The sequence below is a fragment of the Dipteris shenzhenensis genome, chromosome 15 (assembly GCF_047967505.1).
Source record: "Dipteris shenzhenensis isolate YYH24624 ecotype China chromosome 15, Dip_SZ_1.0, whole genome shotgun sequence".
Lineage (NCBI taxonomy): Eukaryota > Viridiplantae > Streptophyta > Polypodiopsida > Gleicheniales > Dipteridaceae > Dipteris > Dipteris shenzhenensis.
Genome location: NC_141610.1, coordinates 35,300,594 through 35,372,682, shown reverse-complemented (window position 1 = coordinate 35,372,682; position 72,089 = coordinate 35,300,594). Strand labels below are relative to the sequence as shown.

General features: G+C 43.5%; 1 protein-coding gene across 2 annotated transcripts; it reads left to right on the top strand.

Annotated features, from left to right (window-relative positions):
* The first annotated feature begins 64,500 nt into the window (after positions 1 to 64,500).
* Positions 64,501 to 65,801, top strand: LOC147893735 (uncharacterized). Of its 2 annotated transcripts, none has more exons than XM_087386650.1 (2): positions 64,501 to 65,116; positions 65,354 to 65,801. In XM_087386650.1, the coding sequence occupies exons 1-2, from the start codon at positions 64,854 to 64,856 to the stop codon at positions 65,727 to 65,729; spliced, it is 639 nt and encodes a 212-aa protein (XP_087242776.1). In that variant the 5' UTR covers positions 64,501 to 64,853; the 3' UTR covers positions 65,730 to 65,801. The 2 variants fall into 2 exon arrangements, with proteins under 2 accessions (XP_087242776.1, XP_087242775.1); XM_087386649.1 differs by having other exon boundaries at positions 65,345 to 65,801.
* The last annotated feature ends 6,288 nt before the right edge of the window (positions 65,802 to 72,089 follow it).

Sequence of the window (72,089 nt, the reverse complement as noted above, 5' to 3'; positions counted from 1 at the left end):
GTGTAAGAAAGCCATAGCAACACATAGGAAGGCCCATAAAGATCCTGCAAATCAAGAACCAATAATTCAGAAACACAACGAGCATCTAAGCATCCGAAAGTACCTAACACTTGGGAATTCGAAATTCAAAAGTATCAAACAACTAGACAATCGGAAGTACCAAATAGCTAGAAATATAACAAGCATAAGCCACATATGTATGACAAGAGGCAAGCTAGTGTGGATTAGACACAGCTCACATAATCATAGTGGGAATGAAATAACAACCTCTTCACATCCATGTTGGGATATATGTGATCAAGTGCTTGCTAGGTGCATGTGTGCATCCACTAGCAGTCATATGGTTGTGTGTGTGTGCATAGAAGAGGCACACTTAGGGCAGAGAAGTTCATCACCAGGGTGAAGAATCTGCGTGATCAGATGACTACGATTGGCGTCACCATCACCAACGAGAATCTAGCACAAAGGTGCATACGGATTCTCCCACCAAAGTACAACGGCCTTGTTATGGCATTGAATGCACAGAACAGAAATCCACCCCTCAACTTTGAGGATTTCAGCGCGATGCTTCTAGAGGAGGAGATGCGTCAAAAGATGAGGACTAGAGAAGATTCGGCTTTCTCGACTGGATCAAAGAAAGGTAAGGGAAGGACTTTAGTAACCCATCTTCTTCTGATGATAAAAAGAGAAAGAAGAAGATCAAGTGCTTTTATTGCAACAAGGCAGGGCACAAGCAGAATGAGTGCCGGAAGAAGATTGCAGATGAGAAGAACGGAGTAAAGAAAGAGTCCAGCAACAGCACACAGGCAGTACCAGTAGAGCTATTCATAGCAATTGAGGAGATTTGCACAGAGGCAGTTCCATGTACCTATAGATGAACCTTGGATTATTGACAGTGGTGCATCGTGCCACAAGGATTGGTATACCTCTCTACATCCGGTAGGAAATGACATCCTAGTAGCAGTTGGCAATGATGCAAAATGTCCGGCAAAAGGAAAAGGTACGATTGCTCTCAAGTCAGATGGAGTTATAAAACAGTTGTCCGATGTTCTTTATGTGCCAGATATCAAGAGGAACTTGTTGTCCATTTCTGTGATCATGGATCGGGACCTCAAAGTTCAATTTGATAAGAATGGTGCACAGATTTTGGATCTTCAAGGGAAGGTCATTGGTAAAGGTACACGGCGCAACAACATCTATGAACTCTCAACTTTCAATGCTCGAGCTGATGTTACAACACTAAGCTATGGCATGAGAGGTTTGGTCATCTAAACCTTAGGTCTTTAAAGGAGATGCATAAAAGTGGAATGATTATAGACCTAGGGCAAAGGCTCCTCTAGAGCTCGTTCACATGGACCTCTGCGAAAAGATGGAGACAGAAGCTTTGGGTGGTTCCTACTACTTCATGATGCTGATCGACGACTATAGTAGAAGGATATGGATATACTTCCTGAAGACTAAAGATGAGGCTTTTAGTAAGTTCAAAGAATGGCATGTAATGGTCAAGAAAGAAATGGGGAGGAAGGTGAAGAAGTTGAGATCAGATAGAGGTGGAGAGTTCACATCAAGTGAATTCGAAAGTTACTGCAAAAGTCATGGGATTAAGAGGCAGAAACTCCCGCCGCAAAATGGAGTAGCAGAGTGCAAGATGTGCATCATCTGTGAAATGGGCAGGAGTATGATGAAAGGGAAAGATTTGCCAAAGACTTTCTGGGCTGCATAAGGAGCTATTTTAAATAGTTTTGGAAAAAAATTGCAGATTTGTATAGAAAAGGGATACATTTTATTAATGAAAAAATTTACAGATACAGGATTTTAAATATAGGCCTTGAATGCACGTGATATGGAGGGTTTGTACATAGTGACCCCACTGAGGAAGAACTCAAGTGCCTTGAAGAAGCACAGGGTGATGATAGATGGATGGAGGCTATGCAGTTGGAGTATGGCTCCATAATGAAGAACAACACTTGGGACCATGTGGATCGACCACCAAAATGCAAGGTAATTGGCACCAAGTGGGTGTACAAGACCAAGTACAAGTCCGACGGCATGTTGGATAAGTACAAGGCTCGGCTCATGGCAAAAGGATTCCCACAGGTACATGGTTTTGATTATCAGGATACTTTTTCTCCCATAGCTCGACTAACCACAATTCGCAATGTTTTGGCTTTAGCAGCACAGGAAAGTTGGGCCATGTTTCAGGTGGATATAAAATCTACCTTTTGGAATGGAGATCTCAAGGAGGAGGTATATGTGGAACAACACAGGTTGACATTTTCATCCTTTGTAGCATAACAAGACATTGCTTTATGTTTTGGCTTTTCACATATTTTGCATAAGCAAGCCATGAGAGGGTCTAACCCAAGTATTGGGCAGTGTCTTCTCTCTTACAGAGCTTAGAATAACAACTGAAATGCTTCAAAATATAAGGATTTAATGTAGCAAAGTCTTGTGACCAAATTTCAAACAATGATGCTTCTTCTTACATGCTTCATAGAGGTGGCTAAAATGAATACTTTCCAATCAAAACTAGGTCTAGCAATTCAAAACAAAACTGAAGCCACACTTGTACTGAAGTTATTGAAAGTTTCAAAAAACCAGAAATGCTAGAGTAGCATTTTATGTAGCATCATCTTCAAAAACTTGTCCAAAACTATCAAAACCAAAAGGCTGAACTTGGAGGGCTTGTAGCTCACTCTTCAAAGCAAGGAAAAGAGGGATTTCTAAAGCAAAAGAAAGCTCATATACCAGAGAGGGTCCAGCACAGAGGTTGGACGAAATGGTGCGCACTTTTGCCTGGGGGAGTTGCTACAGGCTGAACCTGAGTTTTGACAATTTCTCCTTCGTTACTAAACCAAATGAGCTGAAAAATGGCTCAAAATCTTTGCCTTGAGGTCGCCCATCTACTCCTAAGAGGGCTCAGGCAATGGCAGAGTAGGCAAGGAGTATTGAGCAATAGAAGAAATTCACTGTTTGGAGAATGGCAGCCAACAAAGACGTTTTTTTCTCAATTGCTTGCAAGTGGAAGTTAAGAAGATAGTGGGAGAGAGGGAAGGAGTCTCACTTGCAGCTTTCTCACATACACAATGGGGGAATACACACAAAGGTGGAGGCTGAAAACAGTTTTCCTCTTCTTAGTTGTGTAAGCCAAAAGAAAGAAATAGAAGAACCCTATATGTGGGTCTCAAAACCAAACTCAACTAACTAAGGTGGCATACTAACTGAGCCACGAACTAGAGTAGATAAAGATAGCTGTCATCTAGCTATTATTCGTGGGCGGTGTACCAACCGCATCTGTAGCTAACAAGTCGAACAAGTCGGTGACATAAATGCACAACGGTCACCTTGGCATATCGCGATTGGAGCTCGATATCTCAACATTCCCCCTCGAGCTCAATCCCAATTCCTGCACACCAAGCAGGTCTCTGAACTTGCGTAGCTTCTCTGTGCCCAATGCTTTTGTGAATATGTCAGCTACCTGATCCTCTGTGCTGACATAAACTAGATCAATAAGACCTAGTAAAACCTTCTCCCGCACATAGTGATAATGCACCTCAATGTGCTTTGTTCTAGCATGATAGACTGGGTTATTTGCCAAGTGTATGCTACTCATGTTGTCACAATAAATGACAACTGGCCCATCTGTAGACTGATGCATATCATAGAGTAGCTTATGCAGCCAAGCTACCTCACATGCAGCCATTGTTGCACCCCTATACTCAGCCTCTGTGCTCGACAAGGCAACTGTAGGCTGTTTCTTGCTGCTCCAAGTGACTGCAGCACTCCCAAAAGAGAACACATATCCACTAGTAGATCGTCTATCAGAAATACTACCAGCCCAATCAGCATCAGTGTATCCATGCAATTGTATCTGAACTCCAGCCTCATAAAATAGTCCATACTGTAATGTGGACTTCACATACCTGAGTATGCGTCTAGCCGCATCCAAATGCGGTTTCCTTGGAGCCTGCATAAACTGACTTACCAATCCAACAGCATAGCTTAAATCTAGCCTGGTAATAGTCATATAAATCAAACTTCCTACTATGCGTCTGTACATAGTAGGGTCTTCCAGAAGCTCACCTGCATCCTTGCTCAGCTTCACATTCTGCTCCAAAGGAACTGAAATAGGCTTACAGCCTGTCATCCCATATTTGGATAGCATGTTCAATCCATACTGCCTCTGCAAGAGCTGTATCCCACTTGGTGATCTAATCACCTCAATGCCCAAGAAATAACGCAGCTCTCCCAAATCCTTCATCTCAAACTTCTGCTTCAATAGCATTTTCACATGAAGGATATCTTCATCACTATCACCTGTGATGATCAAATCATCAACATAGATGACAAGCAGCATAATACCTTTCTCTGTTTTTCTCACATAGAGTGAGAAATCTGCCTTGGAAATCTGAAAGCCAATAGTGACAAGATACTATCCTATCTTGTCAGACCATGCTCTAGGTGCTTGCTTCAAGCCATACAAGGCTTTCTTCAACCTGCAAACAAACTCAAGATGAATAGCATGAACATAACCTGCTGGCTGCTCCATAAAGACCTCTTCTTGCAAATCACCATGCAAGAAGGCATTCTTTACATCCATCTGATGTAAAGACCATCCCTTTGATGCAGCCATAGCACCAGGTTTTGTGATCCCCGGTTCAATCCCCGATTCAGAAGGTAAAGTCTGTAAACTGAAGAAGGCACTTTATGGGCTGAAACAGGTCCCACGAGTGTGGTACCAGTGGATTGATGCCTACTTTCTGCAAAATGGGTTCAGGAGGAGCCCATTTGATACAAATTTGTATATCTTCAGAGAAGGAGGCAAGTGTATGATCGTGGTCCTCTATGTGGACGACCTTGTCATAATAGGAAACCATGAAGAGAAGATCTCATAGACAAAGCATTTGCTAGGAAGAGAGTTTAAAATGACAGACCTCAGACTGATGCATTTCTGTTTGGGGATTGAAGTTTGACAAGAGCCAAAACAAATCTTCATCTCATAGCTGAAGTATGCTGGAGAGATATTGAAGACATTTGGCATGGCTGAGTGCAAGATAGTTGGCACCCCTATGGAGGTTGACGTGAAGCTCTCAAATGAGGATTCATCACCATTGGTGGATGAAGCAAAGTACAAAAGTCTTGTGGGAAGCTTGATTTACTTGTGCAACACGCAGCCGATGAACATCAGCTTTGCGACTAGTCTACTAAGCAGGTTTTCCAATAAGCCCCAGGAGAACCATTGGAGGGCAGGGATGCAGGTGTTGAAATATTTCAAAGGCACACTTGATTATGGCATCACCTATACCAAGGGCAACATCTTGACCAGATTTTGTGACTCAGATTGGGTAGGAGACGTGGACAGTAGGAAATCAGTGACAGGTTACTATTTCTCTCTTAGATCTGGAGCTGTGTCATGGGTCAGCAAGAAGCAACCCACAGTTGCTCTTTCTTCTACCGAGGCTAAGTACAAAAATCAGCATGTTTTGCTTCTTGTGAGGCAGCATGGTTGAGGAGGATTTTAGGGGACATCGGTGCAGTGCAAAACAAGCCTACGCAGTTATCACGTGACAATCAGAGTTGCATGGCGATTGCAAAGAACCCTGTGTTCCATGCTCGCACAAAACACATTGAGATTCAATATCACTTTGTACGTAAGCTCATCATGGATGGAGAGGTCGAATTGGTGTACTGTCCGACTACAAAGAATGTTGTGGAAATCTTCATGAAGGCTCTTGGAACAGACTTGTTGGAGAGGCATCTTCATCGACTTGGCATTGGGCCGAAAAAGTAAGTTCACTTGTGGGTGGACATTGAGGGGGGGGTGTTAGATATCAATGCTCCACTCTTGTGTAACTATGTGGGAACCAGCTAACTACTTTTAAGCCCCCCATATGAGGAGAAGGCATTTGAGTAGCTCGGTTATCCGGTAGGTGCTGGTTGACACCAGATGGGAGCCATGTGTGGCCTGATGGCTGGACGGCTTTAGATAGAGTTGGCACACTGCCAACTAGGCTACATGCAAGTGTGGGAAGGCATCCCATGACTGACCGCATTGAGGGTAGATGGAGCATTTCTCGAGGCAGCCCACTCTCTGGTTGTGGGGCCCATTTGGAGCCCCAGACGATCTCAGATGGCTCTAGGCCATGGTTCTATCGTGTGGTCGGTGGCCTATTTCACCGCGGCTATTTTGGGTGGACTGGGTCGGTCACCCAATTGGGTCTAATCGACTATGACTGGTGGCTATATAAGAGCAAGCCCATGAAGCCCATTATCATTACTGGCTACAGCAACCCTGATTCCTAAGCATCTAGCCTCCGTCCTCTATTGTTTCTAGCATGCCATCGAAGCTTCTCACACAAGAGCACACGGTTGGGAGGCAGTGCCATCTATTGTATCAGTTTTACAGTAATCACATTTTTTATTCTCCATACTATTTGCTTTTCTCTCTTGCATACGAGATCATGTTATCTGTTGAGCACAGACATTGTATTGTTTTCTTATAGGGCTTCTGAGATTACAAAGAACATCCAAAAGTAAGTGAGAAAATAGGCATCTGAGAATGGTGATCACGTCCAAATGAGTACTCAATAGTAATCCAGAGTACTCAATAGTAATCCATATGTGCCATGTCCAAAAAAGTACTTAATAAATAATCTATATGACGTGCCATGTCCAAACGAGTACTCAAGAAGTAATCCATATGTGTTCTTAGATATTATCACCTTAAAGACCTTAAACCTTGTCACATCCAAACAAGTATGCAATAAGTAATCCATAGGTGCCACATTGAAATGAGTACTCAATAAGTAATCCATATGTGTTCATCATGAAATCCATATAAGTATGTGTCACATCCAAATGAGTACTCAATAAGTAATCCATATGTGCCATGTCCAAACAAGTACTCAATAACTAATCTATATGTTCATCTGAAAGACGTTGAATCTTTCCACGTCCAAATGAGTACGCAATATGACCGTATAAAAATGAGTACTCAATAAGTAATCCATATGTGTTCTATTAACTAGAAAAGAAATCAAGGCATGAGGCTAGGCGTTAGGCATGGCGACGCTCGAGGGCCATGGAGGAAAAGGGAACGTGAGGGGAGAAGCATTAACATAGGTGGGGAAAAGGGATTAAGAGGGGTGGGAAGGAAGAGGGAGACTATGGCACAAGGGGGAAGGAAGAGGGGGAAGAGGAGCATGTACATGATAGGAGGTGGAATGTAGAGGTGGAGACATCAAGGGAAGAGAGCCACACTTTATTTGAAAGGAAGGATGGGGGAAATCAAAGTACTAGCTAGGTGGCTTTCCAAGAATGAGCGTGTGACGTCAAGGAATAGCCCCCCCCCTTTCATAGCCAAGAGAGGGGGTCTCTTCCAATAAATGCATCCTCCCACATGCATGGTGTGTGTGGAAGAGTCTCCCATGTGGGCTAGGTGGGTACGCACTTTCAATTGTGTGCGACAACCCTTTGCCTCATTTTTCCACATAAATCAAACCTCATATCCCAAGTCTAAGATACTCCCTTGGTCTCCTCCCAATTTTATAATTCATTCAAACATCTAGGAGGACAAGTGGAGGGTTGGCACAAGAAGTCTTGCCACCTCATCGTACTTTCCCAATTATTTAACTTGCATTATTTGACTATCTACACCCCCCTTAAATGAGCCTATCCTACATGGAGGAAATAATCCAATATAATATCCATCTCCGCCTATTTTATATTACTTCTCCCACGGTCCTTGGGCCATGGCTCACTAAATGCAGGCATGGGGCCACCTAGGTGGAGGGGTGGCACATGGAGGAACCATGCCACCTTACCATTTTATAACATAACTACCATGGATTATGTACAACACACCTTATGGGTCCTCTTACGTGGAAGGGTGGCACATGGTCATGCCCTGCCACCTTAACCCTGGGCCCTAACCATGGGCCCTATGCACACCATATTTTATTATACTATTGCCACACATACAAGCACACACATATATTTATGCCTTTTACCTTGGTCAAATTTATCCATAACAATTTCCCCCCCCCACGCAGGGAATGCACAGCATTTCCATGCCTAGGACCATCACAAACAAAGAAGGGCTTGAGATAACGCTTATTGATCACCTTCTTGCCATATGGCTCATGCAGCTTCTGTACTTGTACAGGCCCATTGCTACATTTGTTGATGACTTTGTATGGACCGGCGGTCCATAGTGGAAGGAACTTTTTATCCATCTAATGGTCCAATATATTATCAAATCATAGCATAGCATCCCCCTCAGCAAAGTGTCTTTTCCATCCCTTGAGAATCTTAGCATCCATGCAGGTCTTTTGTCGATTCTTTTGGATGTCTATGTGATGGAGTGCAAGGCGTCGGATTTCATCTAGCTTCTCAAGTTGTACCAACCTAGCCTCTACATGTTCATCTTCTGTCATCCTCTGTTCTTGTGCCAATCTGAAGGCCGAAATTTCTATCTCTAGTGGTAAAACTACCTCAGTACCATACACCAACTCAAAAGGAGTGTGACATGTAGATGTTTTATGGGTGATGTTGTAAGCCCGCATGGCTTCAGTGACCTTCTGATCCCACTAACTCTTATTCCCCATGGCGATTTTCCCCATGGTTTTACAAAGGAGGCCGTTGGTCTACTCCGTTTGTCCCATGGATGCTCGATAATAGATGCTAGAAGTGCGATGATCAATACCCATGTGATCCATTTGCAACTCCACTACTTCATTTAATAATGGAATCCCATGGTTAGATACTATTTCCATGGGTGTCCCAAACCTTGTGCAGATACATTCAAATATGAAATTTGAAACTGCCTTACCATTTGCAGCGAGAAGGGCGATAGCTTCAGCCCACTTAGTGACATACTGAGTGGCTACCAAAAGATACTTCTTTTTGTAGGAAGTCATGGGCAGGGGCCCAACAAAATCTATTCCCCACTTTTGAAATGGATGGATGGACATCACTGGATGATGTTGCCCAGGACACAAATCCTTCCTACCAAAGAATTGACATGGTTCACAAGTTTTGCAATACATAGTGACATCCTTGAACAAGGTTGGCCAACAGTACCCAGCATGTAAAATCTTCTTAGCTGTATAGTCACCGGCATAATGGCCTCCACAAAATCCATCATGATAATGCTTCAATACCTTAGGTACTTCATCTGCATCAATGGCCCATCTTAGTACCCCATCCATGCCTTGATGGTAAAACACCCCATCAAAGAGAGTGTAGCACCTACTATCTCTACGGATCTTCTTTCTCTCATAGCTAGTACTTTCTGGAGGAAAGGAGAAAGAGGTCAGAAATCTATAGATACCACCATACCATGGATCCCCAACTTCTATGGCTGCTACAAGGGTTACATCAAGGCACTCCTCTAAATCAATCAAACCATTCTTCAAGTTGGAACAACCCCCCTTTACAATTTTGAAAGAAAAATCATATTCTTGTAGAATTGCCAACCATTTGGCCAACCGGCCCATGGGATTTGGTGATTGAAGAACTTGCTTTGCAAGACCATTGCTAGAGATTATAATGAAGGACTTTCCAGCCACATAATGCTTAAATTTCTCAATGCAAAACACCAAAGACAAGGCATGCTTGTCAGCTTCAGAGTAGCGTCGTTTAGTTTCGAGCAATTGTCGAGAAGCAAATCTAATGGGATACATGAACCTATCGTCCCCTTGCTGGAGAAGAATACCTGCTAGAGTGTGTTCACCAAACCCAGGATTGATATAGAAAGTCTTTGACCAATCAAGATTGCATAGAATGGGTTATGAAGCCAAAGCACTCTTGATTTGTACAAACTCATGATCACAATCCTCATCCTAAGAGAAATCAACTCCACCTTTTAATAGCATAGTCATGGGTCACATCAAAGCAGCATATTGATCAATGAAGCGACGATAGTATCGTGCTAGATTGATAAATAAGCACACCTGACATTTGGTTGTTGGTGGGGAGAGCTTGAGGATAGCTTCTACCTTCTCGGGGTCAGAGGCTTGAAGTACTCGGATGAGACAATATGCTCCAGTAACCTCCCTTGATTGGCCCCAATGGTGCATTTATTAGGGTTGAGACTGCCATTTGCATCATTGACCCTTTGGAAGGCCAACCTAACCTTCATGACATGCTCCTTACGTGCCGAGAATATACAAAAATCATCTTAAAACACCTCCAAGAAAACCCTCAAATAAGGAGCAAACACCATCTGCATAAATCTTTGAAAGGTAGCAGGAGCATTGGTGAGGCCAAATGGCATTACTTTGAATGCAAACGTCCCCCAAGTTGTGGCAAATGTGGTTTTAAGCACATCCTCCTCAGCAATTCTGATTTGATAAAACCCAGAGTAACCATCACAAAAAGTATACATCTCATGACCACTTACCTTCTCAAGAATGAGGTCTTGGAAGGGAAGAGGGTGATGGTCCCTCTTGGTGGCCGCATTGAGTTTCTTATAGTTGATGCAGACCGGCCACTTGTTGTTTTTCTTTGGGGTGACTACCACTAGTGAAACCCATTCAGTATTTTGGACCGAAACAATAAACCCAGCTTCTACAAGAATCCATAACTCTGAGTGCAAAGCGTCGGTCTGTAGGGGCCCTAACCTCCAATACTTCTAAGCCACTAGCTTAGCATTAGACTTTAGCTCTATCTTTTGTTCTATGATAGTCACATGGCAAAGGTGGTGGTAGCTAGTTGCGAAGAGGTCAAGGAAATCTTTGAACATTTCTAGGAATTTGTCTTTCTCACTTGGAGTGAGATCTAGGGAAAGCATAGATTCAAGCTGTTGAGGACTAGATGTTAGCTTTTTTGCACAAGATGGGGTCAGAGACACCCCTTGACAAAATATGAAGAGGGAAGAGGAGAAGAGTGGAGATGAGGAGAGAGGGCACATCTAGAGAGCACACCACAAATGACTAACTGTACACTGGATTTAGTTGAAAAAATAGAATATATACAAACCCATTTAGGGTTAGGGTTAGGGTTAGGGTTAGGGGATCTAACCCTTTCCTTTATAGCACTCTATAAGGTTAGTGCTATGCACATATGATCACGTGATTGTGCTATACACACATGATCACATGATGTTGAGCATGAACTCTCAACACCTTCCCTCAAGATCAACATCATGAAGTAGGCATTCCCTCAAGATGATGATTCTGGGGAATCGAAGAAGGACTGAGCATTACATTCCATCAAACCCCTTTAATGGGAATGTCCTTTCTCTACGTCAAACCAAGAGCCAGTCGGTGTTTCTTGGATAGCTCTTTATCGAGAGGTTTGGTAAAGATGTCTGCAACATTCTCTTTGCTATCACAATGCTATGGTGTGATGTCACCAAGTAACACTCTTTCTCTAATGAAGTGCTCTCTGACATCAATGTGCTTTGTCCTAGAGTGATATATTGGATTTTTGGCCAATGCTTGAGCAAATTGATCATCACAATATATTGTTGTTGGCTTTGACTCATCAAAGTTATATATTTCTGACAATAGTCTTCTGAGCCATATAGCCTCACATGCACCTGTAGTGAGTGCTCTATATTCTACTTCAGTCAAAGACAAAGAAACAATTGGCTATTTGTTTAACAACCATGATATAGCACTTTGACCAAGGAAAAATGCATATCCCTATGTTAATCTCCTGGTCTCATGATCTCCGGCATAGTCACTATCACAGTATCCATGCAACCGTGGATGACTTCCTCTGTATTCTATCCCAAACTGTCTTGTACTTCTGATGTATCTCAAGACTCTTTTGGCTGCATTCCAATAAGACTGTTTTGGATTTGCCATAAACTATGCTAGTGAGCTTATTGCATAACAAATATCTGACAATGTGATTGTCAGATATATAAGAGATGAGCTACTTGTAGTATTTGTCATTGACTGTAGGCTTTTCTGAATCTTTAGTAAGTTTCAGACTCTGTTCCATGGGAGTGGCTACAATCTTGCAATCTGCCATATGAAACTTCTTCAGGAGACTGTCAACATACTTGAGCTGACTCATGAATGTGCTATCTAAATCTCTCCAGAACTCAATTCCAAGACAATAGTGCATAAGTCCAAGATCTTTCATGTCAAACTCTGCAGATAAGTCTTGTTTCAGTTTTTTGATGAAGCTATCCTTGCTTCTTATCACAATCAGATCATCTACATACAAAAGTGCAATAGTAATGTCTTCCCCTTGAACTTTGTAGTAGAGAGTATGATCTGCATTGGACTTCATGTATCCCAAATCAGCAAAATACTTGTCGATTCTGCTATACCAACTTCTGGGTGCTTGTTTTAAGCCGTAGAGACTTTTCTTGAGATGACAAACCTTATTCTCCTTTCCTGGTTCAACATAACCTACTGGTTGTTGCAGTACATTCCATAACAAGACAAAGCAGCTATAGATGCACTTGATAGACATTATAGGCATTACTAGAATAGTGAAAATATGGGCGCGTCTAATAGCACATCTATTAGCACGTCTATTTACGCGTCTAATAGTGCATCTATTTTCGTGTCTGTTTACGCGTCTATTAGCACATCTGCACTGCAAATTAGACACCGATTTAGACGCAAAATAGAGAATATAGAAAGTGAGATTTTGGTGTAGGCTGATAAATATACATCACTGCTTTCCAAACATTGCCCATGATTACCAAAGAACATAATTTTAATAAAAATATCAATGCTTTTTGGCAAACCCACATATACAAAAATTAAGTGAGGTAAGGAGAATGAGACAATATGTAAAATAGTTTTGCTAATATCAATCATGGGCTACGGCTCAATCTCATCCTCAATGAGATCAACCCTTGCTAAACTATCTACTTTAAAATCCAAACCAGTGTTGAGAGCTACAAATACATTCAGCCCACTACTACTTGTGCTACTCATGTGCTCATCGAAATCAGCATCACCAATGGTAGGCTCATCCTCATGGATAATGGCCTCAATATCTATATCTCATATCTCATGATCATCCTCCTCTCTCATATCACGGTCATCATCACCTCCATGGCCATGATCATCCTCCATATGCTCCATATTAGTAAATGTACTATACATCACTTTGGAACATGGCGTAATAGGTATGACATGCCACCACCTATTATTATCCACCATTGGTTGATAAACAACCTAATTCAAACACAAATACAATCACGTTATTTTCCTTGCATCGAAGGTATCAAATATTTAAAAGTGAATATTTTTATGTGTGTACAATACATGTTCACATTGTTGTAGTAGTACTAGTGTGTCCTTACTTTGCCAAAACTTTGTGGAGTCAATAGTTACAAAGCCACTTGCATGGCGTTTGATTGTTGCATTATGGCCTCTTTCCACCATGTCCTTAAGCCACTTGACATCCAAAACATACACAAAGAAGCGTCAAAAGTTAAGCTTAATAATATCTTGGATTATGCCACAACAATCATCCATGGCTCCATTGGCTCCCTCAAAGCTAGCAATGATGTAGCAATCTTGTGTGTTTCTCTTATCATCAATCCGGTGTGTTCAAAAATGCTTGCCCTCACACCATATAGCATTGAATATAGTACACTACACCAAAACAAAATCAATTAAATAAGCAATCTAAATTATTGAAACCCCTAGCATACTCCCATTCTTCCAGTGTGATATGCATCCCCTCGTCTCTCTGTGCTCTCTCCATTCAATCAAGTAGCCAATCCACAAAATATCCTTTGGAAGTGCTCTTAGATGTTGAGGGTATGGCACACCAGATCCGTGGTGTGTACAAAAGAGGTCTCTTTCTCCTTGTCTTGTTGCCTTTGCATCCTCGTATCTTGTCACCCATCTTTTCATCACATCACTATTAAGCATGCAATAAAGGTTGATATTATTAAGCAACTCCATGTCTATTACTTTGCTCCGTCCTTTGAGGCACAATAGAGGTCATCCTTAGGTCTTCATCATCTCTCTATAGTCGTGGGAGAGAGCTATCCACATCAACAAGAAACTGAGAAATATATACAAGTGACTCTTGTACAAACCAACACTCAGCTATGCTACCTTTAGGCCTTGCATTTTGTCTCACGAAACCCTTCAAGATCTTCATGAAGCACTCAAGGAAGAACAACCATCGTGCATGTACAGTACCATATATACTCGAGGGGGTCACTCATCATATGTAACCCTATCACGTGAGTTCAACAAAAGGATTTTTTTTATTTCTAAAATTTACAAAATTAAATATACATAAGGGACTATTTAAAATAGTTTTGGAAAAAATTTACAGATTTGTATAGAAAAGGGATACATTTTATTAATGAAATTTTTTACAGATAAGGGACTTTAAATATAGGCCTTGAACGCACGTGATATAGAGGGTTTATACATAGTGACCCCCCCGAGCATATATAACAACCTCATCCACCAAATGCACTATGAGATGTAGTTGGCCTATGAGAATAGAACGTGGAAATGTCTCCTCCACTAAAAAAACCACCTCCATTGACATAACTTTAGCATTCTCAAGCATGGTGGGATCTATTTCCTTTGAGCTCACATACCTAGAAAGAAAAGAGTTAACCATATTAGCAATATGAACACCTTGCATGGAGCATTGATATGCTTTACATTTTGTATCCTGTAAAGTACCTCACAAGCTCACCCATCTTGTAAATATAATCATTCACGTCCTTCAATGCACTACGAGAAATGCTAGTAGGTAGTATGAACTGAACACATGAGGAATGGTTAATTAGTTGCTTCTAATTCACTCACAAATTTGAAAGGAAAAAGATATTTTGCACATAAAATACTTACTTGAAGCATCTTGTGCCAATCATGAGATTTCAAAGCCATATAATTGCTCTACACCTTTTTTCTTGCTCTTTGTGAAGGCCCCCTCCAAACACCTCATGCAGCCAGTGGAAGTAAAAATTGTAGTGATAGCTCACTTCACCGCCACCATCTCTAGCTTTGATAACCTCCATGGTGCACGAGGTAAAAAGACATGCCCATTTGGACTCTCTTGTGGCCAAGCTTCACGCATCCTCCCTATGGTGCATAGATCCTCCCTTATGCTTGCAGAATCTCATGTTCCATTCAAATGTTCCCAAATGGTAGATGCCACATTCTTGAAGATATGCATGGGATCAAGTAGGTGATTGATCTTGAGTTGGGACCAATATGATAGTCTCAAAAAAAGATGGAGTATCTAATCAAAATCTGGTGTTAGTGTGCAATCTTTATTTCCATTCAATATAGCACACAATAGTTACAAACCCTTACTGGCTCATGCCAAGTGGTGGAGTCGCCATCCCAAATTCTCATCCAATCTCCTGCAGTGAGTGACTGTGGGGGGACTTCATTCCAAGGGGCAACATATCTAAGATAATCAGGTGGAAGAAATCGATGGTGATTCTCATAGATGACCTTATTGAATGCATCTGCCCGTGAGGCATTTAGCGAAGAACCACGAATAGAACATGCATGGTAACCCAATGTAGTGAGACCTGAGTAATAGATGCAATTAAGAGTTCAAGGTGGGTTCAGGGTTCCACGTCGATTGTCTACTCATAATTAAAAGTTCAATGCTTACCTAAACACTCGCCATAGCTCGGGAAGTCATGCATCGTCCACATCAAGCCATATGCGGATGTGGCACTGCATCCTATATCAAATTACAAAAGGATCATATACCAAACACATGAACACCCATAGGTATCTCAATCAACCTTAACTCTTTCACACCTACCATGTTTATGGTTGATCCCATTCTCGGTACTTTGAGACGTGATTGAGTGTAATTCTGAGTGCACGATACATGTTTCCTCGACATCAATCATACATACATTTAATTTTTTTCTCCAACCACATTTTGCGATGGTGGATACGGAGGGATTCATCCTCATTGGAGCTACTTGTTGAAGATGAATACATCCTACAGATAAACAACCCAAAAAATGTGTTCTTGCATGTTGACTCTGTGCCAACATGAACTTATGAAGAAAGAGAAGGTGATACAACTTTGTGATACAACTTTGTGTTACAACTTTGTGTTACAACTTCTAGACACAACTTTATGTTACGACTTTATGTAACAACTTTGTGTTACGAGTTTGTCTACATGAAGAGAGAGAATGTGTTACGACTTTGTGATACAACTTTGTGACACAACTTTGTGTTACAACTTTGTGTTACAACTTTGTGTAACAACTTTGTGTAACAACTTTGTGTTACAACTTCTACATGAAGAGAGAGAATGTGTTACGACTTTGCGACACAACTTTGTGTTACGACTTTGCGACACAACTTTGTGTTACAACTTTGTGATACGACTTTGTGTTACATGCAGAGAGAGAAGCTCTCCAACTTGTATAAATACCCCATAATGGAATGAAGCCCAGACTCTTGGGGCATTGTGTTGAGTCTACATTGGTATTCCAAGCATTTGTCTCAAGTGTCCATGCTTCCTTGCACTGCACGTCCAAAAGCATGTCCTAACCTTGCAACCCTTCTCCCCTCTCCTCCAACCCTGCAACCCATCCTCTCCCTCTCCTCCTCCCTCCTCCCTCCTCCTCCTCCCTCCTCCTCCTCCTCCTCCTCCTCCCTCCTCCTCCTCCTCTCTCCTCCCTCTCCCTCCTCCTCTTCCCTCCTCCTCCTTCCTCCTCTCTCTCTTACTTCACCCATGCTCTTACACCTTCTTCCTCTCCCACTCCTATGCTTTCCTAAACCCTTAACTCAATGATCTACGAGGGAGACGAGTTCTCCACCATGTACTTTACTCTGAACCTTGGATCCTCCTCCTAACCCTGAACTCCTTCTATACCTTGGAACCTCCTTCTGAACCCTGGAACTCTTTCTAACCCTGAACTCTTTCTAAACCCTGGAACCTCCTTCTGAACCCTTAAACTCCTCCTAAACCCTACAACCCCCAATGGAGGCGGAAGCCTTCATTACCCCAACAACAATGGTTTACGTGCCTTTTACACATGCTTGCATTATGTTTACTCACCACACTTAAGCCTACGTCTCTCACCGGAACACGACTCGAGGTCCTAAGCTACATATATACTACAACGACAATCCCAATATATCTGTAGGTGACAATAAGCCTCGGAACCCTGCAACATAGAATACCCAGCTCTTCCTACAAAAGTGTTAGGAAAGAGCCAACATTTGGCGCCGCTGCCGGGGAGACTAGCGTCTCAAGTAGCGACGAGTAAACATGCGTAGGTAGGTATAAAAGCCACATGATGTACAATTAGGCTAGGTAGTGGATACGGTTGCGTAGAGCTTTCAATTACGATCATTTTACCTTTTTACAGAAAGGCAAACCGAGCTCTCCATAAAAAGTTATGGCTCGGGAAGAGTTTAGGGTTAAACCCTAAACCTAAAATCCAAACCTATAAAAACCTACTCCACCCCCCCCTCATTCTTCATCTCACACTTTTTGCCTCCATTCTCTTCCTCCTTCCGAGCCCCACGCAAGACACTCCTCCCTCTCCATCGACCGCCCCCTTACTCCTATCCTCGCCACATGTAAGTGACATCGAGCCCTTCTCGCAGCAATGACCTAGCCTTCCACCCACCGTCCATTGTTCCGCGACAATCCCGTTCCATCAAGAAAGACTTGGAAAGCGTCAGGTAACCACTTCGCCTTGCTTTTCAATTTCCGTCTTTCAGTTTTTTTTTTTTTTGTCGCTCTTTTATCCCTCCCCCTCCACCACCACCTCCCCCTCCCCCCTCCCCCTCCACCACCACCTCCCCATCCCCCTCCCCCCTCCCCCTCCACCACCACCTCCCCCTCCCCCTCCCCCCTCCCCCTCCATCTCCACCCTCCCCCTCCCCCTCCCCCCTTCCCCCTCCCCCTCCATCTCCACCTCCACCTCCCCCTCCCCCTCCCCCTCTCCCCCTCCACTCCACCACCACCTCCCCCTCCCCTCCACCCTCTCTCTCCCACTTTCTCCTCTCTCCCCCTCATTCTCTTCCCCTTTTCCCCTCTCTCTCTCTCTTCTCTCTCTCCCCTCTCTCCTCTCTCCCCTCTCTCCCCCACCCCCTCTCTCACACCCTCTCTCCTCTACCTCCCCCCCTCCCCTCCCCCTTACCCCGACCCCTCTCTCTGCGCAAACACCCACCCCCTTTCTCTCTCCCACCCCCTCTCTCTCTCTCATTTGACACCCCCTCTCTGTGCGACCCTCCCCACCCCACTCCCCACCCCACCCCCCACCCCGCCCGCGGCGGCGCTCTGCAGAGCAGCCGCCGCCCCCCTACCCTACCCCCCGCCCGCGGCGCCGCCGCCCCGCGCCCCGCGCGTGCAGACCGCGCCGCCCACCGTGCCGCGGCGCGGCACCACCCCCGCGCGCCCGCGCCAACCCCGCCCGCGGCGCCGCCGCCCCGCGCCCCCGCGAGCGCAGCCCGCGCCGCCCACCGGCCCGCGGCGCGGCGCCACCCCCACGCCACCCCTGCGGCGGCGCCCCCGCCCGCGCCCTCCTACCCCGCCTGCGCCCTCCTTCCCCGCCCGCGCCCCTCCTCCGCCGCCCCACGGCGGCAACCCCACGCCACCCCGCCCGCGCCCCCGCCTACCCCGACCGCCGCCCCGCGGCGGCGACCCCGCTCCCCCCGCCCCGCGGCGGCGGCGCACGCAGCGCCGCCGCCCCGCGCGCCCCGCCCGCCCCCAACCCGCCCCGCCCCGCGCTCCCCCCGCCCGCCACCCCGCGCCCCCCGCCCGTGCAAACCCCCTCGCACCCCCCTTGCACCCCCCTCGCCCCCCTCGCCCTCCCCTTCGCAACCCCCCTCGCACCCCCCTCGCCCTCCCCCGTTCCCCCCGCCGCGTCAAACCCCCCCCCCCCCCCCCCTCTGCGGCACCGCCGTCGGGCAGCCCCCCCCCACACAAAAAAAAAAAAATTAACTAAACCTAACCAAACTAACCCTAACCTAACATTAACTCTAGGGTTAGTTTAACCACAGTTAGGTTAGTACTAACTACAGTTAGGTTAGGTTAGTTAACCCTAGGTTAGATAGTTAACCTCAATTAGATTAGCTACGTAGGTTAGGTTAGTAGTACTTGAGGTTAGGTTAGTTTAGTTAGCCCTCAGTTAGGTTAGACTAACTACAGTTAGTATCTAACTACAGTTAGTTAAACCTCCCAGTTATAGTAACTGGGAGGATCTAGGTTAGTTACTCTAACTAGAGTCACTTGGTTTCAACCCCTCGGTTGGACTTAAAGTCCATTCACACCACCATTAGGACCCCCCAAACGCCAAATTTACCCCTCCTTTAACCCCTCGAAACTCATCCGTTTGGGACCCAAATTGAACCCCGTTTGAACCCAGATTTCACACACGGAAACACCACGTTACGGGGTATTTTTCCAGCCCATTGCATACCATTTCGGCATCCCTAGCACACGTTTGTTCGCGCCCCCGTGTGGGCCTCATTTGGCATTAATTCACTCGTATTTTCACGCCGCGACCTCCGATTAACGATCCGTCTGCACCGGCACATTTCCCTACACACGTAGGATAATCCTAAGCACATTATTAACACGACGGTCCCTACACAAACTAACACCACTCTAACTCTCCTAACAGCACTACCTCCACACCCACACTTGGGGTAGCGATACCCTCGGCAAATCACGCACCATCTGCATGCAGTTACGTTCCGGCCAACGACTTCGACTTCAATGCTCGCCCAATCCGCAACTAACTCCACTGCAACAACCGCCCCCGCCAATCCTCTACCCCGAATCCCCCCCTGAGATTCAACAACTCCCTTTAACTCCTCCACGCCCCAACATGGCTGGACGCCGTCCTGAGCATGATGGGGACATCGAGCTCGATGCCGAGGCTGACAACTTCTTCAATCGACGAAATCACAACAATCACGGCCGACGCCCTTTGGGAAAACTGGAACTTCCCAAATATAATGGTAGGGGAGACCCTGCTCGCTTCCTCCAACATTTTGATGCCGCATGTCGAGCAGGTGGTGATCAATCCCATGAAACTAAGGTGGCTTGGTTTCCAATGGCCTTAACTGATGAGGCGTCGGAATGGTACCTCGACCTTCTTGTGGAAGAATGTGCCACATGGGACCTACTTCAAACCGAATTCAAACGTCGCTTTCAAACGGAAAGGCTACAAGATGATCCCGCTCTCCAACTCAGCAAGATCGAACAAGGCCGGAGGGAAGATGTACGCACATACCTGGGAAAGATGAAGAGATTGATCGCCAAATGTGACCCACGCCCAGATGCAAAGCACCTCACGGCATGGTTCATAGCAGGCCTCAAAAAGAAAATCCGCAAGGAGATGAAAAAGATAAGTAGCTATGAAACATTCAGTGCTGCTCATGCGGCAGCCATTGACATCGAAGATGGCATGACAGATTCAGACACTAGCAGTGATGATGCCAGGTCCAATACACGAGATAAGCGCTCGAAAAAAGGTAAATCAAAGGACATTGCCGAAACATCCAATGAAGATCGCCTCGAGGCCATGACCTTGAAGCTGAAAGAAGATATGATGCAGGCCATGGATCAAAAACTTCACTTGTCTCAGCCGCCAACTCAAACATATCCACGGCGAGAAAATGTCTGGTGCCCACACTGCTTGGCCAATCATACAGCAAATGAATGCCCAGTCCTAAGAGCAAGAATCACTGCACAAGCAAATCCACCGCCACGGTTGTGGTGCCATATTTGTGTCGTCGGCGGCCATGATGAGACCAGTTGCATCTTCAACATGCGCAACAATCCGCCTCGACCACCACAATACCAAGCGGCACCCATGCCAGTATACAGGCAACCGGCACTTGCACAAGCGCCGCCAGCTCCGAGACTAAATCTTGTTCCCGTTTGGACACAAGTCCCACAACTACTCAGGAATCCGAATCCACGACCGTATCCAAGAGCAGCAAATCCAGCTCCTCAGGCAGTTCCAATACATCAATTACAAGCCGAGGAAGTCGACTCGCTATTTGAGTATGAAGCAGAGTACCCAGTGTACTACGTCGAAGGTGCAGAGGGTCTAATACCAGTCTATGCAAATCAAGTGCGACCCAACACATTTCGAGCACCAATCAAGTGTTACGGTTGTGGAGAAAATCATAGAATCGCAGAGTGCCCTCATCGCGGTAGCCCAGCTACTTTCCAACCACTTTGCAGAGATTGTGGCATAGGACATGCCTGTATGGATTGTCCCATGAAAAATAAGCGACTTCTGAGAAAGAAAGCACAAGTGCCTCCACCTCCGCCAAGCAATGAGCAGCCGAGCTCATCCACATCCACTCCCGAGCCTCGAATACAAGAAGCTCCATTCCCGAATGCAGAGGTGGAGAAGGCTCGTTTTCAGGTACTTCAGCAATGGGTTCAACATGAACAAGCTCAATTCGAGGCTCAGAAACAAGCTCAAGACCCAATCCATAACTTGGCCCCACAAAGTACTGATACTGTACTCGAGCCTTTGTTCCAACAACAGACTCCACAACAGAATGTACCGCCACGTCAACTTGAAGGAGCTGCACTCTCTAGCATCCTGAGTTGCCCTGTGTCCATTCCCATCGGAATCCTCTTACGAAATTGTCCCAATCTCTGGGAGAGTTTCAAAGGATGGATTGAACTCGAAACTCCCCCTCCACCTATGAACGACATTGATGATATCCCTGTGCGGATGGGTGAGAAAGATGACATACGCAACATCACTGTGCCTTTGATCCACAAAGCATATAATGAAGTCCAAGCCATAGTGGATGGTGGAGCAGGTGTCAATGTCCTATCAAAGGAGCTCTACGAAGAATGGGGTCTCCCACCAATGCAAAAGGCTAATTTCAACATACGCCTTGCCGATGATTCACGGGCTAAACCCTTGGGAGTAGTGAATGGCGTGTCCACAAAGATCACAGGAGTCCGCTTTTCCCTTCAATTCACAATCCTGGATCTCCCCAAAAAATCCTATCAAATTTTGCTGGGACATCCTTGGTTACGGGAAGCATCAGTCCTCCATGACTGGGGAACGGATAGATTGACAATCCAGAATTGAGACACTGCAGTCAGGGTGAATGTGGGGACAGGAGCTATTAAACCCATTGTTCCTAGAGCATTGGATGACACATCTTCCACGACAATTTCGAGCAAATCAGATCCCTTGCAACAGCATGCCATAGCAGGTGACTCACAAAGCAATGTCAATAACTGGATACAAACATTGGCAACCATTGACAACTGCCATTCATTAGAACCCATCTTCTCACAGATAGATGTTAACACACTACAGGTTGATCCTCCACCGACACATGAAGAACCAATCGATCTCGAGATGCCTTTCTTTATGGCTGACCTCGAATGGGATAATGAACCTGAAGAAGGTACCCATACCAATGATGACTCCGATTTTCCTTGGGACCTTGAAACAGAGGCTGCGAATGCTGCAATTGAAGATCAAATCTTTGATAATGACCTAGCCATTCTGCATGCCCTAATGGCAGTTGAGCTCCCAAAGGTTGAACCTCCACAGTTGCATAACAGCAGACGATCCCGCAAGAAAGTTGCAGGAGGAAATCGCAGAAGAGCCAAGGCCGAGCACTTCAATGAATTCGAACGAGTCCAAACACGGATTGTGGAATTGTATCTTGCAAAGGCAGTCCCCTCAAAGTCAAAACCACCACCTCTTGAATGGTCCCCTGAAGGACTGGAAGGAGTATGTGCAGCACATGAACCCTTACTTGGAAACACCTTGCCAGTGGAAAAGTTACCCCACAGTTCCCAACGTAAGAAGTTTCGGAAATATAAGCCACATGTGCGGATGAAGCTTGATCCAGAGACTTCAGAAGAAGAAAGGAAAGAAGAGCCTAACAAATTACTAAATGCAACTATGCCACCCAGTACACATGACACATCTCAAGCTAGTTCAACCCCATCAGAGGCCGATCTTCGAGAAGTGCCAGAATACTTTAAGAATTATACAAGTGGAAGTGCACCAATAGCAATGCCAAGACCAATCAGAGAATCTGAAGTTCAAGAAACCGATAGCATTGGAGAAACTCCAATCTATGAGGGACCGGCAAAAACACGCACAATAAACCTCGCCCTTGAAGGGGAGGAAGAAAAGTTGGTTTTCATTGGGAAACAGCTCCGTCAAGAAGATGAAATCAAACTCAAAGACCTCCTAATGGAATACCGTGACTGCCTCGCATGGTCATACAAAGAGATGAAAGGAATTTCACCAGAAGTGGCAGTTCACACGATCCCTATAAGGGAAGGTGCTCGCCCTAAGGTATGTGGACCTTATCGCACAAATCCTAAATATGGCACCATGGTTTATGACGAGCTGGAAAAACTCCTAGATGCCGGATTCATCTACGAGATAGAGCACACTGATTGGGTTTCACCCATTGTCATTGTACCTAAACGCAACAAGAAGCTCAGAATATGCGTAAACTTGAAAAATGTGAATGCCGCCACAATTAGGGATCACTACCCCCTACCCTTAACAGAAACAGTGTTGGAAAAGGTGGCAGGATCCGAAATATATAGCTTCTTGGATGGCTTCAGTGGCTATAACCAGGTACAAATTGCTCCTCAAGACCAATCAAAAACAGCATTTGCTACAGAATGGGGTATTTTTGCATATAGAGTCATGCCATTCGGCCTTTGTAATGCCCCAGCCACATTCCAGCGAATCATGTTCACAGCTTTCAAGTCATTTTTGAATAAGTTTTTACAGGTGTTCTTGGATGATTTGTGCGTCCATTCAACCAAACAGGACAACTTCAAATGTCTGGAAGAAGTACTAATCAAATGCAGGGAGTATGGCATATCCCTAAATCCAACAAAATGCCAGTTCATGGTCACCCACGGAGTTGTTTTGGGACACATCGTCTCTCAACATGGGATTGCAACTGACATGGACAAAATCAAAATCATAATGGAATTGCCTCCTCCTACGAATTCCAAAGGTGTACAAGTCTTTATGGGACATGCCGGCTATTATAGAAGATTTATATTGCGGTATGCCATGATAGCTAGACCACTTTACAAATTATTAGTGGAGTTCTTATGGACCGAAGAGTGCGACCAAGCCTTTGAGCTTTTAAAGTGGCGCCTAATCACAGCACCCATTCTTCTATCTCCCAATTGGGATATTGATTTTCATGTTCATACTGATGGATCCAAGTATGCAATTGGGAATGTGCTTTGTCAACCTGGTGAACATAAGAAAGACTACCCCGTCTACTTCGCCAGTCCGACAACTCAATGATGCAGAGATCAACTATACAACCACAGAAAGAGAAGCCCTAGCAATGGTGTACAGTGTAAAGAAATTTCGGCACTATCTTCTCGCAAATGATTTTGTCTTCTACACCGACCATCAAGCATTGCTATATCTTGTGAACCGTCCGTGTACCACTGGAAGAATAACCAGATGGCTCCTCTTGCTGCAAGAATTCAACTTCAAAATTGTGGTCCGCAAAGGTGCCCAACACTACATTGCCGATCACATGTCTCGAGTAAAGACAGGAGAAGAAGCCACTGGAGTAGAAGATGACTTACCAGATGCCACACTATTTCAAATAGATGCTGTTCCAGAATGGTGTGGAGATATCATTAGGTACTTGATGGCAGGAAGACCACCCCCTGACATGAAAGCAGTAGATGCCAGAAAATTGATTCTAAAGGCTGCACCATATCAACTCATTGCAGGACAACTATACAAGATGGGCAAGGACCAGATATTAAGAAGATGTGTAATGCCTCATGAGATCCTGCCAATCCTGAGTGAAGTTCATGAAGGCATTGCAGGAGGACACTTCCAAGGGGAAGCCACAGCAAGAAAAGTTCTCCTCGCAGGCTACTGGTGGCCAACACTGTGGGCAGATGCCTATGAATATGTAAAAGGCTGTGATGTATGCCAACGAACTATGAAACCACAACACAAAGACTTCAATCCCCTAACAACAATTGTTGCACAACAGCCATTTGAAAAATGGGGGATTGATTATGTGGGTCCCATACATCCAGCAGCAAAAGGAACACAGGCACGCTACATCATTGTGGCCACTGATTACTTTACAAAATGGGCTGAAGCTAAAGCAGTCAGAAAGGCAGATGCCAAAAGCACAGCAAGATTCTTGTACGAACATGTGATCACCCGATTCGGATGCCCCCTTGAAATTGTGTCGGATAGAGGCACACATTTTGTCAATGAGGTAATCCAAGAACTCTTGTCTGGCTTCATGGTCATTCATAGAAAAAGCACACCCTACTACCCCCAAGGGAATGGATTAGCAGAATCCACAAACAAAATCATATGCAATATCCTCACCAAGGTAGTAGAACCGCAGCGCTCTGATTGGGCAGAGAAACTGCATGCAGCCTTATGGGCATACAGAACCACATTCAAGGTCAGTACAGGGAACACACCTTTTCAATTGGTGTACGGCCTTGAAGCCGTGGTCCCACTTGAATTTATAATACCAAGTCTGCGCATCGCAATACAAGAACGCATGGGTGATCATGAGTCCTTGAAAGAAAGGCTCTGTCAGTTGGAAAAGCATACAGAGACAAGACTAGTCGCTTATCATGCCATGACAGCAGAAAAACGTCGAAGAAAGGCATGGTTTGACAGGAATCTGAAAGATAAAGACATCGAGGAAGGCGACTTAGTCCTGTTATACAATGCCAAAGTACACAAGGGAAAACTGAAGTATCTAGGTCAAGGACCCTACCGAGTACAAAAGATGAATCCCATTGGAGCTGTGCTACTTGAAACACTTGATGGAGTCCAATTCAACACAACAATAAACGGGAGCCGACTGAAGCGCTACTACATCAACACGCGAGCCATCCCCGACAAAAACGAAGATTTGGGAAACCAAGTCTTCCTTAGTTAGGATTAGATTGTATTACAAGCACTCACTCGCATATGCACGTTTTTGCACATATAGTTTGCACTAGATTCTTACACGCACACTCACTGCATACGCACGTTTTTTGCACATTAGGGATGTTTGAGTCTTAGTTTCCCTATCAAATCCCACGAATAAGCATATAGTTAGACACATCACATGCACTCACATGATTTTGCATAGGCACATAATAGATTGCATAAAAAATAGTATCACACACTTTCATTCCATACTCTCAAAGCATGCAATGAATTCACACGTAGTACACACAGCTATGCCAAAACTCAAGATGAGTTGGCAACAGAGTCTGCAGCCTCCGCAACGAGACCCCCGCCAAACATCACAGCCGTCTCCTATATGCAAAAATATCAAACTTGCATACTAATTATCTACAAGCTCAATGCTACGGGTGCATTCGCATCCAACCTGTATGCAAGATAGCAAGAAATGACAGCCTCATCAACGAGACCCCCGCCAAACCTCTTCCCAAGAAGATTCGATGGCAGCGTCCGCAACCTCAGCAACGAGATCCCCTCTGACATCTACCCCTCCTGAAGTGAAGATAAGCTTCTTGAACAACATCCTTTTATACCAATCCTCCACAACGAGACCCCCGCTAGACCTCTTCCCAAGAAGATTCGATGGCAGCGCCCGCAACCTCAGCAACGAGATCCCCTCTGACATTCATAGTCATCTACCCCTCCTTAAGAGGAGATAAGTTTCTGGACTATTGACTACAAATTGTGTGGTGCAAAAGCATTATAACAGGAACGACTCGCATACCACAAGCTAAATAGCCACTGAATTATGCACATGGCATCCCAACTCTGAAATCAAAATAAGCCATAACCCGAGGACGGGTAATAAAATGGATCCGGGAGTATGTTGACTCTGTGCCAACATGAACTTATGAAGAAAGAGAAGGTGATACAACTTTGTGATACAACTTTGTGTTACAACTTCTAGACACAACTTTATGTTACGACTTTATGTAACAACTTTGTGTTACGAGTTTGTCTACATGAAGAGAGAGAATGTGTTACGACTTTGTGATACAACTTTGTGACACAACTTTGTGTTACAACTTTGTGTTACAACTTTGTGTAACAACTTTGTGTTACAACTTCTACATGAAGAGAGAGAATGTGTTACGACTTTGCGACACAACTTTGTGTTACGACTTTGCGACACAACTTTGTGTTACAACTTTGTGATACGACTTTGTGTTACATGCAGAGAGAGAAGCTCTCCAACTTGTATAAATACCCCATAATGGAATGAAGCCCAGACTCTTGGGGCATTGTGTTGAGTCTACATTGGTATTCCAAGCATTTGTCTCAAGTGTCCATGCTTCCTTGCACTGCACGTCCAAAAGCATGTCCTAACCTTGCAACCCTTCTCCCCTCTCCTCCAACCCTGCAACCCATCCTCTCCCTCTCCTCCTCCCTCCTCCCTCCTCCTCCTCCCTCCTCCTCCTCCTCCTCCTCCTCCTCTCTCCTCCCTCTCCCTCCTCCTCTTCCCTCCTCCTCCTTCCTCCTCTCTCTCTTACTTCACCCATGCTCTTACACCTTCTTCCTCTCCCACTCCTATGCTTTCCTAAACCCTTAACTCAATGATCTACGAGGGAGACGAGTTCTCCACCATGTACTTTACTCTGAACCTTGGATCCTCCTCCTAACCCTGAACTCCTTCTATACCTTGGAACCTCCTTCTGAACCCTGGAACTCTTTCTAACCCTGAACTCTTTCTAAACCCTGGAACCTCCTTCTGAACCCTTAAACTCCTCCTAAACCCTACAACCCCCAATGGAGGCGGAAGCCTTCATTACCCCAACAACAATGGTTTACGTGCCTTTTACACATGCTTGCATTATGTTTACTCACCACACTTAAGCCTACGTCTCTCACCGGAACACGACTCGAGGTCCTAAGCTACATATATACTACAACGACAATCCCAATATATCTGTAGGTGACAATAAGCCTCGGAACCCTGCAACATAGAATACCCAGCTCTTCCTACAAAAGTGTTAGGAAAGAGCCAACATTGCATGAGTTGTATATGTCAAAACCCTATGTAGCATCTAAAAGCACGTCTAACACTACATCCCGGGGGGTCCACTAAGGTTTATTGTATGGTACCATGTGATTGTAAGGGAGGGGGGTTATATAAGTGAAGGAAGGTACATTTTATAAGGTAAGGTCCCGTAAATAGGGGGTAGATAAAGGGAATTTTCATATATTTATTGCACGCAGGTGACGTCTCCTTATTACTACTAGTGAATCCCCCATGCACTACATCTATAATGTGGAACACATCTATAGGCACATTTAAAATATAGTGTAGATGCATTGATAGACGTGCATTTAGATGCACTTTTAGACACGCTTTTAGATGTGCTTTTAGATGCATGTTTAGACATGCATACTGTGAGCTGATTTTTGAACATATTTTTAGCGTGCTTGCTTTCATTCACATACTTTTAGCATCACGTGGCTTGCTTTCCTATTAATAGACACAACTTTAGGCACCCACACTTATCTCCAAGCACCCACACTCATCTCCAGGCTTACACAATCATCCCCAAGCATACAAGAGAAGAGGGTGAACAAGGAAGAGAAGAAAGAGAAGTAGCTTTGAAGACAGACAAGAAGCTTCCATACCTCTATCCAAGGTAAGTCTCTTGGCAGTTGGTCTACTTTGGAAGTTGCTCTCTTTGGATTCGTCCTTTGTCGTATGCAGAGAAGGAATGTTTTTGATACTAGTGTTGTTCTTTTTGGGATCGAGCGCATGTCCTTTTCAATTTCTTTCAAAATGGCATGTGTTGAAGCGCGTCTATAGATGCATCTAACAGTGCGTCTAATTTTTGGAAAAACAGACAGCCGCGCCTATAGATGCACTGTTAGATGCATCTATAGACACGCTACGATAGTTTTTCTTATGTGTTCTTCCCTTTTCCCTTAGCCTTCCCCTACCCTTCCTTCTCTTCCCCTTCCCCTTCCAAGAAAGGGATTGCATGAATCATGGAAATTAGTGATTGCATGAATGATGGAAAAGGATTGCATGAATGAAGAAAGGGATTGCATGAATGATGGAAAGGAATTGCATGAATGAATAAAGGGATTGCATTCTCTTTTTCTCTCTTTTCTCCTATCTTTTCTCCTCTCTTTCCTTCTCTTTTCTCCTCTCTTTTTCTCTCTTATCTCCTCTCTTTTTTCTCCTCTCTTTTCCTTCTTTTCCTCTCTTTTTTTATCTCTTTTCTTCTCTCTTTTTCTCTCTTTTATCCTCAATTTTTCTCTCTTTTATCCTCTCTTTCCTTCTCTCTTTTCGTCTCTTTTCTCCTCTCTTTTTCTCTCTTATCTCCTCTCTTTTTCTCTCTTTTTCTCCTCTCTTTTCTCCTCTCTTTCCTTCTCTCTTTTTCTCTCTTTTATCCTCACTTTTTCTCTCTTTTTCCTTCTCTCTTTTATCCTCTCTTTTTGTCTCTTTTCCTCTCTTTTCTCCTCTCTTTTTCTCTCTTATCCCCTCTCTTTTTCTCTCTTTTTTTCTCCTCTCTTTTCTCCTCTCTTTCCTTCTCTCTTTTTCTCTTTTTCATCCTCACTTTTTCTCTCTTTTTTCTTCTCTCTTTTATCCTCTCTTTTCGTATCTTTTCTTATCTCTTTTTCTCTCTTAACTCCTCTCTTTTTTCTCATCTCTTTTCCTCTATTTTCCTCTCTTTTCTCCTCTCTTTCCTTCTCTCTTTTTCTCTCTTTTATCCGCACTTTTTCTCTTTTCACTTTCTCTCTTATCTCCTCTCTTTTTCTCCTCCCCTTTCTCCTTTTTCTCCTCTCTTTTTCTGTTTTTTTTTCTCCTCTCTTTTCTCCTCTCTTTCCTTCTCTCTTTTTCCCCACGTGAAGCTTCAATAACCTGACATTGAGCAAGCAGATACAGACTTCTCTCACTCTAATTCAAAGAATGCAGGAGTCTATAAATGCTTGCTCAATGTTGGGCTATCACTCTATTTTTTCTTTTGCATCTCGTGACGAGGGCATGCATGATGGAAAGAGGGCATGCTCGATGGTAATCTTCTTCTTTTCTTTTCTTCAATTCATCATATGGCCAGGAAGCTCTTCAGCCTCACCTGATCTTCGGGATCATTATGGGAGAATTGGAGTCTCCAAAGGGCCCCCAATTAGTGTTTCCTAATTTCAAGGGATTAGTGAGGTATTTGAGGTGTACCAATGGGAGTGCTCCTTTTTGTGGGGCAATGCCATGTTGAGGTGGACGGTGGGCAAACCTACAAATAGACCCTATTGGCTACTCCTCTTACATTGAGGACCACTCAAACCATCCCCCCTCAACCCATGCTTGACCCTTCTCCCATATGCACCTCCCCCAAACAAACCTACAAGTCATTCAAGAGGTGGTGGGCCCTTCTGGGCAAATTTTTCCCCCCTCTCAACTTGTTACAGGCCTGCCCCCTCCTCTTCTCTAGTCCAACTCCATTCTCCCTCCATTTTTCAAACATGGAAACTCATTTGGCATCTTCTCTGCCCCCTCCTGCTTTGGTCCACTATGTTTCTCCCTCTCCAACACCTCCTATAGTAGCTGCGCATTCTCTCTCCATTCCTAGCTATAGCACCTCCTACAGTAGCAGCTGCTCATCCCCCTCTACTCTTTCTTCCTCCATTCCTAGCTACAGTACCTCTCAAGTAGTGGTTGCTTATCCCCCTCTGCTCTTTCTCCCTCCATTCCTGGATATAACACCTCCTGGAGTAGCTGCTCATCCCCCTCTACTCCTTCTCCCTCCATTCCTAGCTAAAGCAACTCTTGGAGCTTCTCTTAACCTTCAGTTGCACCCTCTATACTTTCTCCCTCTCTCTCCCTCTATCGGAGCTTCTCTCTCCCTCCAAGCTGGACTTTCTAGTCCACTATTGGTGTTGTGACCTCTGTACAAGCATGGTGAGGAGACCATATATGTACTCTGTGTCCCAGAGGAGCAAAAATGCATTGGGTGAATGGGTGCCTTGCACCTACAACTTAAATGATTGGATAGTCATGAGAGGATCTGCCAAGGGTCCACATAAGCTTTCCTCATTGACAAAGAGGAAGGGATTGAGCATGATGACTCCATAATGGTAAGAAACTATGAGCTTTGAATTTCTTCTCTCTTGGTATACTTTTGCTTTAATGGAATTCTAATGTAATGTTGGACTGTTGCAGGAGGCATTTGAGGTCGACCTATTCTCATCTCGGCAATGCCTTCTTTGCAATAGCTTTGGCCGAGATCACTCACTAGCACATTACCTTGGCCAAGCAAAAGGACACTTTGTGGTTATCCACAAAAAGTTTTCTCCACATGGCACTGATGACCTCCTGAAGTGCAAGGCCTTGTCAAGAGTGATTGGTCATGCTAACATCAATCACAATGCTGACAAGGACATTTTGGTGAACCGCATGGTTGCCCTCAATGCCTTTGGAACCAATTTTCAAGGTATGGCATTGACGGCAGCAGCCATGTCCCTGGCCAACAACGACAATAGTGTTGACTCTCTATCGACTAGGTTTAGAGCTAGGAGTGTATTTGGGAATTCAAAGCCCGATGTTCTCAGTGTTTTAGAGAAGAGAGAAAGGCTTTGAAACCTTATTGTATAGAAATTTTATTTTATATGAATACAGATATACTTTTTATACAATGTCCCATTTTGTGTTCTTTTACAAAATTTATTTTATACTATCATTGTATTTTGTAACTTTAATTGTTGTTGGCATTAATATTTTCATTTACTATTCTATTCAAAAGCATGCTATCAGATAAATATTTGCGCTATAATGGTTATTTATGAGTAATCCAATAAGAATCTCACCGCATGACAGAAGGCAAATGTGTTTGGCATCGCGTGGGGAGCCCAAAAATGCTAAAACCTGCTATGGTGCATATGAGGCCTATTTGACCAAGCTCCCCACACGATGCCGAACACATTTGCCTTCTTCACCATGGTGAAAAAACATCATTTGACCACTCAAATTCACACTGAACTTGCATAAATTGATGGAAAGCATCATGTAACATGTATAATAACATGGGAACATTAATAGAACATAAAAATATATTTTATTCATTGGCCTCAAAGGGCAGAGATTTACAAAATGATTCAAGTTACACCAAATGGACCTAAACAATATCTAGGACCTAAGGGAGGGATCAGAGCGGTGGATGCGCTTGGCGAGTGCAAGGTATTTGTCCATCACTATTACTCTTTTGGCATGGATAGCACATAAGTTTGCATCTTCCAAAAAGACCTATTGTCATCTATTAATTTCTCCATTCCTTGAGTATTCCAAATGGACAGAGGACCCCATTGCTCCACAAACCATGTTGCATGTGCATAAAGAATATGCTGTAAAGAAAAACATTGTATTAGAAACATAAACTAACTCAAGTTTAAAGCACAAAATTTTAACCTAAGGAGGATTACCATGAAATGTGTAATATGTGACTCCCCCCATGCTTCTACCCTCAATGATATGAATTCTTCCAATGCTGTCCTGAATCTCTCATAGTAAAGCTGAAGCCTTTCTTCACTTTTGCACACAACAACAATACAATAGAAGAGGAAAATACCCTATATGTCAAACCCTAGAATACGTGGTTCATATGTGAACCCAAACCAAAAACATACGTGGTAGTCTAACTACACCACGAGTACAACTAACATAGGCGGTGACATAAATGATAGTCATCCAGGAGATATATCGGGGGTAGAGCTTGATATCTCAACACTCCCCCTCAAGCTCAAATCCATCTCACGTACACCAAGCAAGCTCCTAAATCTGCGAAGCTTCTCGGTACCCAATGCCTTCGTAAAAATATCAGCCACCTGCTCCTCAGTGCTGACATAGACAAGATTAATCTCACCAGCTAGAACCTTCTCTCTCACAAAGTGATAATGCACCTCAATGTGCTTCGTTCTAGCATGATAAACTGGGTTATTAGCAAGCATGATGCTGCTAATGTTGTCACAATGAATGACAACTGCTGCATGAATTGACTGTCCCATATCTGCAAGTAGCTTCCGTAACCAAGCTACCTCACATGCAGCCATTGCTGCACCCCTGTACTCAGCCTCTGTGCTCGACAAGGCAACTGTTGGCTACTTCTTGCTGCTCCAACTGATGGCACCACTCCCAAGGGAAAACATAAAACCACTAGTAGATCTCCTGTCTGAGACACTACCAGCCCAGTCAGCATCTATGTATCCATGTACCTGTAATGCACATCCAGCTTCATAAAACAGTCCATAATGCAATGTGGACTTCACATACCGCAGTATGCGCCTAGCCGCATCCAAATGTGGCTTCCTCGGTGCCTGCATAAACTGACTCACCAGCCCCACAGCATAGCTCAAATCTGGTCTGGTTATAGTCATGTAAATCAAGCTACCTACTATGCGCCTGTACATAGTAATATCTTCAAGAAGCTCACCTGTCTCTGCATTGAGCTTCACATTCTGCTCCAATGGAACAGAGATAGGCTTACATCCTGTCATCCCATATTTGGACAGCATGTCCAAACTGTATTGCCTTTGCAACGGCCATATCCCACTCGAGGATCTAATAACCTCAATGCCCAAGAAGTAACGCAGCTCTCCCAAATTCTTCATCTCAAATTTCTGCTTCAACAGCAGCTTCACTTCATTAATGTCTGCATCACTATCACCTGTAATAATCAAGTCATCAACATAGATGACTATAAGCACAATCCCTCTGTTTGTCCTTTTCACATAAAGTGAAAAATCTGAATTGGAAATCTGAAATCCAATAGTGACAAGATATTGCCCTATCTTGTCTGACCATGCCCTCGGCGCCTGTTTTAAGCCATACAAGGCTTTGCGCAACTTGCATACAAAATCGGGGTGTGAATTATCCTCATAACCTTCTGGCTGCATCATATAAACCTCTTCCTGCAAATCACCATGCAAGAAGGCATTTTTCACATCCATCTGATGCAAAGACCATCCCTTTGCAGCAGCCATAGCAATTACTGCTCTCACGGTTGCCATCCTTGCAACTAGGCTGAAAGTTTCCTCATAGTCAATTCCATATGTCTGCGCAAAACCTTTGGCAACCAATCTTGCCTTGTACCTGCTAACAGACCCATCAGCATTGTGCTTTACTTTGTAAACCCACTTGCAGCCAATAGCCTTCTTATCATGAGGCAAAGGCATCAAATCCCAAGTGTGGTTTGCATCCAAGGCAGCCATCTCTTCATCCATAGCTGCTTCCCAATTTTTATGCCCTGCTGCATCCTCAAAACATGTGGGCTCTGGCTCCTCTAGAACCTTGACCATATAAGCATAGTGATGTGCTGTATACCCATCATATCTCAGCCTGTCAACTGGATACTTAGTACGAGTGGACCTCTGTACAACTGGATCAGTTGCAGGAGTCTTTAAATCATGCCTGCTTTTCCTTGCACCAGGTGTAACAACAGAAGGAATCCCAAGTTCCTCATCAAGGCTCATTTCAGAGCCGCTTGACTCTCCATCAACATGAGAGCTACCAGCAGACACATCAAACACTGGAGCATGGTCTACTTTTTCTTTTCCCTTATGTGATACCTGCACAACACCATCAGGGCTGCCATGTGACGATTCACTAGATCTCAATCTCCCTGTCCATGCATTAGATCCACTAGTAGAGGACTCTCTGGGAGATTGCTGCTCTGCATTTATTGTAGCATTCCCGTTTCCTGCATCTGCATCTCCTACCATAACAGTTGGTGCATACCAGCTGCTCATTTCATCAAAAACAACATCTCTGCTCACTTGCATTTTGCAGGTGGAAGGGTTATAACAGCGATACCCTTTCTGGTGCAGAGCGTATCCAATAAAGATGCATTTTTCTGCCTTTGGATCCAGCTTTGTTCTCTTCTCATCAGGAACATGAACATAAGCTATGCAACCAAATACCTTCAAGTGAGAAATATCTGGTTTTTGGCCTGTATACATTTCTTCAGGCGTCATGCCATGGACAGCTGCAGTGGGGGTTCTGTTCATAATATAAACAGCAGTTGCTACTACTTCAGCCCAAAAATAATCAGGCATGTTTTTCTCATTTAGGATCGCCCGTCCTACTTCTGCAATATGCCTGTTCTTCCTTTCTGCAACCCCATTCTGCTGAGGGGTAGACCTGCATGAGTACTTCCTTTGAATTCCCTGTTCTTTCAGATATTCACAAAATTCTTCTGAAAAGTACTCTCCCCCTCCATCAGATCTTAGCACTTTAATATGCACACCTTTCTCTTTTTCAACCATGGCCTTAAAAGCCTTGAAATGGCTGAACACTTCACTTTTGTGCTTCATAAAATAAATCCACACCTTCCTAGTGTAGTCATCAATAAACATCACATAATAATGGCATCCACCAATAGAAGCAGCTTTGGTTGTCCAAACATCTGAATGGATCACTTCCAAAGGTCTTCTGCTCACCTTAGCATTTTTGGGAAATGCATGTCTGGCCTGCTTACCCATTTGGCATGCTTCACATACCTTTTGCATTCCCTCAACTCTGAATTTAGGTAAACCTGCAACAATGTTTTTCGTTTGCATAGATTTCAGCCTTTGTATATTCACGTGCCCAATGCGCTTGTGCCATATCTCAATATCTGCAATGATACCTCTCCCATGCGCAAACATAGCAGCTTTCACCTCAGGCATATCAACATCCAAGGTGAACATTCTGCCATTTTTGTTGCCTTTCGCAACCAAGCGGCACTTATTTTTCAAGTCCTCAACAAAGCATCCATCAGGATTAAATCTAACCTGCAGACCTTGCTCAACCATCTGGCCAACTGAAACCAAGTTCTTAGTGATTTTTGGAACATGAAGTACATCTGCCAAGTACTTCGTTTTGCCATCCTGCATAGCCAATGGCACTTTACCAACCTGCGTAATTGGGTGCGCAGTATCATCACCTGTTTCAGCATAACCTGGCTTATCCAAATTTCTAACATCATGAAACCACTCACCATGACTGGTCATGTGGTTAGAGGCACCTGAATCAACATACCAAACATCATTGCAAGCTGCAGCATCTCCTGACATGGAGTTAACCATATGCTGCATCACAAAAAGGTGCTCATTTCTGTCGTCACCATGCCCACTTGATGATGCATAGTTGCTTTGCTGCAACTTCCCACTTTTGATGTCATTCGGCTTTTTATAGCATGTATTCTCCTTGTGTCCAGGCTTTCCACAATAATAGCATTCTGTGCTGCTATTTACTTGCTGGTTCCTTTGCCATGAACCACGGCCTCTTTGGCTCCCCCTGCCTCTAGAACTACCACGTCCTCCTCCATAGGACTGGTTTTCCTGTTGTTGCTGTTGGTTCTGATTTCCTGCATGGCCACCAAAACGGCCTCTTCCTCTACCCCTGCCTCTACCTGTATTCGAGTAGAAAGCAGTCTCTTGAGAAGTTGAGGTGGCTGAACCACCATTCCTTTGATCTTCACTCAGCAAGAGAGCAATAAGTTCCTGAAAATCAGGAAATGTTTCACAGACTACAATGGATGTCCGAAACTGTGCATAATCTTTCCCAAGACCATTCAAGGTCACGGACACTAAGTCCTCATCATCAACAGGTGCTCCAATGGAGGCAAGAGAATCTGCAAGGCCTTTCACCTTCAAGGAATACTCATTTATATTCAGATTTTTCCTTTGCACATTGTGCAACTCCTGCTTTAGCTGCATCTTTCGTGCTTTGGTATTTGTGCTATACAGCTTCACCAATGTATCCCATGCCTACTTAGGCGTCTCTACATCCTATATATGCACAATCATAGAATCTGAAATGCTAACAGACAGCCAATACAGGCATTTTCTAGCTTTTTCATGCCATTCTTTAAAGGCCTTCAATTCAGCAGGAGTGGGAGCAGCACCCAAAAGTGGTTCTGCAGTTTCACCACTGATGTACTCCCAAACTCCCTTTCCCATAAGGAAGTTTGTCATCCTAAACTTCCATGCTTGGAAGTTGTTCTTGTCAAGCTTTTCACTGACAATGGTAGACAGATTCTCAGACATTTTACAAATCATGAATTGCAACAGCAACCTGTAAACACAGCAAATGCCTCACAAGGGCAAATAGCAAAACTTCTGCAAAAAGCCTCACAGGGGCAGATCTGCAACACTGACGAAAGTGGTATTTCACCACACAGTCACTTCCTAGTGACGATTTTGCATCAACAGGCAACAGGCATGAATCTGCAACTCCCAATATCTCTGCACACAGGCATACGATGCAATTTCTGTGGCACCTTTCCACCGAATAGCCGCGCAGTGGTCGCACAGTGGTCGCACAGCGAAAAACAGGGCCTTTTTCTGAGTGCCTGCGAAGAACTTCTGCCTTCAAAACGGGCCCCGAAACGGCCTCAAATCAAAAAAATAAAGTCACCTAGGGCATCGCCCTATCCCGCAGCATATACTGCGCTCTCGCCACACCGCGAAGGGCCTCTCAATCTGAAACAGTGCACTCCTGCACTTCTGGCTGTGCTACCTGCAGAGATTTGCTCCCAAACTCGAAATAAGAAAGCAACACTGGTCCTCTTACCAGGACACCACAAACTTGGCTTGCTTTCTTGAGCTCCTTACCACGAACAAGGCTCTGATACCATGTAAAGAATAAGGGAGAGAGATAGGAGACTCAAGTGCAGCTTTCTTCACAACACACAAAAGAGAGAGGACACAAGGTTGGAGGGTGAAGCCTTTCTTCACTTTTGCACACAACAACAATACAATAGAAGAGGGAAATACCCTATATGTCAAACCCTAGAATACGTGGTTCATATGTGAACCCAAACCAAAAACATACATGGTAGTCTAACTACACCACGAGTACAACTAACATAGGCGGTGACATAAATGATAGTCATCCAGGAGATATATCGGGGGTAGAGCTTGATATCTCAACAGCCTCAAATTCCAAGCATAAACTAGATGGAGATAGAGTAACTTATCAAGTATACGCAGTTCAACATGCAAAGTACACACGTGTACCTGCTCCAATGGAATTGGTAGAATGGGGTCCCACTTAGGATCCTTTTTGTGACGATTAGGGGCTGCACTTTGGTTGCAAGAAAGGATGCCATTTTCCCACTGTAGGCTTCCCTTTTTCATCTTCTAAGAGTGGGTTCAATACAAGCATGTCCATTTTGCATCTGCACCTGTATCACAACCATACAAGCACTTGAGGGTCTTCAAATCACCAGCTAGATGCCATTCAACTTGAAACGTTCCATGCCCATCCACAATTAATGTTTGCCTTGCCTCTTGTCTTCGAATAATCAACGGGATGTCAGTTCTCTCCAAAACCCACTTCAATGCCTCGTGGCACTCCTTTGGGGTCTCAAAGGCTGCAAGCCACCATATGTTCTTCTCAGATTGGATTGAGAAACCCTACTCAACTTCCTCATCCCCTTGATCAAAATGCAAGGCATCGTTCATGATACAAATGCTCACCCTCTCTAGCTTGTGCTCTTTTACCAACTGAGATTCATCCATTTTTTATAACAAATACTAGCTTGCCATCTGTACAATGAAAGAGAAATTCAATAAGGATATAGAAATCAGAAGAAATAAAGTTGAATGTGAAGAGGGAATTTCTCTTACCTTCTTCTCTCATCCCATAGAATTTGACCATGGCTCTCTGCAAATTCTCTACATCCATGTAAACATTATTTTTCAAGCATTCACCTCAAACGTTTGGATCCCAGATTTCTTTTTACTCTTCCCAGTCATTGTGCCACTTACACAATGGTATCCTCCAAGCTTTTCTCTAGCACATTGGTTTGTTTCTTGATGTGCAAGCCTTACAGACCACGGTGTTGGCAATGGCATTATAGATATCTTATACTTTTCCTCCATAGCAAACTTGAAAATTTTAAAAACAAAGTTGTAAGCTTCGCGACTTACACTAGCAGCATCACAAGATCCAAGCACCTCCTTTGCTTGGACGAGGCCCTTGAAATCCTTCATTACCTCTCTAGCAACTTGTTTACATAGCCCTTTTTATCTAGGGTCATTCAACACTTCCATGACATCACTTGGCTTTATTAAACTTCTTAGAACATATGAAGGATCACTATCATCCATTTCCATTGTTCCCATCACATCCTCCATGAAATTCCTAAAGTAGAGTACAAATGAATCTCAGTGGAAAGAATGCAACATCACAAATATTTTGGAGTAAGAAATTTCATTGAAAATTTGAGGAACTAACCTTGCAGCCCATATTCTCCTCTTTCGGCACCACTATTGGTTGACAATGCATCCATAGATTGCAATTGTCTTTTCCTCTCCTCTAGTCCCAAAGGTGTTCCCTTCAACTTTTGTACTCATTCTATTAACTTCTCTCGTTCCTTCTCCACAACACATTGAACTTGGCCATAGATAAACCTTTCCAAATCTTGTTTGCTTTTAGCAAGCTTCTGGATTGATTCTTCCAATTCATGTCGCTCCAAGTTCAGTGCATGTGCTTTGTCACTGAGTTCTTTGTTTTGCAATTGGAGATCCTACATACTATTATGCATTGTCACAATAGTAATATTTCCCAAATGTGCAAGTTCTTCTACTCGAGGTCTCTGCACCTTGCTTGCTTGCATAGCCAATGTCCGAGAACGGTTCAATCGATTGCAATAACCGAGCAATCCAGCATGTCCCTTGCAACAAACCGAACAACATCATGCACTATATGAAAAGGAGGACTCTTTTGGGTGGTAGGGTCTAAAGGATACAAGTTTCCATCCACCCAAAGGTCAAGATGCTTCTTCCCTTGCAATCGAAGACTGTGGAGCACACTTTGAGGAGTTCCACTATATCCCAAAGAGCGTGTGCTTGCATATTCTGCCTCCAGTTGTAGGTTCACATGGTACTTGTTGGATATTTCCTCGAATGGTGCCATGAGTACTCAAAGAGAGGTATTAGTGATGCAAGCTAAAATGTAGGGGAGAGTTAGCAAAGATGGAGCAGTGAGAGGGAGAGAGTAGCAAGGAAGAGGGAGGAGGAGAAGCAGATGAGGGTAAGAGGAAGAGGAGGAGGAGAGTAGGGCGATAGGTGTAGAAGGGATGGAAGGAGCTGCTGTAGAAGGGAGGAGGAGGGGAGAGATGCTACAGGAGGGAGGACGAGGGGAGAGATTCTGCAAGAGGGAGGAGCAGAGGAGAGGGATCCTGGGCAGCTGGAGAAGGAGGGGAGAGGAAGGAGGGAGGAGGAGCCAGAAGAGGAGGAGGAGGGGAGAGGGAGGAGGGAGGAGGAGGAGCAAGACGAAGGAGGGGAGAGGAGGAGGGAGGGCGAGGGAGGGAGAGGGAGAGGGAGGAGGAGGAGGGAGGGAGGGAGGGAGGGAGGGAGGGAGGGAGGGAGGGAGGGAGGGAGAGGGAGGGAGGGAGAGAGAGGGGGGAGGGAGGGAGATTCACAATTTGAAATTCAAATTTCAAAAAGTGGCCCCCTCCCCTCATTGATGGGGGGAGAGGTGGGCTCAAATGTGGGCTTAACCCACCTAGGTTGGGCTGGTTAGGCCTCTTTGGGACCCTCCAAGCCCCTTGCATTAGCTCACTAAGCATTCCCTAATCCCTTCCTTATGAGGCCCTTTTGAGACCCCAACTCTCCCCTAATGGCCATCTTTTGGGAGTTATATAACATTTTGGGGCACCCTTCCACTCCCAGGGAGTTATACACATACATGACGGGTACTCCAAACACCCCCCAGGAGTCAGCAGTACAGAATCCAAACCACCCCAACCCAACACCAGCTAAGATTACCCCAGTGGACTCGAGATAGCCCAGCTGGCTACAGAGCCAAGCCCCTTCTCCCCCCTATAGTCAGGAGGCCCTTCTACCTCACAGAGCCATCGACGTACTCCCCTATAGTCGAGAGTCGCTTCTCTAGCTACGAGTGGCCAGCGTACTCTCGTGCAGTCGAGAGTCACTTCTCTAGCTACGAGTGGCTAGCGTACGAGCTCGACATGACAAGGCAGCAGACGTAGTAGTAGGGAGAGCGGTGGGGGATGCATGGCATAGTGCTTTGGGGGGGTTAATAGTGGGGGCGAGGATGATTTAGATGATGTAGACGTGCCAGAGGGGGATGGTACGATCTTTTATGACATCACTCAAATAGGAAGCATCTTGATGGATGCACAGGGGAAGGACATCATGGCCTTCATGCGCTCTATAATTGCTAACAACTATAGAGATTGCTTTATTCACTGTAAAGACTAACCATAAAAGATGGCTGATGAGACCCTCGCTGATGTTCGCTCTAAGTATGCCAATCCCCCCAATGTTCAGTTCACAGATAAATGGGCCAAGTCAAAGATTGTTATGATACTTGCCAATAAAAGATCTTCGCTTAAGAGGCAAGCACTAGTCAAGATTGCCAGGAGAGAAAGAGGTCAACCACAAAGGGGCCAGCCCCACACTGCTCACAAGCGTGAGTGGAAGAAAGCAATGAAGGCAGCAAAGACGGACCCCAGTCTGCAGCACATGGAGGCACGAAGGATCCAAATGGAGCAATATGGAAATGTGCATTTTGGAGTAGGGGGTGTAGAATCATGGGAGGCCCAATTTGTAAGTATCGATCTCAAATTATATTGTGTTAATGTGGTTTATTAGGAGGTTGTTTCTTTGTAGTAACCCCTCCACAAATTGTGTCATCTTACAGCTTAATATTGTGGGCAGGTACCCTACTCATGTTGAGATAGCATACCACCACCACCATCGCAGAGGAGATACATGGAGGCATTTCTATGATGACGAGTTGATTACTGAGGAGTAGAATATCCAGGCTACTGGAGCGCCCCCCAGGTATTTAAAAGTAATTAAATAATGTCAATATTGTAAATAAAGATTTAATTTTTCATACATTGATACATGTTGTCCCTCGTTTATAGGGCCCTACAGCTGATCAGGAGGAAGAAGATAAAAAAGGAAGGTAGCGAAGAAGGGAGCGAAGAAGGGAGCAAAGAAGGGAGCCAGGACACGGAGAACTTAGATTAGTCATAGAAGTAGTGCTAGCTACTCTTTTTTGTACTTGAAGCCATTTTTCCTCCTGAGATATCTAAGTTGAAAAATGCAACTAGAGTTTGCAAAACTTTCGATCAAAATAAAGAATTTTTTTTGATAAACATAATACTGAAAAAAGATGTCGAATCCTCAGGCAGTCTAGGTTCTGAGGTCGGGGTCCACACACCTGCCACAATCCAAACAAACTAGGTGTTAGAACATCATCGTTACATTTGGGTAGACAAGTAATGCCTATTTTCCCCGGCTTCTTATCGCTTTACCTAGGAATATGGACAACCATATGGATTCTTAAGTGAAGTTTAAGTCACAAGTGGAGTAAGGAGTGAATGAGTGCATGGGTTAAGAAGGGATTAGAGGAGGTATGGGATGATTAGTGGGCTTGGTATGTGGGGTGGTTAAAAAGAAAGTGTAAAGGGAAGATTTCACGGAGGTACATAAAAGAATAATTCATAGTTAGGAAAGTATTCATGTGTGTGTGTGTGTGTGTGTGTGTGTGTGTGTGTGCACGCGCGTGTGCATGTTCGTGTTCGTGTGTAAAGAAATAAGTGTCTGTGTGTGTGAGATACATTTACTAATCAAATTTATTGTGTGTGTGTGTGTGTGTGTGTGTGTGTGTGTGTGTGTGTGTGTGCGTGTACCCACCCTTACCTAGGGGGACATCACATGAGGGGGGCATGACACCCATCAGGTGGTATCCTACCCTGCACCAAAAAGGTCCAAAGAGGAAGCCTCTTATAAGTGTTTGCAAAAGGGATTATGTTGTAAGTGTTTCCAAGTGGATATTTCTTTTAAAATCAATCAAGTTGTTCAATGGAACTAGACACATACTGAAATTTCCATAACTATCTTGAAACAATCACACACCAGGCACAATGATTGCATAGTTATGATAATTCCAACAAAAAATAAATGTGTAAGGGATCAATCATTCCTGAAGAAGAGTTTCGCAAGAACCTCATTCTTGCACACTCTGATAAGAGTTTAATGAGCAATGTGGCACATGGCATGTGCCATGTGACAAACCCAACCAAGGGATATCAATGAGACACATGGTTAACCCGGCCAAGGGTTAACAAGGTTTAGGTATGTGTGTGTTTAAAAAATAAAACCTTTTAACAACATGGCACACAAAGCTCAAATAAGGGTGGATAAAATAACATTATTTATATATGGGTGTACATAAAATAAAAGTTGGTACAAAAGTGCTGAATCCATCCAGTAGTCCAAGCTCCAAGGTCAAGTTCCACTTACCTGCCACCACCCAAACCAACCATTTGTTAGAACAATAAAGTTAAGCTTGCATAGATAGGTAATGCATGTATTCCCTAGCTTGTTATCGCTTTACCTAAGAACTTGACCTAACCTTTCAAATCCTATAAGAAAGATGAATCAACTAGATTGATTTAAGACTAAAAATTAAATGTACATAAATTTCTTGTTTGGGAAATTCTAAATTAGAGCAAAAAATCCAAATATAATGTGTGGTTACAAAAGAAGGGGGTTAATCTGCACACATAAGAAGAGACATCATATAAAATAGACAAAGAGAAGAAGCACGATCTTATGAGAAAAATTCAAAGCTTGTTAAAGGGAGTAGTCCACACCCTTTTTAGAAACAATTAAATATGGGGGGTAATCCTCACCCATCATTGCACAACAAGGGCAATCTAGACAAAGATTTTTTTAGAGGAAAAATAAACCAACTTACTTAATAATTTCTATATGTATTAGTGGCAATTAATTAAATTAACCAACAAATAATTTAAGGCAATTTATTGAAGGAAAATTAAGGGAGAACATCTAACCAAGGGAATTGAAAAGATTGGTTTAAACAAGGAAAAAAATTTAATAAAAAATAATGCAATAAAATAAAAAATTCAAACCAAAACTTGTTAAGGACCAAGGGAAAAAGGTGATTTAGGCCCAATAATTTAAGGAAACAACAACAAATTTCTCTATTAAACTATGCATATAAGACAAAAAAATCTAGGGGACAAAGAACTCCCTTGTGTAAAAAAGCCTAACTTATCAAGCAATTACCTGAATAAATTAATTTGACAAAGAATTAAAAGAAAAAATAAAAGAAATTGAATTACTTTGAAAATAGCAATTTCGCTGACCAAAAGAAAGAAAAAAAGCACTAAAAAAATGCTAAGCCAAAACAAGGGAAGGACACATGGTAGTATAGCAACTATGTAGGAGCAAGGGAAGTAATTTAGATGCCATGCAAAAAATTTAGATGGTAGTATAGCAACTACATAGGAGCAAGGGAAGAGGCATCAAGACCCAAATGCAAACAAGCCATGCAAGAAGTAGAGCTCACTAAAAAGAGAAGGCTAGGAATGCAACAGCAGCTAGGCATCAAGACCCAAATGCAAATGAGCCATGCAAGAAGTAGAGCTCACAAAAAAGAGAAGGGTACGAATGCGACAGGAGTTAGGCGGGAAAGAAGATCAAGCCAGCAGGTCCAACTGAGAGGAGCAAGCCAAGCAAATGTGTAACATGCAGTAAGTAAGGCCTTATAAAAAAGAGAGGTATGAAGTTATGATGCCTCTAACACATAAGGCTCATTGTGATGCCTCTATCACGGTTGCACAAGGGTCGTGAGAAGGTAAGAAAGAGAAACGTGGCCATAAGGGAAGGGTCGCTATAAGGGTCCCACAGCAAGGTGGAGGTGCAAAGCCATCACATTAAGCTAGCTAATGATGAGTAATGTTGCAAAGAACCTGTAAGGAATCACCAAGCACAATGCAATGCACGTCAAGAAGTAGATGAGATGCTAGAGAAACTACCACACAGTCAAATCAATGGAATACCAATTGGGTCGGCAAAGGGAGCCATGAAACAGTGCAAGTAAACAACTTCATGATCCCACACCACATGAGCACACAGAGTCAAGGTAGCCTAAGCCAAAAAGAAATAGCTTGCAGAGGCAGCATGGAATCAAAGGACTAAGGTGAAAGGAGAAGGGATGCTATGAAGACATGAGCGCACCATGCAGAGAAGCCGACGTCACAAAAGAGTTAGGCTTGCAAAGCAAGGGTAGCAAAACTTGCAGGTTGGCAAGGAGATAGGGTAGCTAAGACCTTAAATAGAGACATAGGGGCACGTATAAAAGGAGGGGTTTATTTGTTAGGTTTGGGGATGGTGGTTTAGTTAGGGGGTTTAGCATAAAGAATGTTAGTGTATAAGGGATGATGTGTAACTATAGGAGTTTGGGGGTTAGTGTACCTATCGGGTTGGGGTTAGCATATATTGTAATTATAGGGTAGATTAAAGAGTATAAAGGAGTATGATATAACTACATCTATATCTATAAATATAGAGATTTATATATATGTATATATACAAGTGTATTGTAGCATAGTACACTCCAATAAAATTGTAAAATTAAGGTGAGTGGGGGACCATAAAAATCTAATATAGACATACATATATGGATGTAGTGTATAGTTTCAATATACAAAAAACGGTCATATGTGTGTGTGTGTGTGTGTGGAGAGAAAAAGATAGCATGGTTGTGTATATACAAGCTCATAGAAGAAGGGCTAGCAAAGACTCTACCTTTACTGAGAGTGATAATTTTGGCTAGTCTTAGTTGCAAAAATGGGGAAAGCACCAACAAATATATATATATATATATGAATTTCAAAGATGAGGATCATGTAAGTTTTTTTTTTTAACAAAAGAAAATAAGAGCCTGGGGTAAAAAGGTAAATATTTACAAGCTCATAGGTCAAAAGAAAAGAAAGTTAATTTATTTTTCTATCTTAACATAGAGTATAAAGCACTACAAGGCATAGGCCCTTTTTCGACAAAAATACCAACGTTTTTTATAGTAAATTTTTTTTTTTTTAACAGGCACAAAGGTTGTTATTTACATCGGTATAAGCATCGAAAACGAACGGTCGCTATATAAGCGTCGCTATATAGCGGCATTGGTAAACATCACTATATAGTGATGATTAACAAAACTTTAGAAAAAACATTAGTGGGGCTAAATAGGGCCACAACAAGCTCTGTTTTGCCCCACTAATGTTTTTTTTTAAGTAATTACAAAATAAAGTTTTTTATTACAAAATTTCCCTTGCGAAAAGGATGATACAAAATCGCTCAAATGAACCGATCGAGCAACCAAAGCATATACATGTCGAAGATATACAACATTGTTTGTTACAAAATTACCCTTTCGAAAAGGGTGATACAAAATCGCTCAAACGAGCCGATATACAAAAGGATATACATGGCGAAGTATATGCAAACTACTACTACTATTACTCATTCGAATCGTTGCCATCCTCCTCATCCTCATCTTGCTGTGCCTGATCCTTGGTTCTCATGAGCTATCTCTGATCCCTGGCCCTCATGAGCTGTGCCTGAGATCCTTGGCCCTCATCATCGCTCGCCTCTGGTGATAGGACGCTCGAGCTTTGACTCTAAGAGTAAACCATATTAATTGGAAATTAGATTGGAACTTAAAGAATAAAACAATTTAAAAAGTGAGATTACAAGTAGGAGTAGACTTATACTGTGTGAGCAGCCACCTCAGCCCAATCAATCGTCACTCCCATTGCCTCCTACTCAATAAACCACGGCTTTGTTCCTATGCAAAATGCGCATCGTGTCTCTGCATCTATAGGAAGGCGACTCATCGTAGCTTGCTATGGACCCAATTTATGAGAGTTAGATAAAGTGCATGTAATATATGTAGTAAAACAAATAGAACAATACATTAAATGAGAAGAAGTAGACTTACCACAATTGCCTCAAATGCCAACTGTCCACCTGCACCAAAGTGCGAAGTACCTACGGCATCCAGCCGTCTCCTCGCAGCCCTCCTCTGACCCTCAAACATTTCGGGATGGGCTCTATTCTACTTCTTGAAAAACTTCCAATCATCTTTATCTGCCTAGCTAGATTTAGCCCTCCCCTTTGCAATGGAAGTACGCAAGGTTGATCTACGATGCTTCAAGACCAAACCCATGCGCTCTCGTATGTAATTCTCATTAAACTTCCAATTTGGGGGGTTAGGGTATTTTTCTTTTAATTCATCGATGACCGCCTGCGTCTTTTGCTCATCTTGATACTGCCAATCAGTAGCAATGCCGCTCTTGAAGTGGTGGCTCATCAACCGCCTCATGGTAAGCATCATTGCTTTGCTCTTTTTATCTTCTATTATCTCTTCAACAGTCGTGATTTGATAGGACAGGCCCTTGACAAAATATGAAGAGGGGAGAGGAGAAGAGTGGAGATGAGGAGAGAGGGCACAGCTAGAGAGCACACCACAAATGACTAACTGTACACTAGATTTAGTTGAAAAAATAGAATATATACAAACCCTTTTAGGGTTAGGGTTAGGGGAGCTAACCCTTTCCTTTATAGCACTCTATAAGGTTAGTGCTATGCACATATGATCACGTGATGGTGCTTGCTAAAGTCCCATTCTTCCTTTCAGCTATTGCATTTTGCTGAGGAGTATCTGCACATGTGAATTGTCTTCGAATGCCGTGAGTTTTGCAAAAGTTGATGAATGCTGAAGACATGTATTCACCTCCTCTGTCTGATCTCATGACCTTGATCTTTCTACCTGTTTGGTTTTCTACCATGGCTTTGAATTCTTGAAATCTGACAAACACTTCAGATTTTTCTTTCAGAAAGTAGACCCAACAATATCTGCTGTAGTCGTCGATGAAGGTCAAGTAATAAAGTGAACCATTGATGCTGCGGGTCTGGGCATAACCCCATACATCTGTATGAATCAAATCAAGAATACCTCGTGCACGAGAGGTACTTCTGACAAAGTTGGTTCGCTTTTGTTTGCCGAAGCAGCATGCTTCACAAACCTTTCCAAGAAACTGTAGCTTCGGAATCCCAATTGCCATATTTTGATTCCTTAGATCTAACAAGTACTTGAAGTTGACATGACCATATCTCTTATGCCATTTTGCAGATAGTGGCATCTGTTGCATTTGGGCTGACATGGCATGTTGATCTGGTACTGTAGCTAGCATCCTGTATAAGCGTCCTTCCTTGACACCTTTTGCTACTAGCTGACCTCTTTTGGATTTGTCTCTGATAGTGCATTCATCACCGTCGAAGATGACTTTGTAGTTGTGTTCCGTCATTTGACCTACTGACAAGAGGTTCTTGCTGAGCTTCGGAACATAGAGCACATCTTTGACTAATCCTTTTGTACCAGTGAAATTATTCATAGGGATAACACCTGTCCCTTGAACCGGATTCGGTGTATTGTCTGCTGTATAGATGACATTCTTTTGACCTTCTAATGGCTTCATTTCTGTGAACCATTCCTGATGATTTGTCATATGAGATGATGCACCGCTGTCGATGTACCAAGGATCCTGTTCCACTTGGTCGACTTGATAGCTGAAATCCTCTTTGGGATTGAAATCAGTGTCTTGGTGCATTATATTAGTCTGATGCAATTCCTCACTTGCAAGAAACATATTGCCATGTTCATTTGCAAAATGACTGTGACTAGAATGTCCACCACGATGATTTCCTCTTCCTCGGGAATTCCCTCGATTACTGCTGGATTGACCGCCTTGGTCATACTGCTTCTTGCGGCAATCTCTTTCATAGTGTCCAAACTTGTGACAATAGTTGCATTGAATGTTTGACACATTGGTGGATGCATTCCCTCGTCCTTGGAATCTTCCTCTGTTGGAATGATTTCCTCTTTGCTGATTTTGATGTTGCTGAGGATGCTGCTGATGCTGATTCTGACTTTGATTTTGACCACTTTTCTGATATGATCTACCTCTGTTTCTGCCTTTGCCTCTGCTTCTGTCTGAAGCTGTGAATGCCTGATCATTAGAATGACCTTTACGTGCTTGAATGGCCTGAGTCCTGAGTTCTTCACCAAGTAGAACTGACTGAAGTTCTTCCAGTGTTGGAATTTGCCGTTGGATGGCAATACTCTGGACTAGATTCTCATATCCCTCTCCTAGTCCATTCAGGATTACTTGAACCATTTCTGCGGGATTCATAGTCTCTCCGGCTGCTGCAAGTTGATTGTTGTAGTCTTTGATGCGGAGTACATAAGCATGACCAGTTTCATTGCTGTTGCGGAAACTCTGGTTGATCTGGTTTCTCAAGGTGAGAATCCTGGATGTGTTCTTGGACTCGTAGAGAGCTGCGAACATATCCCATGCTTCTTTTGATGTCTTGACTGTGTTGAGCTGTGCTAGCATGACATCTTGCACATTCTGCTTGATCAGGTGATAGGCATACTTGTCTTTCTTATCCCATTCTGCTTGAGCTCGGGCAATGGCAGGATCTGCTACTGGTGCGGAAACTGTTTGTGTAGATGTAGATCCCGATGTAGATCCCGTTGCTGGTGCTGTGACAACAGATGGAGTAGAGCTACTGGTGGCTGGATCTGCCAATGGTCTAGGTATGGATCCATCGACATACTCCCATTTGTCCTGAAGCACAAGAATGGTCTCCATTCGGTATTTCCATGTACCGTAATTGGAGTTGTCTAACTTAGCAGATGCCTCCAAATTGAGGTTGCTAGTTGACATGGTGCAAACAATGTACTCAAAAAGTGTCCTGGAAAACTCTGTATGAATCAACTGCAAATACACTGAAGATGCCAAGTGAAATCTCTGTACCGTCGGTGAAGATAGAACTGCAGTAAATAAGATCTGACCTGTGTTACAAGGCTTGTGGCAATGATGCCGGGAATAGCCAAGAGGCTTTACAAGGCTGAAAAATGATGTGCACGATGCCGTGAGATAGCCAAATAGGCTTTACAATGGTGGCATGTGTGTGTGAAATCAAGTGCTATCTGCCCACTGAATCAATCTGCAATGCCTCTGAACTCTGAAGTCTGCTCACTGAACTGATGAACGTAAGATTTCAGGTAATGTAATGATGTGAAATCGGATGTGAGCGTATGGACTGACTCCGAGTAGGTACTAGTCGGGAATTTCGGGCATGGCTTAGATTGGCAACTTGGGGAATTCAAAGCGTCCCCTCTATGGCGATCTAGTCTACTCTGATCTAGATCTAAACCAACCGTCGATCGATGAAAGAGCAGCAAATAATTCCTTTTCCTTTGTTCTTTTTAAGTGCTGGGTCAGATGCGTCGATGTAGAGGCAAATGTGCGTGAAGGAAGTGGTTTTGTCGGCGAGGCTCAAATGTGAGTGTAACTTGCGCCGAAATGTGCGCGTGATGTAACGAGCGCGTAGAGCACAAAAAATCGAGCGACTTTCCTTTTTGGAGCACCCTCAAATTCTTCCTGGATCAAGAGATATGACTTGATCTAGGTGGAGGGGCAAAAGGAGTGCAAATGGTGCTCAATGATGATGTGTCACTGTGAGTCACATGCAGTGATGATGTGGCACTGTGCTTAGCAAGAGGTGTGCCAGTGAAGCTCTGTGCTGAGGTGGCAGTGCTGAGGTGTCACTGATGACGTGGCACTGATGACGTGGCAATGATGACGTGGCACAGATGACGTGGCAGATGACGTGGCACAAATGACGTGGCAGATGACGTGGCAAAATGACGTGGCAAATGACGTGGCAGTGCTGACGTGGCTGATGACGTGTCACTAATGACGTGGCACTGATGACGTGGCAGTCGGTGATGACGTGGCAGTCGGTGATGACGTGGCAGTCGGTGCTGACGTGGCAGTCGGTGCTGACGTGGCAGTCGGTGATGACGTGGCAGTCGGTGATGACGTGGCAGTCTATCTGCCACGTGTCGCAAGGTGAGTGTGTGCTCTATCCTCCACGTGTCGCCTCGTGGGCCGCCGGAATCTGGGAGATGCCGACGGAATCTCGAAGATTCCGTCGTCGTTCTTCGTTAGAGCTCGTGGATGCTGGAGCTCACTGGAGGAGCTAGGAGCTTTGCTGCGAAGCTGATGGCGGCGATTGGAGCTTGCTGTAGATGCTGGAGCTTGCTGGCGACTTCTTTTTCTGGAAGGAAGAACGTCTCGGATTTCTAGTGGAGGAGGATGGTGTTTGTTAAAATCGCGTCAACGAAAGAACCACCGGACGATTTAGGAGAAATTGAGGCGAGGTGAACTGTGCAGCTGCTGCGCTAGGAGACCCTCACGGCGTGATGCCTTTCAAGAAAGACTTGGGTAGAGTGCTGCGAAGCGGCCACAAATCTCGGAATTTGAGTTCTACAGTGGAAGCTGCACGGAGGCGAAGGCACACGGTATGCACTCCTTTGGTTTCGCTAGGATTCAAAATAGTGACGCTGCGGCCAGAAAGGGGTTATGCAAAGAGTGACGAAGCTTTTAATGCTAGTCCTCCGCAGCCGGAGGACACCGCTAAAAGAAGGATGCTTTGTAAGCGTAGCGAAAGTAAGGCGGACAGTGGAAATTTCAGAAAGCGAACGGAAAGAGACATCGTTTGTAGACGGTTGACAAGGGCAGTTGGAGTTGCAGTTGGAGTTGGAGTTGGAGGTCCAACGATGGAGTCGCCACTGCTGCTGCTCGTTCGTCGGCCGATTGGAGGCACCTTATAGAAGACTATGGGCTGTTGTTCGTTGTTGATGGAGCGCAATATTCTGAAACTCTAGTCTTTGGTAGGAGTCGGTGAAGGGGCTTTGGTGCAAAGAGTCGTTGAAGCTACTCGTCGCCCGTAGGTCTCTCTCACTCTCTTTCCCGAAACTCGGCCTTCTTAATGAAGACCTCTCACGATGGAAATCTCAGAACTCTCTCAAGAGAAATCACTTTTCCCAAAAAACAAAGGAAACAATGACGATTCGCACAATCACTCCTATCTTTCTCTCATAAGGATACACTCGAAGAACTTTTTCACATGATTCTCTTGCAGAGATCACTCACAATCTCTCTTGCTTTCAATCAAGGAATCCTCTCAAGAACAATGACGGAATTTTCTTTCAATGGACGGAAATTCTCTCAACGGAAGTGAAGGGAAAAAATCTCACAATCACTCAAGAGAACTCTCAATCTCACAATCTCTCTCACACTCTCAAGAATCTCAATGTCTCAACGGAAGACAAGGGAGCTCTGATACCATGACAAAATATGAAGAGGGGAGAGGAGAAGAGTGGAGATGAGGAGAGAGGGCACAGCTAGAGAGCACACCACAAATGACTAACTGTACACTAGATTTAGTTGAAAAAATAGAATATATACAAACCCTTTTAGGGTTAGGGTTAGGGGAGCTAACCCTTTCCTTTATAGCACTCTATAAGGTTAGTGCTATGCACATATGATCACGTGATGGTGCTATGCACACATGATCACATGATGTTGAGCGTGAACTCTCAACAGCCCTTGACTAGGTAAAGAGGACTCATGTCAGAGCGAGTGGTGTTTGTGTGAGCGCTTCCGAAGCGAGTAGCAATGGGAGTAGGAGAGGGCAAGGGACCTGACTGGTACTGGGTCTCGAGACCAAGTGGAGACCTATAGGGATGTGAGTGTACTGACTCGTCTACATCTCCCGAGGTAGCACAACATGAGCGACCCCTCCTACTCTTCCTTCCCTTATGATGGGCACACCCAGGTGATGACCCCTCAGTCGAAGGGGCACGAGGGGATGGCTGGGCAGTAGGTCCAGCCGTCAGTGTAGGAGAGGGAATTGCTGAGGTCCTCTAGGATAGCAGAGAGAAGAATCTCACTGCCTCCTCATCAGTCATCTATGCCACAAACTCGTCGGGACTTCCGACAAAGCCATGGGCTTCTAGCAAAGGAGTTCCCAAGGGGTAGTCACAGTGCTATGTCTAAGAGGAGTCGGGCTAGGGGTAGTCGCAAGGGTAGGCCCTGAGGTGTTGCCTGAGGGGAATCAAAGTCCTCTGGAGAATAGAGATCATGATGTCTCCTCCTACGAGGATTTCCATACTCATTAGATGTGCAACATGATCCCATGTCTAACATTGACACAAACACGGAAAAAAAAAACAAGAGAATACATTGAGAAAGCATATGAGAATACATTGACAAAGCATAAGAGAAAACATTGAGAAAGCGTATGCTTATGCTTATGCTTATGGATAAGCATATTAGCATATGCTCATGCATAAGCATAAGCATAGGCATAGGCATAGGCATATGTGTAAGAAAACAATACAACGTCTGTGCTCAACAGATAACAGGATCTCGTACGTAACAGAGAAAACAAATAGTATGGAGAATCAAAATTTTGATTACTATAAAACTGATACAATAGATGGCGCTGCCTCCCAACTGTGCGCTCCTGTGAAAGAAGCTTCGATGGCGAGCTGAAAACAATAGAAGACGGAGGTTGGATGCTAAGGAATCAGGGTTGCTGTAGCCAGTGATGAAATGGGCTTCACGGGCGTGCTCTTATATAGCCACCACAAGTAGTTAGTTAGAGCCAATTGGGTGACCGACCCAGTCCGCCCAAAACAGTCGACTAGGGGTCGGTCCGAAATAGGCCACCGACCACACGATAGAACCGGTGCGCAAAATAGAGCAACTTATCTATGGTCTCCGTTCGGCCCAGAGCCATCCGGGATCATCTGAGGCTCCAAACTGGCCCCGCAACCCAAGAGTGGGCTGCCCTGACAAAAGCTCCATCTACCCTCAGTGCGGTCAGTCATGGGATGCCTTCCCGCACTTGCATGTAACCTAGTTGGTGGTGTGCCAACTCTATCTGAAGCGTCCAGCCATCAAGCCACACATGGTCCCCATCTGGTGTCCAAACCAAGACCTACCGGATAACCGAGCTACTCAAATGCCTTCTCCTCATATGGGGGCTTACAAGTAGAGTTAGCTGGTTCCCGCGTAGTTACACAAGAGTGGAGCATTGATATCTAACACCCCCCCTCAATGTCCACCCGCAAGTGAACTTACTTTTTCGGTCCAATGCCAAGTCGATGAAGATGCCTCTCCAACAAGTCTCTTCTAAGAGCCTTCGTGAAGATGTCCGCAGCATTCTCTGTAGTCGAATAGTACACCAAGTCGACCTCTCCATCCATGATGAGCTCGCGTACAAAGTGATATTAAATCTCAATGTGTTTTATGTGAGCGTGGAACACAAGGTTTTTTGCAATCACCATGCAACTCTGATTGTCACATGATAACTGCGTAGGCTTGTTCTGCACTGCAGCCATGTCCCCTAAAATCCTCCTCAATCACACTGCCTCATAAGAAGCAAAGCCAAATGCCTTCAGTATCTCTCCAGCATACTTCAACTAGCATACTTCAACTGTGAAATGAAGATCTGTTTCGGCTCTTGCCAAACTTCAATCCCCAAACAGAAATGCATCAGTCCGAGGTCTATCATTTCAAACTCTCTTCCTAGCAAATGCTTTGTCTACGAGATCTTCTCTTCATGGTTCCCTGTTATGACAAGGTCGTCCACATAAAGGACCATGATCATACACTTGCCTGCTTCTCTGAAGATATACACCAGGACCTACTGGATAACCGAGCTACTCAAATGCCTTCTCCTCATATGGGGGGCTTACAAGTAGAGTTAGCTAGTTCCCGCGTAGTTACACGAGAGTGGAGCATTGATATCTAACAATATGCTTATGAAAAGAAGAGAAAAAGAGAGGAAAAAAGAAGAGAAAGAAAGGAGAAGGAGAAGGACATGCATAGGCATAGGCATAGGCATATGCTTATGAAAATAAGAGAAAAAGAGATGAAAAAAAGAAGAGAAAGAAAGAAGAAGGATATGCATAGGCATAGGCATAGGCATATGCTTATGAAAAGACAAGAAAAAGAGAGGAGAAGGAGAAGGACATGCATAGACATAGGCATAGGCATAAGAGAAGGAGACATATGCTCATGCATTAGCATAAGCATAAGAGTTCAAGGAAGATGGAAAAAGAGCATAAGCATAAGAGATACGGAAAGAAAGCATATTGCTTATGCTTATGCATAAGCATATGAGCATAAAAGAAAAAGAGAGAAAGCTTAAGCATAGGCAAATATATATGCTTATGAAAAGAGGGGAAAGAGGGGGAGAAAGAGAGAGAAAAAGAGGAGAAGGAGACATATGCTCATTCATAAGCATAAGCATAAGAGAAGGAAGAGGGAAAAAGAGCATAAGCATAAGAGAAAAGGAAGGAAAGGATATGCTTATTCTTATGCATGAGCATATGAGCATAAAAGAAAAAGAGAGAAAGCTTAAGCATAGGCAAACACATATGCTTATGAAAAGAGATCGAAAGAGGGGAAAGAGGGGGAGAAAGAGAGAGGAAAAGAGGAGAAGGAGACATATGCTCATGCATAAGCATAAGCATAAGAGAAGGAAGAGGGAAAAAGAGCATAAGCATAACAGAAAAGGAAGGAAAGGATATGCTTATTCTTATGCATGAGCATATGAGCATAAAAGAAAAAGAGAGAAAGCTTAAGCATAGGCAAATACATATGCTTATGAAAAGAGATCGAAAGAGGGGAAAGAGAGAGAGAAAGAGAGAGGAAAAGAGGAAAGAGGAGAAGGAGAAAGAGAAGGAGACATTCGTGCATAAGAGAAAAGGAAAGAAAGGATATGCTTATTCTTATGCAAGAGCATATGAGCATAAAAGAAAAAGAGAGAAAGCTTAAGAATAAGCAAATACATATGCTTATGAAAAGAGAAAGCATAAGAGAAGGAAGAGGGAAAAAGAGCATAAGCATAAGAGAAAAGGAAAGAAAAAGAGAGGGGAAAGAGAGGGGGAAAGAGAGAGGAAAAGAGATTGAAAGAGGGGATGAAAGAGGGGAAAAGAGCATAAACATAAGAGAAGGAAGAGGGGAAAAGAGATTGAAAGAGGGGAAAAAGAAGAGAAGGAAAGGAGGAAGAGGGGAAAAAGAGATTGAAAGAGGGGATAAAGAAGAGGGAAAAAGAAGAGAAGGAAGAGAGGGAGAGAGGGAGAGAGGGAAAGAAGAGGGAATAGGAAAAGAGAGGGGAAGAGAGGGTTCCTATGCCCATCACTGCAACTAGCGCTTAAGGCGCTAGCTGCAGGCCAATGCAAATAACAAAAATAACAAAAGGAAAAAAGAGGAAGGACTTTCTTACCTAGAATAGTCCCGCTCGGTGTTTTGTGGACTAGCCCTACAAAAGAGAGGAAACGTACCATTTTTCAAATAACTAGTTAGAGGCAGGAGGAGTTTAGAGAAATAACTTTTCAAAGGGATTGGATTGAGGAGACAAGCATAAGCCTACAAACAAGGAGAAATCATAAGCCTACAAACAAGGAGAAAGAGGAGGAAGAGAAATACCCAAAAGAGAAGAGGTGAGTCTTCTTTCTTTCACAAAATCTCGTTTTTTGTCTTTAACCCTTGAAAATCAAGCATGAAAACTAGCACATAGCCTTAGCAATATAAGGAGAAACATGCTTTAACACTCATAAAACGAAATCTCACAAAAAACAAACCTACATTGCTTAAAGAGATTCACCTTCTTGAAAAACTTCTTTTCACACAAGCAAAGAGGGAGAAGGGTGGAGAGGGAGCACAAGTGTTAGGACAGGAGCTGACTAGTGGTGAGGAGTGGAGAATAAAGAGGAGGAAAGCGAGGTTGTCGAATATAAGGTGGGAGGAGAGATTTTTGTTTTTCTCGCAATAGAGATGCTAAAGAAAGCATCGCGGCACAGGGTTTTGGATTTAAGCCCCCAACGTCACTATATAGCAACGCTAGTTAGTTGCTATATAGCAATGCTTATATCCAAAAAGCGTCACTATATAGCGATGGAATAGGGCAAAGCGTTACTATATAGAAACGGAACAAAGCAAAAAGTCACTATATAACGATGGTTCAGGGCACTTATTGTTAGAAGAGAGAAAAGAAGCTCATCTGTGGCTATTTTTTGGATCTTAATAGATTTCCTTGCAACTCATGTTGTGATTTTGGAAGTGTGCAGATGGAAGGGACGAGTGGAAGCTCGTTAGATGATGCGACAATGCCTGGGAGCACAGAGTGGCTTACGGAGAGGTTGTATTGTCATTAAACTCATTGCAAGCGAGAAGTACAACATCAATGTCATATTATCATGCGCCACTTGCGGATGTATGGGGAGGAGCCCAAACTAGTACCCACCATTGATGTTGCACGTGGTGATGGATTATCGATAAGTCAATGCTATTTGAGTTCCTGGTGAATATTGGATACCATTATGACAAGAAACCTTGAGACAAGATATTATATTTACACGAAATATTGAAATAGAATGAGGAGGGTGACAGTGCGCATATATCTTCACACTTTGAGCAAGACTATAGTCTCTCGGATGATGATGAGGGCATGGTGGACATGATGGATTCTATTTTTAGGGGTGCTATATCACATGTACACATGATGTCAGAGTCTGAGGTCAAAATGTGAGAGTTCCAATCAACACAGTTGTACAAGGGTGCTAGGATGTCTAAACTACGTGCTTGTCTCTCAATCTTGAATCTGCAAGCAAAGTATGGGTGGTCGGATACAAGTGTCTCAGCCTTAATGAGGTTAGCTCCTACATTAATTTGAGGCATTATTTGGATATTGTTTGTTTTGAGAATCATCATGTATGTTTGAGAATTGTCATTAGTCGAAGCCTTTGTATCCCCACTTTATGTATGTAGTACCAAATCATCATTATTTGAAGCCTATATTGTATGTTTGAATTGTGATAGGTTGCTCCAGAAGATGTTGCCTGCACCAAATACCATGCCCGCATCAAGAGATGAAGCAAAGAAGATGCTAACAACGGTGGGTATGGATTATGATACCATCCATGCTTGCCATAATGATTGTATTCTCTTTTGTCATGAGCATGGAGATTTGGCTAGTTGTCCGAAGTGTGGGGAACAATGATATAGAGATGACTTGCAGGGTGAGTAGATACCGGTAAAGGTCTTGAGACACTTTTCCATCATTGCAAGAATACAGCACATGTTCCGATGCAAATCCATAGCGAAGTTGATGGCATGGCATGCATCTCATCAGTCCACTGATGACATTGAGGATTCCCATAAATTGTGCAACTTGGAAGCACATAGACAATCAGTGGCCGGACTTTGCAAGGGAGCCACACAACTTACATCTTGGGCTCGCCATGGACAGAGTGAATCCTTTCGGGTTACGCTCGACATCTTGGTCGACATGGCCCATAGTCTTGGTGAATTACAATATCCCACCATGGCTAACAATAAAGAAGGGACACCCCATGCTTGCACTACTTGTGCCAGGGAAGTACAAGGCCAAAAATATGGACATGTACATGGCACCTTTGATAGAGGAGTTACAGATCTTATGAAGAGGAGCGTGGGTCTTTGATATTTCCAGAGCTCCTAGACATACCAATGATATTTTGGTCAGGGGTATCTTGATGTGGAACATGCATGACTACCCAAGATATGGAGAGTGCGCAGGTGCGTGGTTGTGTCTTTACATGTATAATATAGGATTATGCTTTTATGACTCTCTTTCGCACGCATGTCTTATACTAATACATTCATGCACACGTGCAGGACTTGTTACAAGTGGGTACCATGCTTGTCTTGTTTGTGGATCGAGTTTTAAATCACTTGCATGATACTCCAAACATATGAGAAAAAATGTTTATGAAGGTCATGCTGGATACCTTCCGCTAGACCATCTCGCGCGTGGAGATCAGCTTGATCCACCACCATCATATTTGAAGGCAAGTGACTTGATTCAGGCTTGGAGGGCGAATGGAGAGGAACCTTCTCCTGGTATGAAGAGGTTATCGATCTTTCACGAGCTTCCTTATTGGGGTCAGTTACAAATCAATCATCTCTTGGATCCCATGCATATCTTCAAGAATGTGGGGGCTACTATTTGGGCAGACTTGGTTGGTTCTAAAGACTCGAGAGGAGTGCGAGAAGACTTACGTGCTATGAATAGGATGTCTCGTTTGTGGCCCCAAGTGCATGCTTCGGGAAAAGTTATCCTCCCAAAAGCAACATGGATGCTCTCTACAAGAGAGGAGGCAGTAGTCAAGGCAGACATTGCCTCTTTTCAAACACCCACAGGGTACATGCATTGCTTGAAAGAAGCATTTTCAAAGGACTAAGCTTAGTGGGTTCAAGTCCCATGATTGGCACAAGGTCTTACAGGTATTCTAAGCTGCAGGATTAGTGTACCGATAATCGTGATGCATTAGCGTAATTATGATTATGTTATATTGTTGACATGACTTCTTTGTTGCTTTGATAGTTCATCCTCCCAATTACAATAAAAGGGTGCTTACAAGAAGATGTTCGAAATGCTATATTCAAGATCAGTGGTATTGTAAGGTATGCCTACTATCAAATCGCATTGATTGCATTTTCTTCAATTTAAGCTGATAATCTATAGATTGATTATGAATATATCTTACATGGGCATGTGAAATAGGTGGATATCTCAAAAAGAGATCTCCATATCGAGCATCGAGAAGGCTAGGGTGGAATCCATTGAAGCCGTATGCTTGCTTGAGAAGCACTTTCCCTCGAGCATTATGACAACTCAAGTGCACTTGCTTGTACACACAGTTGATGAGGTGGCCATTGCAGGTACTGTTCATAGTCAGTGGATGTTTTTTCTTGAGCGGTTTATGAAAACTTTGAAGGGATTTGTAAGACAAAGGGCAAGACCAGAAGTAAGCATGGCAGAGGGATGGCTTGTGCAAGAGTCATTAGTATATATCACGGAGTTTCTTGCATCCACGGATCCCGATATGCCGCAAGCTTGGCATAACAAGGATGATGATCGCATCGTTGGCAAGGTTCCCCAAGGAAAAGGGATTGAAAGAAAGATGAGCAAGCATCGAGAAGGCTAGGGTGGAATCCATTGAAGCCGCATGCTTGCTTGAGAAGCACTTTCCCTCGAGCATTATGACGACTCAAGTGCACTTGCTTGTACACATAGTTGATGAGGTGGCCATTGCAGGTACTGTTCATAGTCAGTGGATTTTTTTCTCGAGCGGTTTATGAAAACTTTGAAGGGATTTGTAAGACAAAGAGCAAGACCAGAAGTAAGCATGGTAGAGGGATGGCTTGTGCAAGAGTCATTAGTATATATCACAGAGTTTCTTGCATCCAAGGATCCTGATATGCCGCAAGCTTGGCATAACAAGGATGATGATCGCATCGTTGGCGAGGTTCCCCAAGGAAAAGGGATTGAAAGAAAGATGAGCGAAGAGCAAATGAAGAAATTCAATAAGTTTTGTATCCTCAATAGCAAGGAGATGCAGAAGTGGATTGAGAGATATGTAGCCGCCAAAGTAGAAAGAATAAATGCAAGGACGAGATTCAGAGTAATGTACAGGCAATCGCAACCATATCCATGGGATCTAGCTCTTCTCCCCACTCACATGTCACTTGATTGGCTACAACTAGCTCTACGTAAAGCCAAATGCGATGGAGAGACAACAAACGAGCACGAGCGAGAGTTATCATCTGGATGTATGATACATAAGTTTCTTACCTCTTGACGTAATTAAGTAATTATTTGTGGCAATATATGCTATAAAATAGATGCATCTTCATTGTTTTAGTGATGCTCTTTTACAGTACAAAAAGTACAGTGCATTATGGTCATATGGATGACATTTTTGCATGGAACGCATCGATTCAAAGAGAGTCACGTATGATTGTGGAGTCATGGCTAACTTCACACAAGATAGCTGAGCAAGTGCTTCGAATACCAATCTTCTCTCCTCACAGTTGGATTATTGTGGAACCATATGCGAAATCTATGACGTTGATTTCAGACGATTTAGCATTTTCATTCTTGATGTAAAATGGTTTAGAACTATTTACAACGGTCCCCATGCAACAATGAGAAAAGACAGTAGCGGTTTCTTTGCAATAGTCTCCACCAAACTTTGGACCGATGAAAGTGATACTTTTGTTCTTCTCGAGCAATGTGAGCAGGTGCATACTAATTATTTAATTAATCGAAGCTTTCATTTTTAAAGATCCATTGATACATGTACTTAAGCATAATTTCATATATATAATTTATGGCATTTGGCACCCATCTTCAATATAGGTGGTTTTTCATCCATATCGTTTTGATCCAAGATGGTGGTACGTGATCCAAGTTGCACCACGAAGTAAGAAAAATTTTTGAAGATAGAGATGTGGATATGGAGATGCCACTACCAATGCCGGATCCAATTGATCCAGATGAATCTAGCGAAGAAGATGAAGATCACAATATGAGCCAAGAGGAAGATGCGCATAATGACATCACATGGGAGGAAGATGGAGATCACGATATTGAGGAAGAAGACGATGATCATCAAGAATCACTACACTTTATTGAAGAAGATGATCAAGTACGCTTAGGTGAATGTAGGATGCTAGAGTACGATGATGATATAGGAGATCAACTCAATATAGAGTTAGAGATAGACTTGTTTGGTGCGTTAGACTTGCTCAGGATGAAACCGTTGATGTAAATCCTCTTCATTGATTTTTTTCATCTCAAACTTAGACATGAATATATGAGCTTCAAAGGCTTGATGTACATGCTCTCGTACTTTTACTCTCTCAAAAGATCAAACATGTACGAAAATTTAAAAAAAATTGTCATTGGAAAAAACTATCTTTTAAGGTCGGTATGGAAAAAAAAACTCTCTGTAAAATGTCGCTATAAAAAACTGTCTCAATGTCGCTATATAAGACCATTACCAATCTGATAAAAGTCGCTATATAGCGACGTTTTACTAAAGTCACTATATAGCGACCCTTAATGAACCTCGCTTCCAATACCGACGATTAGCGCCCCGTGCATGCTAAACATCGGTACTTAAGCGTTGCAATAGGATCCGTGTGTAGTAGTGAAGAGAGCTTTATTCATTTCATCATGGGGCATGACATCACGAGGAATTAGATACTAGGTTAAGAAGTTGCACAAGAAGGGGGGTCCATTAATAGCTTGACCAAACTAATTTGTTGTAGGTAGCCCAAAAAAAACAAAAGGGGGGGGGATCATCATACTAATAAAAATATCAAGGTACCCAATCATCTATAAAATTTGATTAAATGTCTTTTAGGGGAAGTGAGAGTTGTGGGTAACACACACAACCATAGTGAAAGTGTGAGAAATTATCAATGGCCGTCAAGGGCCACGGTCGGGTGGAACTTTTCTTCCACCATCCGATCCTTGGCTGTTCTACCCAGGAAGACGCATCCTGGCTGTTCTACCAAGGAAGACGCATCCTGTCAACTCGCACGTCTCAATCTGTGTTAGATGGGGAATCTCGTTGGAGGATGAGTCGCAGGTCACCATCAAACACTGGAAGTAGGAGGGAAAGCTCCAAATTCCGGGGTGGCACGTAGAAGATGAATGTCCTGTCACAATCAATGCCTCCCACAGGGCCCTCAACGTACGGGAAAAGCCCTTATACTTCATGGGCTAGGGACAGAAATCTTTTGTGTCAAGTGGAAGGTGTAGATATATTCAACGGTTTGCAAACCACCCTGTCCTCGTTAGTCCATACTTGGAACTGGTTTTTGGGCTCGCCCCTACCCAGCGCAGATGCTCGACGAGTAACCAATTAACGGCTTCCTAATCGACACGTCAAGCTACATGCACCCCTAAAAAACCGCATGTGGAAAACTGTGAGTAAACACAGCCTGATTTTTTGTAAATTAGGCTTTTCGTGTGAATAGGTCCTAAGAGAGCCTAAACACTCAGATCAATCAACCGCATCTTTCTCCTTGCCAATCAACTACGTGTATACGCATGTGCGCTCATGTGTATGGCCTCATGGTTTCATGTACACTCTTGCCGCTTCCAAGTTGCAAAATGCATAACCATAAGAAACTTTTCAAGACAGGTATGAAGCTCACAAATCATTGGTCTTTTTTCCCCAATTGATTTAAGACAAAGCAAACTTTAGTGCGATGATGTACATCGCATATGGTATTCTAAACGTAAATCTTTTCGTAAGTTTAGAAGCTTGTGTGGCTAGTAAGTTGCATATGGGTATATTTATGTAGAATCATTTAGGCAAAAAAATGCAAAACCATGAGGTGCACATAAGGGCCATAATTGATGTTCTAGAGAAGTGCACATAGTAGCACATCTTTAGAGGACATACTTGAGCTTTTTCCATGCAACATAGAGCACTATATCAAAGGCAAGACAAATTTTAGAAGTATGTGAACTCTCAATTTCTTTCAATTGTGATATCAAAATAGAAGGTTCTCCTAACATTAGGCCTCGGCTTTTAATGGACTTGAATGCATGCACAATAGATGTCAAGTTTCCTTGAAAGAGAAGAAAGATTAGAGTAAGGTTTTATATCCTTGTCCTAAGCCCCTTTTAACCCTTTCATATAATTATTCATTACATATTAAATGGGCATCCCTTCCTTTCCAAGTTCTACATATTTGGAATTATATGTACCAATAGGGTTTGAGTGCTTAACTTACAAGAAAACATTACACACTTTTTTCCATAGGCTTTGGAGGAGACATTGTACATTACACCTCATTATTCATAACACCATTTAAACAATCCAAACTAGATTTCATGGTAATATAGGGACAAGGATAATTTTCTAGTTTTAATAATTATGAGAAACATTACACACTTCTCTTCATAGGCTTTGGAATTATAGACATTGCACATTACATCCTGTTCTTTATAGTAATAATTTAATCCAAGATTTCATTGCAATAATAAAACAATGATAATTTTCTAGTTTTAATACGTAAGTGCTACTTTTGATGTTTCAAAGGCAGCTTCAAACCACAAACATATGAATTCTCTCTCACACACACATACACACACACACACACACACATGCATGCACGCAGATACCCCCCCCCCACACACTTTCTACACTTTTACACACATTTACACACACACACACCCAGGGCTTACTCCACCTAGCACGATATACGCTTTGATCGGGATCACTCACCTTCTTACTCTGGCCATCTGTACATACTTCTCGCTTATGTTGACTTCATACCCCTTTTAGAGGATCGTGCTGCTACATGATTTGTCCATTCCATCTGCTCGAAGACTACTAGCTCGTGTGAACCTTCACACGAGCTATAGAGACTCATTATTCGAAATAATGAGTCTCTATAGCTTTCAGAGCATGATATCAACTCCCACAAACGAAAACAAGCCACACGACTAATGGAGATGTTTCTGCTCGCTCTTGTTAAGCTGTTGACCAAAGTCGAAAGGTATCAGGATTCTGCTGCTTTAACGACTACCTACTGGTGGATGCATACAGAAATCGGACATGTTCTGCACGGTCCAGCTGCTTTTATTCTGACGGTGGTGGGAGAATTTTTTTTTTTTACATGCTGTTAGATTTTGAGTGCAGGTTCAGTCTACGACATAGCTGCAAGTTGTGGTGTTCTTCTTTGGCTGGAGAGAAGGATCTGCAAGATCCAAAAGTGGAAGTGTGGACGGGAAACGGAGAGCAGTAGAAATTCAGAACTTCATTCTTCACGGCGCTAGCGCATTCATCGGCCCCTAAGGCATCGGACTGCATCCGATAGGGGATGTGCAACTAGGCCAGATCCGGCATCGCTGCTTCCGTCCTGAAATAGAATAAATTTGGTGAGTGATAACACCGAGGATTGAGATTCCGAGCCATCCGAGTCTGGGCGAACCTGAGTGATGTTCTTTAGTCACTCGAGGAGCAGCCTGCTCAGAAGGTAGCCTTCGGAGTCGGAGACTGAAGTGAATCGTGATCCTTCGTGTCACGACTCGCGAATCCTCGTGCACTGCACAAGAGCAACAGGCAACAGCCCACACTGGCCGTACAGGATTGCAGCGGCAGAATCCAAGAGCGCTCCTTCGGTATCTGCGCTGTGATCTCTGAGTATTCAGTACACCCGCTTGCAACTTTGCACCGCCCATCTCTGCAGTCAGCGAAGAGAACAAGTCTGAACGACAAAGGGAGAGACAGAGGTAGATATCTTCCCGCGACCTACTTGCAGCTCTCCTTCCTCCACGGCTCCACCCCTCTCCCATCCCCGCTTCTTCCGCGTTCCAGCTCCTCTTGCGCATGGACAACACCCTGGAAGACGAGTGCATGGCCGATCTGAATGAGGTTCCGAGTCATCTCCTCCTTTCCAACGTACACGGAAACGCTGCTGACATACCTCCAGACAACATAAGCCACAGCATCGGAGTGCAAGAAAACTCTACTTCCGGACAGGAGCTGGAAGCTGCGTCCCTGATAGACAGAGAATGCAGTATGTGTGGTGACGTTGGTATCTGCGAGGACCTCTTCCGATGCAGCAGATGTAGAAACCGTTATCAGCACATGTAAGGACTTAGCAGTGAAATTGCAAACTTCATTTGATCGCTTACGTCTTTGTTTCCTTGCATATAATTTGGTAGGGAAGAGTACTATGCATGCATAAAGAACAATGATTCTTTGCGTTCGTTGGTCCCAGAGTCTCTCTTGAGAGACACAAAGACACAGAGAGAGAGAGAGAGAGAAAGAATTGGGGAAAGACCTTTGACGCGCGCATATAACATCGTGGTTTGCAGATATTGCAGTAGATCTTATCCTTGTTTAGGCTCAGAGATTTGGGTATGCAATTGGTGCTTGCACGAAGAGATTAAAGCCCAAAAGAACAAGCAATTGATGCAACGGAAGCTGAAGAGAGACGCTGGTGCTCGTAGAAATAACGCGTTCGAGTTCTTACGGCAGATAGCTCAATCTTCACCACACAACAAGAGCCTCACTCATGTAGAGCATACGTTCGTGGCCAGGAACACCGAAGTTCGAAAACGCCAACGCTGCAACTATACAGCAGACAGAAGCGAAGAGGTAGCGTCGGATAAATGGCAGCAAATCGTGAAGGACAGACATCTGGACAGGCCGCGGGGCAACGGTCGCCGTTACAAACTTCTAGCAGATGTTAAATGCTAGCAATGGGTTGAAATGTCATCCAGCAAGCTTGCAAGCAAAAGATCAGTTCGAACTTCTATCAAATGTCAATCTGTGCAGAGTTCTTATCTCTCGCGCGTCTGTAGTATAAACAGCATGTTTTACTGCATGAGCAAGCCAAAGTGTTATCTAACTCCAGAAACTGCAAGTAGAAAGTTCGCGAAATCTGTTGAACTTGGAGCGATACTTCGACGAGCTGTTGCTATAGAATCGATCCTGTGTGTGTATTGCATAAATGAGCCGGATTATTTCCGACTCGAACTTGCAGGAACTTTTGCACAGTCGTAACTCGATGCTTCGACGAGACCTTATAGGGTTGATCCTCCTTTTGTGTGTATTGCATGTGTTAGCCACCTTGAAGTTGCAGGAACTTTTACAACACGTTGCCGGCACAGGCTGGCGCCACCTTACACTGTGTCCCTTCTCTCTTCTGCAACCGTATCTGGTGACGGCAGCCGGGGAGCGACTTACAGAGGTACGACGCATTGAGATCTATTTTATTCCCTAAAGGGGGTTCGTGACACGTCTAACGTATTACGGCAGAAGCTCGTCATATTGCATCTGCATGTGCCTGGAAGTTGCAGCGCCCGCTTAATCGTTAGCATAAAACTCTTTCCTCAGGCGAAGTCTCAAGTCTCTTAGTCTCTTCTGGTTGTTACGGCCTGTCTTACGAATATGTTATACAGACTATAAATGTGCCGTTGGGCAGAGCCGCAGATTTAATGTAATATATTACCGCAGATTTATGTGACGTTCTTCCATGTTTGAGCAGACTGCTCCTTCGAACACACACGGTAATTTGGATTGAGGAATACGGGACCTTAGATTGGAATATGCAAATCATAACTGTCCCGTTCTTTCTGAGCTTCTCTTTATAATTTGGCAGCTGATATGCGCCCTCTCGTAGATCTGCTCGAGTGAGTGAAGGACGGTTTTTCGGCATTGTGACTATCAATCCCCAATTCATACATCTGGTCTAGTGTTTAGTTATGTAAATATAAACCCAGCATTTCCCCAGAGTTTGATTTCTCGCAAAGATAACAACGTGATCTCATGTGCAATCACAGCTGAATATACGAAGGAGAAACACGCATGCACCTGTGTTCTTGCAGATTTGAAGTGAATATATGAAGTGGGACGCAGTCTCCGCGTTCTGCAATTGTTTCTTAATTTCTTAGGCGTGTGCGAGTTTTTATGGTGGTATATGATCACGTGCATGGGCCTCAATCTTGCTGGAGCATTTCTGGGTGGCCGTAATTGTGCAATTTTGTGACTGTGAGCACAAAGATTCTAACATCACTGTTCTTTCGAGGCTGCATTATTACGAACATCCTTGGATGACCTCTCCAGCTAGCGATTCCGTCCATAAAGTCTTCCTGATTCATTATCTCCAAGCACTTTTGAATGCCTATTTGTTTCATACCCCTCGAAGTTGTTTCCATGAGGCCACGGCATAAGGTAAGAGATATAAGCCCGGACGAGCCATCCTTAATGTCAGTTTATGTAATCCTCAAAATTACATATTACATAAACCTCAAATCTTTGCTCCTCGTAGATCATTGCGTAGAGGGAGTGATGCTGAAAGTCACCTTATGTAATCCTTTGATGATTTTTTCAGGGGTTCTGTGTGATCTACTGAGCTCCCCTTGGCAATTACAGGTCGTATGAACTTATGGGACGAACCAGTTATACCAACATTGCACTTCCTTTTCTGCTTGTGTATGATCAGCATTTGGATGTCATAATTCTAGCATTGTTCACGATAGTTAATGTAGCATTATTCCCTTATAAGTATTCTACAACATGATCCGTTGTAACTACTCTAGAACAAAGGTTCTCATCGTGATATGTTGTAACTACTCTTCAACATCTACGAAAATGTATCTCTACATTTATCTTCTCCTACAATCATGCTACGGGACACTCATAAATATGTAAGTGGAGGACTTAGGTTCAACAACATAAGGGGTTTTACAAATCTTTTTTTTGCACATTTTTTCGGAGTACTCACAGATCTACTATAAAAAGGATGTGCTTTATTCATGAAAATTTCATAGATAAGAGACTTTTAAATTAGGCCTTAAACGCAAGTGGTCCAGAGGATATATATCTAGTAAACCTCCCGAGCAATCATGTGAACACTTAATTTATTTTAGCATAACTTTTTCTCTTTCCATGTGTTAAGACCAGGTTAACCTCGAATTCTATAAGTCTCCATTGCATTTTTTTTCCCAACAAAGTCTCCATTACATATAGCAGTCTCATAACCCAGATTTCCACTAGCAGCCTTTTGAATTGTAACATATGCGCAATAGATTAGTCTTCATAAGATTTTATGTATTTGGTAGATGTGATCCATGTGTCTTTATCAAAGCTAGTTTGTAGTAATGAATCTCTCTCTCTCTCTCTCTCTCTCTCTCTCTCTCTCTCTCTCTCTCTCTCTCTCTCTCTCTCTCTCTCTCTCTCTCTCTCTCATTAATTCCCCAAGCATGGTTGTTCAAAAGGGATGCATGAGTCACATGTGATTAGCAAACATTACAACAACATATATACGCTAAAGTTACCCATAACTTAGACAACAAAGCTTCTTTTAGTTCAGCAATTTCATCGGCAAATTTACACCTTAAGTATTAGTATGCATTAAGTTCAAAGAAGTTCTGTGGTTTCACCTTTCACTCTTATGCTAAGTGCCAACATATTAATCCATAAAAAGATGAGTTCTGGAGAGTAAGAGACATTGCCACTCTCTTCTACACAAGTCCCTCATGCTATTGTAGGGGTTCTTTTTTCAACAAGTTTTAATCTCTTGGGTCCTTAGCCATATAGTAGAATCGATTAGGTTTGTCACACTCCTTATTCAACCTTCATTAAGGGAGATCTGGATTCAAAAAGGGCCTCTTGGATCCCTCTTGGATTAAGCAACCGTGTAATCTCAAGATTAAAGAACTAGCCAATTATAGGTTGACAAGGTCATTTAAAAATGGAAGGAATCGCACTTTTGTCTCATTGGTGTAGAGACCTCCTCTAGTCCCCAGTCCCTCAACCTAGTTCCCCTTCTTGTCCCCACCATCACCTGGGGGTATTCACTTGCCTTTTGGGTAATCCCCCCCTAACTCTCCCCCTTCTCTTAGTGGGCTTCAAATCTCATGTAACACTCTTCCTCCCAAAAATAAAAATTTTCTAAAAGTCTCACTAGCCCAAACACCTCCCAAACATTCTCTCAAACTATTCCCATTCATCTACACCCTCGTGTGGTGTGGAATCCAATGAACATCTTCTTCCTCTCAACCTCTTCCTCCACTCAAGCTATCCTTGTGCGTCTAAGTCCTTTATGTAAGTGGAAAGTGCTCTTATTTTATCATGAACCTCTTCTTCCTCTTTGCTTGAGCTCCCATTCTTTCTAAGTTGGTGAAGCAATCACCTTCTCTTGGACCAAAGCTATAACTTTAATCTTATGTATGCCACAATATAAAAGGACAAAAATGGTGTTTGTATTGCTCGAGTTTAGGATTATGTAGGGTTACAATGCAACCTTTAGGAATGGGTCCAAACAAGTTTCCAAGAAACAATAGAGCAAAGAAAGAGAAGCATTCAAAAGGTTCCATTGTTCAATTTTTGAAGACCGAAAAAAGTCTCAAGTTAACGGTCCCCTCACGGTCCCACATGTTTCCATGGTTCGATATACAAACTTGCATCATGTAAATCAACCTTGCTTTCCTTCACATTGAATGTATATTTATGCTTCATAACACTATAGTGTTCTTTACTTTCACACTATCATTTTTTCATTATGCCACTCCATTTTTCAATTCTACTGTATATGCTTGCGTACGTGTAAGATATAGGGGGGGGGGGGGGGGAGAGAGTAGGGGTCTATGAGGGAGAAGTGAGAGACTAGAAGGGGTCTATGAGGGAGAGAGTATAGAGATGTTTTGAGTGTCTATTAGGCATGGGGCAGGGGAGAGAGAGAGGGAGAGACAGAGAGAGAGAGAGAGAGAGATTTGGGGGAGAGGTGTGAGCTAGAGAGAGTAGGGTAGGTGTGCGTATGCATGTGCGTGTGCGTGTGCGTTTGCATGTGCATGTGCGCATGCGTGTGAGTGTGCATGTGCGTGTGCGTGTGCGTGTGCGTGTGCGTGTGCGTGTACATGAGAGAGAGAGAGAGAGAGAGAGAGAGAGAGAGAGAGAGAGAGAGAGAGAGAGAGAGAGAGAGAGAGAGAGAGAGGGGGGGGGAGGGAGGGAGGGAGAGAGATTGGAGTATTTAGCAGTGCATGCATGTAGGAAGTCCAAGAGCAAGTGCTTTATATTTATCTCTCTAACACTCGAATCTTAGCTTCACCCATCATATTCTCTACAAATAAAGTGCACCAAATGGATAGGAGTACAATAGCAAGTGGACACAATGTTAATAGTCTATGCTTATAGGTGGCGAGATTGTAAAATTCTTGACAAACTTCCTATCAAAGCTGCATGGTCCCAAGAATGATGTTAATTCACAACAACACAAAGCACCCACAAACGTGCTCACATACGAGTTTTCTTAATTGAAAAAAAATTTACGGGCGCATCTATATGTGCATCTACAGACCCACATCTATCAATGCATCTATATAATAGGCAGACGCGCATATAAACACGCTTTTAGACGCTCTATAGAAATTTTTAAAAAATAGAAAGACATGTACATAGACGCACTTATAGACACTCTACATAATCTTTTTTTTTTATAAAAGCAAAATTTTGTGTGGTTGAATAGAATGCTGTGTATGTTGTGTATGGTATGTGGTTACAAGAATCCCATTTCCACATTATGCAATTCAATTCTTACAACCAACCGTACTTTAATTAGCACGATTCCAAGCACGTCTTTAGTCGACGATTACAATTTCAAATAAAACATTACAACTCCAAAATGTTTAGTTCACATGTCATTCATTGATAGAACGTTGCACAAGGAAATTGAAAGCCAAAAAAATAAAAGGAGTGTATATTAATTCATAGCCCAAAAAGTGCTTGTACGTACATATAGCACGAAGCCAAGCCACGTCCTATGGCTTCAAGTATAAAAAATAAGAGGAGTGTATATACAAGAGAGGCACGTAGCCAAGCCAATGGCTTCAAGTACAAAAAAGAGTAGCTAGCACCACTTCTACAACTAATCTAAGTTCTCCGCATCCTCGCTCCCTTCTTTGCTCCCTTCTTCGCTCCCTTCTCATCCTCTTCGTCCTGAATAGCCCTAGGGCCCTATAAACGAGGGACAACATGTATCAATGTATGAAAAATCAAATCTTTATTTACAATATTGACATTATTTAACTACTTTTAAATACCTGGGGGGCACTCCAGTAGCTCGGATATCCTGCTCCTCAGTAATCAACCCGTCATCATAGAAGTGCCTCCATGTATCTCCTCTGCGATGGTGGTGGTGGTAGGCTATCTCGACAGGAGTAGGGTACCTGCCCACGATATCAAGTTGCAAGATGCCACACAGGAAAGAGAGGATAAAAGAGAAGGAAAAAGAGAGAAAAAGTGAGGATAAAAGAGAGAAAAAGAGAGAAGGAAAGAGATGAGAAAAGGGAGGAAAAGAGAGGAGATAAGAGAGAAAAAGAGAGAAAAGAGAAGGAAAGAGAGGAGAAAAGAAAGGAAAAGAGATGAGAAAAAAGAGAGAAAAAGAGAGGAGATAAGAGAGGAAAAGATACGAAAAGAGAGGAGAAAAGAGAGGAGAAAAAACAGAGAAAAAGAGTGGAGATAAGAGAGAAAAAGAGAGGAAAAAAGTGAAGGAAAGAGAGGTGAAAATAGAGGAAAGGAGAGGGGAAAAGAGACAAACAAAGAGGAGAAAAAAGACTGAAAAAGAATGCTCCATCATGCATGCCCTCTTTCTTTATCCCGCCCTCATGCTTCAGTCCAATTTTCCTCTTTCTTGGACCCGCCCTAATGCAATCACTTATTTCCATCATTCATGCAATCCCTTATTTTCTCAAGAATGCTTAAGGGAAAGAGAAGGGGAAGGGGAAGGGAAAGAGAAGGAAAAGGAAAAGGAAGGGGAAGGGGAAGGGGAAAGGAATGAACATACAAGAAACCATAAGAAAACTGTCATAGCGCGTCTATAGACACGTCTAACATCGCATCTATCAGTGCAGTTGCCTATTTTCCCAAAAATTAGACGTGCTATTAGACGCGTTGTTTGATGCGTCTACAGACACGCTCCGATAGACACCTTTTTAAGAAAATCTGAAAAGAACATGCGCCTGACCCCAAAAAGAACAACACTAGTACCAAAAACATCCCTTCCCAGCATACGACAAAGGACAAATCTAAAGAGAGTAACTTCCAAAGAAGACCAAC

Bases quoted from the DNA above. Each gene is read 5' to 3' on its own strand.
- LOC147893735 (XM_087386649.1), top strand. From the start codon at position 64,854: ATGGACAACACCCTGGAAGACGAGTGCATGGCCGATCTGAATGAGGTT. The intron at 65,117-65,344 runs GTAAGGACTTAG...CGTGGTTTGCAG, and splicing joins AGAAACCGTTATCAGCACAT to ATATTGCAGTAGATCTTATC.